Source organism: Patella vulgata, chromosome 7 (genome assembly GCF_932274485.2).
Source record: "Patella vulgata chromosome 7, xgPatVulg1.2, whole genome shotgun sequence".
Taxonomy (NCBI): domain Eukaryota; kingdom Metazoa; phylum Mollusca; class Gastropoda; family Patellidae; genus Patella; species Patella vulgata.
The window spans coordinates 750,226-822,314 of NC_065885.2; the positions used below are offsets into that span (position 1 = coordinate 750,226).

The 72,089-nt window shown below is 37.7% G+C and overlaps 1 protein-coding gene across 1 annotated transcript; it reads right to left on the reverse strand.

The window, feature by feature from the left end:
* Positions 1-6,850: 6,850 nt before the first annotated feature.
* LOC126827157 (feeding circuit activating peptides) lies at positions 6,851-38,530 on the reverse strand. Its single transcript, XM_050556389.1, has 2 exons — positions 38,384-38,530; positions 6,851-8,089 (listed from the first exon to the last, which is right to left on the reverse strand). Exons 1-2 carry the CDS (start codon positions 38,477-38,479, stop codon positions 6,980-6,982), a joined length of 1,206 nt encoding a protein of 401 aa, XP_050412346.1. The 5' UTR covers positions 38,480-38,530; the 3' UTR covers positions 6,851-6,979.
* Between the last annotated feature and the right edge of the window lie 33,559 nt (positions 38,531-72,089).

Below are 72,089 nucleotides of genomic sequence, written 5' to 3' on the forward strand. Positions count from 1 at the left end.
GATAAAAAAAAAATATATATAATTGACACATTAACTTTCAACGAAGGTATTTGTGCACTCTCTTATCTCAAATCAAATTTATATACGCCGTATTTAAACCATATCAGCTATGTGAAGTACCAAATAAGGCGTTGTTTTATAACCCGATCGATACGAGAACGGCCTGTTAATAGAATTAGATTCAACTAATGAATTTAAATAAGTTTTAATCTAGGGAGCTTGTGTGAATTTAAGCAGTCTCTAGACGGCCATATCCGTCAACAAAATGTTTTAATCTAGATATATAATTAACTAATTATCAAAACCTCTCAATTCCCACGTATATAAAACAAAGAGTCGTTGCAAAGATTTGAACTGGAGTGTTTTACTTTATAAGATAAACAACACTGATCTGACGTGGACCTTAAACCGCATTTAATCAAGTCGCACTTTCATTTAAATAAACAAAATGGTATCTTTAAAAGGCATTTAGTGAACGGGATATAATATAATAAACTGACAACTTTATGGATAGCATTCACTAGGTGTAGCTGGATTTTATCGAATCAATGTGAGGCGATAACAAACAGAACACACTAAATAAACATGGCAGTACATTGGTTAGCGTTCATCATAAGCCGGAGAGCCACGGTGACGCAGTGAGTAAGACGCTGGCTCGCTGAATTGACGTCTTAGCACGTCTCAGCACATATTTGACTGTATTCCGTTTACCGTAAGCCGGGGAAACACGGCGACTCAGTGAATTGACGTCTTAGCACATATTCCACTTCATTCGGAACACCGAAAACCTGAACGCGAACAGATGTTCCTGGTATGCGTAGGAAGGACGTCATGTTGATTGTTTTGTTAAACCTACTAAATGGCTATATCACGGTAATGGATATTGTGACAAATAGTTGCATGGTTTACTAAACAATAATAATTTAAACCTGTTAAATTTATTGATAAATTACAAATTATTATGGCGCCATTAGAGAATAGAAAATATTGGCGAACGCAATATCTGGATTACACAGAGATTATCGTAACCCACGCCGAGATTCAAATCTGGACCATTTTCATGATGAGTCCACTCTTGTTTGCGCAGAAATATAATTAATAATTCAACAGCCTTTATCAATTATCTGGATATAGTGATTTAGATTTTAAAGTCCCTGGAAGTCGTTTGAGGGGTTTCGATTCTCCGGTTGTACGTGGCAAGGAGTAGGGTCGCCTGTCCAACCTCGTGGGTTTTCTCCGGGTCACCCTGGTTTCCTCCCACTTCTAAAGACACCTACGCGCAAGCGAATTACTGAAATAAAATTGAACCATATGTTAGTCTCGAAATGACCTAGTTTGTGTCGAGTGGACGTTAAACCCCATTTCTCTCCCCCTTTCTCTCATTTGAGGGGCTAAGTGGGTAGGACGCTGGCTCGCTAGCCTGGAGGTCGGGTGATCGATCCCTGTATGGCGTATGCCCGTCTTCATTAGCCCAGGTTAGGAGCAGAACAGTAGGACGTTAAACCCCATTTCAGTTCATTTCATTTCATTTGAGGGGACGAGGAATCTCGAGCAAATTACAGTCCAAAAATGGTTCAATTCCCTTTCGTATCTACAATGAAGTAACGAGTTGAAAATTTGTTAGCATCCATTGCAGTCGATACCTAAAATCATTGCGCTTAAATATTCTGATTTTTTAATCGAGTGATTTCGAGCCGGAAGATCATCTACCAAGAATTTTTGATTTTGTTTTCTTAATTATGTCTTACATTTTGTAACGTTGGTTTAATGTTTTTCCAAAAGAGGGACATGACGTACAGGAAGTTTAAATTTTAAAAAAATGAATATTGTGTTAAGTAATTATTATTTAAAAAGTGTACCGTTGTTACTAAGACAACAACAATTACACTGATATTGTTAATGCTGTATGGACATTTAAATATTGATGATCACTATTATCAATGAGTGATAAAATTAATTATATTTAATGGACTTTAAATGCACTTTAGGCTCCCGTTTTCTATGTACGAGTTTTCCCCGGCGAAAAAATCGGTCTAATGCAAACATAATGATCGTTTCAACGCGCGCGAAACCGCGCACTTGTAAAAAGAGAGCGGACATGCCGTGCTACGGAGTACATGTAAAAAGGGCGCGGAAACGCCGCGAAATCGCGTACATGTATAATTTGGGCGGACACGCCGCGAAACAGCGTATATATGTCAAACGAGTTTTAGGGTGGATGGCAGTCTATTGTGCCGACCGTCTTTCATCCAATTGAAACTGAACATTTGTAAGACATGGTGACTGAGTGGATATGACGCTAGCTCACTAAACAGGCTGTCCCAGCTTCCATCCCGATGTTGATCTAGAAAGTTCACCAAGTTTCTCCCATGTCAAGACAAGTAGCCGAAAACGCCGCTGTCCGTTCACCATTTTCCTGATTTTACCTATAGCGAGGAGAAGCAAATCGCGCTTCAACCATGTACAAATTGACATGTGCTTCAATGAAGAATTGACAGCTGATATTACTTTAAGAGATAGTGGAAATAACAATGTCCAGGCAGTAACCAGATTAATGAACTAGAACTATTGTTTTGACGAAACGTTAAACGCCATTCCTCGCCAAACTCTGGCCTTTTTCTCTATTATACTACCGGGTGGGAGGCAGGATATAACAGGGTCATTCTATGTCAAGTGGGTCAGGGTGGGAAATCGACCCCCTCGAAAAAATATGTTATTGTACATGTAAAAACTAGAAACTGTGCAAAAGTTGTGCTCTGCAGCTTGAAAATTGACTAAGATACGGGCATTTGAGATTCATGGGTTACCGATAAGTTTTCAAAACAAAATATGTATCATTAATTTACTCGAGTTTCCGATATCTAATTTATCGTTCTAGTGAAACTATACAGCTCAGATTTGGTAGTCTTATAGAACTGCTTTTGTAGATTACGAATCTGAAATTGGATTACAGGGTTCGCATGCTACCTGGCCATAATAACCGAAAAAAGATTTGCTGTAATTGTATATTTTCTGGATTTTGTAGTGCTGCAGGGGCTACAAAGTAATAGACCAAAATCTTAGCCTATCCAGAGATTGCCGGTAGTACTACAAAGAGACATATGAATACACACCAGTCTTCACTAGATTCCCAGAAAATTGGCTTAGAATATGGTTTCAGACACAAATGTTTGGAAATTGCCTCGTATTTTCGAGCCGACAGAACCCGGTAGATGAGCTCCCAAAATTAACCCACTTGACATGGAAATCGACCCACCTACTGTTTTCTTAACGAACAATATTAACCGTTAGTTATTTGGAGCTCTAACACAGCCAACGATATTTGTTGTATTTTAGTCTATCCAGTTTTTAGCTACATTCCGTAGTGTGTCTTTACTAAAGCCACAAACTCGATCATAGGAAGTTGTAAAACGACCAAGTAATAGTCTATTCTTTGAGTTAGATGGTTCGTAAATAAAATCGCATTTAACATGATGAAGTCTCTCTGATGTCGACACCCCGTCTTTGTTTAAAACCCTGTTCGTTAAATAGACGATAACTCAGTCTTTGAAAGGGAACCGGTTGATATACTTTGCACGGCTGTTGTGTCAATGAAGTAATACCTTCTGCCCTAAACTGGTACCATAAAACAATCTGCGACAGCTTTGACTATCATTGGCGAGTCTATCAGTCGATAATCATATCAGCAGCGTGGGCTGAATAAAAATGGCCATAAACCAAAGGTTTTTATGATATAATTGTGGCGGCTATATTCCTTCCATCAAAACTCATATGGCTCAATTAACTTCTACTGTGTTCAGGGACGTCGCTGATAATTTAGAAATTCTTGATGGAACAAAAACCAAGACTGATCACACAAAGGATCCAATATAGTCGCGATTAGTCGGTCATTTACCATTTCCATACCAATAACAAGATGTAATGACTAGGAAACGGTGTCTATTATTGACTTCAACTTGATGTTTACAACAGGCTTGTGGGATTTAATAAAATACCCGACAGCGGACATTGTGGGTGTGTGCATTCACAAGTTTAATTAAATATATTTAATAAATTATATTTCGAACCACAGAGTGGATCTATTAAAGTTTTTTATTTTTTTATTTGTTTTTGGAGGGGGGTGGCACAGTATAATCATTGTGTGGCATTTAGCGATGGAGTTTAACAAGAAAAAACAACACAAGAGAGTGTACATTAGAAATAATATATACTTGTTGAAACGTCGTGTTATATGGTTACAATAACACTTGTCGAAAGGTCGTGTTATATGGGTACAATAACACTTGTCGAAACGTCGTGTTATATGGGTAAAAACCAAAGACTGTTTCCATATAGCATGCATGGTATTTCTTGGATAGGACACAGTGGCGACGATGCGTTCTCCCTAGACCCAAACGATTTACAAGCGACTTAAATCGCTGAGTTTTACATGGTTTAGTAGTATCTCCAGGAACAACATAGCTAATATTTACATGCAGTAGGGTGGTGTGTACAGTGTAGTGTATATATTTAGATGCAGCAGGGTGGTATGTACAGTTGGGTGTATAATCATTTTCCCTGTGTTTCAACGTTTACCCTTAGTGTCGCCCATTTAAAACTCCTAATAAAATGGGTTTTTTCGCTTTACATCAAATTGAACATATTGTTTTAAGTATAGCATTATGTTTACTCTGGTTCAGCTTGTGGGATCGGTTGAACAATCTTCAAATTGTTCTCGTTTTACGTTGTTTTCTCTGGTTCGTGCAGGGCCGTAACAAGCTCAGAGCAACAAGGGGTCGGGAAGTGTTCTCAGGGGGGGCTGTAATATTGACGAACAATGTATATCTATTTTTTTATGGTCGAAATGTTTTTCACAAGGGGGGGGGGGCGAAACTTTTTGCAAGGGGGCGGGGGGGCGAAGCCCTGCGCCCCCCCCCCCCCACCCCACTTACGGGCCTGGGTTCGTGCACGGCCATCGCAGTTTTTCCACCAACCTATGTTATTTTATTGCCTCGGTCGAAATTGATTGTCACACTCGTCACAATTATGTAAAACTTAATGAAGCTTGTGTTGCTGTTTTATATATTGACTAACAATGATCATGAAGGGCCTAGAAAGACAAAAGGAGGTAATCAGACGTTACCTGCGACGGATTCAAATTTTAAATTATGGCCCCAGAACTTTTGAAATAGTCCCACACCTTTTTGAGGTTACTGGCGCATGTAAACTGGAAAGTTCTCTTGATAACAATGCCATTGTAAGAAAACCCAGATGGAATGATTAGATAAATCCAAGGGCAAATAACTCAAACGAATCCTCATGCAATTATTAGGCAGAGAGAGAGAGAGATAGGAAGGGACAGAGAGAGCGTTTAACTCCACTCGACACAAATTATTTCAATAATTCGCTTGCGCGTAGGGAGTCTTCAACAGTGGGCAAAAACCGGAGGACCCGGAGAAAACCCGGGAGGTTGGATAGGCGACCCTACTCCTTGTCACGTACAACCGAGGAATCGAAACCCCGCCAGTTGACATAATGACAGACCTTATGATAGAGCGCGCACGTGCTAACCATTCGGTCATCCAACCCCCCTTAAGCATAAAGAAGGTAAGGACAAAAACAATGAGTTCAATAATATGTCCAGTGAACTGATTAATTACTTGCCTGTGTTCTAGCTAGGGTCATTGGAGTTTCCAACATGGCCGCTTCCACCCACTCAATGCGCTATGGTGATGAACTAATTGGATTATTAGTATTATGATTTGGACAGAAAAAGATAAGGTTAGAGGTCACGATTATGTCCATTTGACAACAAATAGAAAAAAAAATAGAAATGGGGTTTAACGTCCACTCGACACAAACTAGGTCATTTCGGGACTAACATATGGTTTAATTTTATTTCAATAATTCGCTTGCTCATAGGGGTCTTTAGCAGTGTGAGGAAACCGGAGGACCCGGAGAAAACCCACGAGGTTGGACAGGCGACCCTACTCCTTGTCACGTACAACCAGGGAATCGAAACCACGCCAGTCGACTCAATGACAGACTTTATGATACAGCGCGCGCACGCTAACCATTCAGCCACCCCACCCCACCCCACCCCACCCAACCCCACCCCATTTGCCAACAAGCTGTTATGATTGTCTGCTATTCTTAAGACAAAGACACTCGAGTCAATGATCCGTTCAAATCGAGGTCGTTAATCTGGTGTTGTTTGTTCCTTACATTTATGTTTTATCCCGACTGAGAAAAAGTTTGAGATGATCAATTTGACCTTATTACGTGAAGTTATCTCCCTTCTATATTCCAAATATATGTACGTTTCAAACTTGCTACTTCCTGTTCGTAGGGTCATTTCTATAATTGTGTGTTGATACAAATTATGTGAATTGTCGTTTAACGCCCTACTGTTCTGGACCAAGCGGGCTAATGAAGATGGGCATACGCCATGCAGTGTACTATGAGAGAATTTCGCCCGGACAGCGGCGTGGCCGCCTATTCGTCAACGATTTGCAGCTCTCATGGCTAATTTTACGTGGACGACAAACTATTCACGGGACCTCGTGTTTTTTGTATCCCCTGCTTATAAGGGAGAAAGCACCTTGCTCACTGGACCCAGGTGGTTATAGTACTGAAAAGCTATATTTCATGGCATTTCACTTTATACTTCAAGAAGGACGGAATATAACCAACAGAATTTGTTAGCTGTGTACAATTCTAGTATGAGAAGTGGAATCAGGTGTTCGTGAAACTGGATGAATTGTGTACTTTGCCGGGTGCAGATAAATGGCTCTTTTCTTTCAGATACCAATATTATGGACATTCCCCCATCCACTACACATATGATTTAAAAAAAAACGAGCGAGAACACTAGGTTTAAAAACATTTTTATCATCAAGTTAAACGACTTACAAAAATGTACATCTTTATTACAGCAATCATCCTCCGCGACATTTCATTCTCCACCTCTCTCTTATTATATTACCAATCATGTACTCCATTACCGCTCTTCATTATTAGAGTTCGAATCCCTTTTGAAGCTATGAACATTAATACCACCAAGTTCATCTAAGCCCCTCTTAAACCCATGTACATTAGTGTCCCCTAAATTATCTAAGGATCTCTTGAAACCATGGACGTTCATTCCTCCAAGATCATCAAAGCTTCTTTTAAATCCATGGACGTTCATGCCACCGAGGTTGTCGAAAGCTCTCTTAAAACTGTGGACGTTTAATCCTCCCAGTTTATCAAAACCACGCTTAAAGCCATGTACATTCATACCACCTAGGTTGTCGAACCCTCTTTTAAATCCGTGAACGTTTATTCCCCCAAGATCATCGAATCCCCTCTTGAATCCATGCACATTTATGCCACCCAAATCATCAAAACCGCGTTTAAAACCGTGGACGTTCATACCCCCTAGATTGTCAAAAGCTCTTTTAAATCCATGAACATTCACTCCGCCGAGATCATCAAATCCGCGCTTGAACCCATGTACGTTGATTCCACCAAGATCATCAAATCCGCGCTTGAACCCATGTACGTTGATTCCACCAAGATCATCAAATCCGCGTTTGAAGCCGTGCACATTGACTCCACCAAGATCATCGAACCCGCGCTTGAAGCCGTGCACATTAACTCCACCAAGATCATCAAACCCGCGCTTGAAGCCGTGCACATTGACTCCACCAAGATCATCAAACCCGCGCTTGAACCCGTGGACGTTGACACCACCTAGATTATCAAATCCTCGCTTGTATCCATGAACATTAACTCCACCGAGATTATCTAGAGATCTTTTAAAACTGTGAACATTGATTCCTCCAAGATCATCAAAGGATCTTTTCGAATCCCGCTTTTTGAAACTATGAACTCCGATGCCTCCTAATGAATCAAAAGCTCTTTTGATGTTACTTGAATGCTGGTTTTTATTTACACCTTGGGCACTACGTTTAAAACTATGCACAAAAGCGCCACCAAGAGAATCAAAATAACGTTTTTCAGCACTTTCTTCTGAATCATCCAAATCGGCAATGGTGAAAGGTTGAACACTTCTTTTGCTCGGTTGTTGAAAGCCGACCAGGACACCATCTACTTCTTTATCTGTTCCCTGAAAGGAAAAAAACAAAATATAGTATTAGACAATTACAGTAAGATATGAATCTTTATGAGAGTCTTAAAATTTCTATATGATATTATATATTACAACAAGATATAGGAGTCCCTAAAGTTTCCATGATATAATATTAGATAATTACAGTAAGATATGAGTCATTATGAGAGTCTAAGAGTTATCGTGATATAGCAATAGACATTACAGTAAGATAAAGATCTATAAAAGAGTCTTGACGTTCCGTCATATAGATTAGACATGATATAGGGGACCATACGATGTGTTATGCCAAGTAAAGAGGATCTTAAAATTTCCATCATACCGCCTAGACATTTACTGCTAGATATGGGTAGTCCAAAAATGAGTCTTACAATTTCCAGAAGAATTGTTTGCACGGTAGATTCTAATGTGGCGAATATGTCGATAATGTTTGAAAATGTGTCGAAACCGGTTTGTTGGGTTTGTACAATCGGAGTAAACGAATACAGCCAACAACATAACTAGCCTCGCTCTACTGGTGACGTCCGTTATTTTTCATGTTTTATAAAATACACAGAATTCCATCCGTAGATGGGTTGACTGGTATATTTAAACGTCTTTCAAAATATATTCTAAATATGAGGGAAAAAAAATCCAACTGATAAAGGGTTGCCTGTCCAATCTCATGGGTTTTCGCCGGAACTCAAGGTTTCCTCCCACCGCTAAAGACTTCTATGCGCAAGCAAACCATATGTTAGTCCCGAAAACAATTTGTTTACGAAATGTCGTTATTAAATATTAAATAATCATTCGGGAGCATTATCAGCAGCTTTACCAAAGTTGTGTGTTGAAATAAAATATGAAATGAAATGAAATGGGTTTAACGTCCTAATGTCCTACTCCGACTGGGCTAACGAAGCCGGAAAGTAGCGCTACAGCCTACTCTTATATCGAATTGCAACTGCCAATGGATCTATTACGAATTGTTGTTCCATCCGAACGAGTAGACACATGTCTTTGTCAGACTCTTTGTCCTGCACCACTGACAAGGGGAAACCACATTGGAAAGTCTCGATGAACTTTCTCGGCCAACATCGGGAGCGAACCCGCGACATCCATGCTTGCTCCCAAGAAATAAAAATATCCATATGGTTGTATAATAATATAGTACATGTAATTGCTATTGTAGTATTGTAGAATTTAAACAGGCGGGTCTCTGGTGACCAGGTCTTGTAAACCATGTGTCCAGTTTTACCCCATAGTAATGGTGACGAAAACCATCCGTGTTGTTCACTTCAAAAGTAATTGTTGACCTTGAACTAGCCGAATGGTTTTGATTGATTGGTTGATATTTACTATAGATGTTAATAGAAATTGTGATACGTCACTCAGTACCTAATATTTACTAGAATAAAGATTTTAACTATATTTAGTCACTAGGTAAAACCCATTAACCACCTTCAACTGATCACGATGTATTTATAATCACCTACTAAACTGTGGTACTAAATCTAAATAACCTTTTTGTGAAAGTTTACTTAATGGTCATAAATGAAAGTAATGATTGTTTTGGATTCCCTGAAAAACAAACGATTGACAAATAGTACAATTAAAGGCTCACTTCCAATTCCAAATATCCTCACGTGTACTTTTAACAAACAAAATCAGGAATAAAACGTCCATTCATTTTTTTATTCCTAGTGTAGAAGTACGGGGAGGTGTTGGGGTGGGTGGGGATGGGGGTACACGGCTTATAACCCTTGGTGTCTAACTCGACGTTAAGGAATTCCAATAATCTCAATAGAACCTCTACTGAATCAAGATTAAGTAAACCCTCACTTCCAGCAGATGTTATGTTCCTGAAGCAACGACTGCGAGTTTCACAACATCTGGTCGTTGCTCGTTTACTGCACAATTCCCGAACTTATAGCTATGTTATCTACAGACATGTGAGCACTAGCTTCCAATCAGAGGTTGTGACATCGCGACCTCCACGGAAACCTTGACATTAAATGAACCTTGAACTTTGCAACTCGATTAATTATCACAGGTAGACATTTTAGCTTGCAAGCGCGAGACTTGGTATTCGCGACGATCGAGGAATCTGATAGGCTCACAAGTTGGGCTTGTACCCAATCGAAATTAGTGCCGCAACATGGTGGGTATTACGTGAAGGCCTTGATTAGATGTACGTAAATAAAGTAAGATCAAGCCTTCTATTGAAGATGAGCAGATGTATGATTTTGAAAGTTCCAATGTGCACGTTATTAACGACCTATAAATTCCAAATGCATTTAGGAAACGTCGCTGTAATAAAACTAAGTAATTTTTATTCTATATAGTTATTTGTTTATTTATCGTAGAAGAAAGAAAAACTCATTGTTAAAACTGTGTTGTTTTGTTTTCCCCTCCCCCCCCCCCCCCAAATCAGAAATGGTATATGTGGATACCTTGCACTGTGGCCACTATCGTTTGAACAGTTATTAGTCATTACCACCACCAGCCACCATCACTATTATATACTATTATAAATAATCTCATTAACTATAAGTACTAAACTGAATGAAACGTTTTGGAAAGATGTTTTAATAGTAACCGCCATTAGCTACCTATTATACTCCCATCAATCACTCCACTGGAAGATATTACAAACTAATGGCTGGCAGCATATCGTGTTAACCTTGTTTCCTAACAAACCATAAGTCAAGTCCACCAACACTCTACTCTATGTTGGGAACCTGGTGCTATTCAGATGTTGTTCAATGCGTTAGTTCACTTAAAAATACATTATGCAAGGGGTAAATCTGCCTATTGCAGGTCTTTCTTTAGACCTGAAATGTTGTATAAACTATCAATTAGACGTTTTAATTAACTTATCCAGACCATAATCAACTCTCGATGTCATCGCTAGCCTGCCATATTTACTTGATTATAATCCGAGCTGCTTCTCAACGCTCGTTCATGATTAAATCATGAAATGGATAATCGAGACTATGTTTTTTTTTATCGTATACCGACTTTAGTAATGATGATCGAGGTTAGGCCGAAAATGCAATCGCTAAATTCTCGGTTCAGAGTGAGTTAAAAACTAGATAATGTAAAGGGAATTCCCTTTACATTATCTAGTTTTTAACTATTATAGAGAGAACTGCCAACTCGTTATCTAATCTCCCATAATGTATATTACATTGCTCATTACAAAGACAATGACATGGAATGAAACGGGGTTTAAAGTCTGATCAACACAATACTTTTGTTATTTTGAGACTAACATATGGTAATTAACATTTTAATGGTTACATGTACATTGTTAAGGGGGGGGGGGTGCACAGGCAGTGTTTTTTTCACCTACCAATTTACGTACAGGGCAGTGAATACACGTCTGATGAGCCGCCTAGGCATGTCACAACAGATTTCTTTTTGAGTTCATGAACTTCTGCACGAGATGGCTGGGATAAATGAAATAGAACTGGCAGATATGATAGATGATATGAAGAGTCCATGTACCAGACAGTCTGTTCTTGTATGTTGTTCAAATAACGTGTAGTATACATGAATTGTGTGGAATGTCATTGTTCATCCTCTCTACGCGAATCCCGTCGTGGACCATGAATATTCTTTAAGTCTCCAACATTGATAATTGTAATTAAAATACAGATGTTACGTCATCATTTGATGTTTGCGTACCATTTTTTCAAATAATGTACTGGCAACTTGCTAATCGTACAATATTTATACTAGTTGAAATTTTGGAGCGTGACGTATTTCATTGTAAAGCACGTGCGATTGTCTGTTGTTTTAAGTTGTTTAATGGTCTCGAGTTTATGACATTGCGTAATATATTAAAACAATGTCCCGCTCTCGACAATTAAACTACACTTAAAAGACGGTTGGGTGGGGATGCCACTTTTAAGGCCAACGACCAAGCATTAAACTCGACTTGACAGCAAACAATTGCATTTAACGACTGATCAGAATCGTCGAGATTGGGAAGATGGGGTTCCTTACAATTTTAGACTGTGTTAACATGTCGTTAAATTTGGTCCTTTCTATTAGTCAATCAGAGATTACAATCTGGCAATGGATTTTAGTCTACAGAGACAGTACTAATGGAATATCACAACCAGAAGATAAGGTTTTTTTATAGGCTCTTGTTCAATAATATCAAAAACAATGCTTCCCCGATAGTTTACTTATATCAACAGAAAATGAAGGTACAGTCCATCGATCAACTCAGATTTATAAAATAAAAAACAAAATGTTTCCCGACAAAGAATATGAGGTCACTGATCATCATTTGAAAGAGTTGATTTTAAGATGGATGTGTGAGCGTATGCGGGGGGGTGGGGGTGTCAGTAATTACGGATAATATTGAATTTTATTAAGGTGCTTCCGTAGGACTAGCCGAACAATCACATCACGTTTTGAAAATAAAATCTCAAATACTTTGACCGAAACAGCTACAGTATGCCGACCAAACCCCATCTTCAATAGAAGGCTGGATCTCCCTTTAACTCGGCACATCTTATCAAGCCCACCACGTAATGTCCTGCATATTTCCTCATCACTAATTTCGATTGGCTACTGACCCAGCTGGCTGGGTACCTCTCAGGATACTAGATAAAAAATTTTTATCGGAACGAATATCAAGGCTCGCGCGTTCCAGCTAAAATGGTTACCTGTGATAATCGAGTTGTAAAGTTAAAGGTTTGACTTGTTTGATTTGAGTGTGTTTGTGTCACGACCTCTGATTGGACAACGCTATTGTTTAAGTGTCTGTGGTAAAGGGAGATAACGTAGCTATAGGTTGGGGAATTTCTGACTAATCTAGCAACGGCTAGATGTTATAAAACTCGCGGTCGTTGCTTCAGGAACACGAATAAACCCCAGTTGTAGCTGTGAAAGCGTTTACATAAATTGTAAATGGAGGATAGGGAGTGGATATTAAAATTGTATCGAATGGACATTAAATGTATTCGAAGTCGTATATTCGAAATAGGTTTGGTAAATGTTACTTTTGAAAGTCGTGATATTATAAACGTGGCAACGTGCGCGTTTCTAACGCTTGACTGCGAGTATTTTACTGTAAGAATACGATGTTGTAAACTATTTTACGATGTGATAAACTATTGTACCTTAAGAATAAGATGTTGTTAATACCACAGACATTTCAAAAACGACAAATAAATTCACTTCGACGATATGTCTCATTAAAGCAAATTGTTAAAAGAATAGAATCGAGGAATTTGTCTAATGGATAGGATTCTCTATATCTAATGTAGTAAATGATGAGTGATATTTACAAAAACATATCGACTTAACCACAACAACTGAATGTTCCATTGACAAGGTATTGAGATAGATAGTTCACTCAATTAGCGGCCATTATTCACCAATATCTCAATTAATATCGGTATTAATGTCGTGGTAACATTAAGTGAAGTAAATAATAACATTGTTTATAATGTTGATAGCTATTTACTGGTAGTTATAAACACCAAGTTAGATGTTTTATGTAGGTGACTTCTTTCTAAGGTTACCATTCTATTAGACATCCTTTTTATTACCGGCCCCCAGGTAATTAGTGCATCATAGAATATTGTCGATTGTTATCGGTGCTTTGAACGAAACAAACCAGATTGTTTAACAGGAATATAAGTTTTTATACCTCCCAGTGCGTAATAAATGCCCATTGCGACTCCACAAATGAGTAATTTGTCATTTTATTGATGAAAGTTTATTAAAAACTAGTTTTATTATTACAATAACAATTGACAATTTCTACCATTGTATCCTGGAATATTGGAGCCTCTAAATAAAGATATAATTCAAGCAATGGCAAGTATAGCAGTCATAGGAATATAGCTAGATGTAAACATTAGGAAGGAGTAAGTATAGCAGTTATAGGAATGTAGCTAGATGTAAACATTACGTTTTAATAATTATATAACTACTGTCAATACATTTTATCTGGATAATACAGACAGAGAGGGGGGGGAGGCGTAACGTCCACTCGACACAAACTCGGTCATTTCGGGACTAACATATGGTACAATTTTATTTCAATAATTCGCTTGTGCGTAGTAGTCTTTAGCGGTGGGGGGAAACCGGAAGACCCGGAGAAAACCCACGAGATTGGACAGGCGATCCTACTCCTTGTCACGTACAAGCGGGGACTCGAAACCATGACAATTGACCCAATGATAGACCTTATGATGCAGCGCGCACGTGCTTACCGCGTTAGTTACGCAGGTGTGTAATTAAACAGTCAAATAAAATATGATTTCTTGCTGTAATTTAACTTTTGACAGCGATCCGAGGTGTCGCAGTGTCTAATCGTGTAGATGGTATTAAAAACCGAGGTCCCGTGTACACAATGGTGTGCATTAGCCCAGTCGGAACAAAACAGTAGGACGTTAACCCTATTTCACTTCATTATCCCGGTCGGCACAGAAGAGTAGACCATTAACCATGATTTCATATCATTGCCAACTTTGAGAACAACATGTCATTGTCACTGTGAATTTTGTATTACTATAAAACAAGTATATATTTGGAACATTAACCAAAGAGGCAGAATGTGTGGTACTTAATGATATAAATTGAAAGTTTCCACGCAAACTTTACATTATTTTATGTATCAAGCACGCACTAACATGAAACAGAATGAACCGTTTTTTAACACCACGCTCTATCGTATTATCCATCAAGTTATATTTATAGCTGTTTTATCATATTGTTTGGTGTTTTATTCCCTGCACTAAGTCTGTCTTTTATTCCATTTTACATTAGTTGCACATTGTCCGGTTTGTATTCATTACTTTACACAAAGCATGGAATTACCATAAAATGTTGGTAAAAGTTCATGGTTGAGTTATAGAAGATAGGTCAACCACGATACATGAAGGAAGGATACAGTTTTAACATTAAAAGTCAAGCATAATGACTGGAACTAATCTCATATAATGGCTAGTCGAGAAAGCAGACAATAAAACAAAAATTCCACAAAACCATACAATTAAAATCGGAAAAAAATTATTTCTTCTTTGAAGACATTATATTTTGACGAGAGAGAGAGAGAGAGAGAGAGAGGGGGGGAGGGATTAACGCCAACTCGACAAAAACTAGGTCATTTTAGGACTAACATGGTTCAGTTTTATTTGAATAATTGGCTTGCGTACGTAGGGGTCTTTAGCAGTGAGAGGAAGCCATACGGTTACCCACCCACCTCAGTAGGGGTCTTTAGCAGTGAGAGGAAGCCATACGGTTACCCACCCACCTCAGATATAACAACAGTAATCTGGCATTCCGTTATTTCAATATGAATCATAGTGACCCATCTGGAAGAGATAAAGAGAGAGAAATGGGGTTTTACGTCCTCTGGACACAAACTAAGTCATTTCGGGACTAACATATTGTTCAATTTTACCTCAATAATTCGCTTGCGCGTAGGGGTCTTTAGCAGTGGGAGGAAACCGGAGGACGCGGAGAAAACCGACGAGACTGAACAGGCGACACTACTCCTTGTCACGTACAACCGAGGAATCTAAACCACGCCAGTTGACTCAATGACAGACCTCACTATACAGCGCTCGTTAGCCATTAGGCCATCCACCGTCCCCACCCACAGACGATTACAATTCAAACTTATTTTTTTATAAAAAGGTCGTAACGGTTTAAAAAAAAACAGACGATATATCATGTTTAAGGTGAACAATACATAGAACAGGAAATGCTTAAAAAAAACTTTCATTCAACACAAAGTATATACTTTCTTGACAAACATTATTAAGTACAACCTAGTAAGAAAGGACACGGTGATGGTATTCGACAGGAGTGAAATGCAAACGATCCTCCGATTCTAAGAGAATATATTTCATCTAATGAAACTGAAGAGTTCAGGGGAAGAACGATCTAAGTCACATTTTTGTCTTTTCGCAAAACACACTTTTGGCCGAGAATGCTTGACGCGAACAGAACAACGAGTGGGTTTAATAACAACTTCAAAATGATGTTTAAAACGAATCATAATTACCAGTACAACAACTAACTTCCACTTTTCAACCAAATTAAGGTCAAATAAAGGGATTCGATGGACGTATTTGTCCGGGCGGCCATTTCAGAAGGGCCTTGCTTGGATGTGACTCCGATCGTTTTTACCTGAAATTGGTTGTTCCACAGAAAGCTTATACAGTTTGCTACCAGATGGCGCCATTAACTGGGGTTCGTTGAAAAAGTGACTTAGATCCTTCTTCCCCGGGGCTCTTCACCTGTCAAACACAGACATCCTAAACAGAGGATATCGATCACTATACACAGTTTTATTAGCCATGTTGACTCCTTGAATACGAAATGTTATCAGGTGTTCGAGAAGGGAAAAGCACACACTGTCTAGTGTACGACAGTCATCGTTAATGTGAGGGTTATTGAGTATCGATAACCTCAATCCAGTACGTTATATTCCATCAATTAGTATATAATAAAACTAAATTATATTTTTATTAGACGTCTGAGTATGAATTGATCTGTTTGGCGGTATAATCATTTATCAATAATATACTAAAAAGATCAAATTATCAATCAAAGGAAAGCATTGGTGAACGGTTGACAAGGTGTCAATCAATTTTAATCAAGCATCGAGATTTAATTGTTTTCCTTCGTTATTATCAACACTATTCATACACCTGTTGTTGATACTAGCCGCCATATTTAATAGGGCTTTTTCCTAGTTCTAATACTTCATTATCGCCAGGTTATCGGCTTTAATTGACAGCACTGGCTGGATACCTGCCGGAAGAGGAGGTAAAGGCTCTACACATGTACGATGTACCGGAAGGTATATTACTTTAAAAGTTAAGGTTGTAGTTCAGCTGACTTAGTTGTCCGGAAAGCCCGCGTTTGATCCTCGGGATTTTTGCATCGTGCTTTCCCCTTGTCATTAGTGAAAGATGGATGGTCTGGCAAGGAACAGCATCTAGTCGTTCGGATAGAACCACAAACGAGGCACCGTGTACACATTGGTGTGTACGTAAAAGAACCCATGGCAGTTGGTATTTTATGAAGAGTTGTCGGAAACGCAACTGTCCGGGCAAATATTTCCCCCATAGTCAACGGCATGGTGTATGTCCGTCTTCATCAACCCACTTGGTGCAAAAACGCGCGTTTTTCTTTCCTTATGCTAGGTTCTTGCGGTGTGTTACCATAGAATTGTCCCTATTGAGTCCACGATCTGCTACATGCAGATACGTTCGGAAACATTTCGATACGATCAACACGATTGATACGACTGACCTCAATATAAAGATAGGATCACCACGATTACCCTGCTATTAAAACCACGATTTCAATCCCAGCGGGGGGATCACGTGGCTAAGTGGGTAAGACGCTAGCTCGCTTGCCTGGAGGTCGGGTGTTCGATCCCTGCATTGGCCGAGAAAGTTCATCCAGTTTTTCCGGCGTGGTTCTCCCTTGTGAGGGACTGACAAGGAAAGCTGTCTAGTCGTTCGGATGGGACGAAAAACCGAGGTCCCGTGTACACATTGGCGTGCACGTAAAAGATCCCTTGGCAGTTGGAATTCGATATAACAGTAGGTCGTAGTGCCGCTGTCCGGGCAAAATTTCCATCATAGCACACTGTATGGCGTATGCCCGTCTTCATTAGCCCAGGTTAGGAGCAGAACGGTAGGACGTTAAACTCCATTTCATTTCATTTCATTTCATTTCAATCCCAGCGTGAATCATGATAGTGGGAACCTAGCATTAAGAAAGTGGTCTTATCGTGTCTCAAGAATAGGAGAGTGTATTTCGCTAAATGGCAATTCATTTATAAATCTGACTTTTCTGTGCCCAGGTTTTGATAATAGATAAATGGTAATTATTATTTAGGTGTAAATAACAAGGAAATTCTAGACATAAATGATACTCTGATTTGACCGTGAAGGTGTCCGTCCGTTTCTCAGTTTTAGCTCTAATACGAATATGTATTTGTAATTATCTTTTAGGAGACCTGGACAGTAATCTTGTATCTGCTCAATGTTTACGGAAATCTCCTCACCTGACAGACAAACAACATCCTCTTAATGCTTACCCCAATCTCCTCACGTTACAGGTAAACAACAGGTAAACAACGGGTACTTGACTTGTTTTACCTGATTTACCTGTAGTATGATCTGACAATCCATTATCGTTTTTCTACATTAACTCCACTTAAAGATAAATCGACAGCATCAGGTTCTATTGTTTAGTAATACATCACAACATTAGACGTATTTTATTTAGCGACTTATCGCGAGGTTGATGTTATAGAAAACAATAACACTGCACATCGAGATCGAAAGAGGGTGGGGGTAACATCCACTCCACACATATAAGGTCATTTCGGATTGCGCATGGCATATTTCGAATTTAGCAGTGAAAGGAATCGGAGGACCTAAGAGAAAACAATAACACTGCGCATCGAGATCGAAAGAGGGTTAGGGTTGGGGTTTGGGGTGTAACATCCACTCCACACAAACTAGGTCATTTCGGATTGCGTATGGCATATTTCGTATTTAGCGGTGAAAAGAATCCGAATCGGAGGACCCCAGAGAAAACAATAACACTGCGCATCGAGATCGAAAGAGGGTTGGGGTGGGGGTAACATCCACTCCACGCAAATAAGGTCATTTCGGATTGCCCATTGCATATTTCTTTTTTAGCAGTTAAAGGAATCGGGGGACCTCAGAGAAAACAATAACACTGCGCATCGAGATCGAAAGAGGGTTGGGGTTGGGGTTTGGGGTGTAACATCCACTCCACACAAACTAGGTTATTTCGGATTGCGCATGGCATATTTCGTATTTAGCGGTGAAAGGAATCCGAATCGGAGGACCCCAGAGAAAACAATAACACTGCGCATCGAGATCGAAAGAGGGTTGGGGTGGGGGTAACATCCACTCCACACATAAAAGGTCATTTCGGATTGTCCAAGGCATATTTCGTATTTAGCAGTGAAAGGAATCCGAATTGGAGGACCCCAGAGAAAACAATAACACTGCGGATCGAGATCGAAAGAGGGTTGGGGTTGGGGTTTGGGGTGTAACATCCAGTCCACACAAACTAGGTCATTTCGGATTGCATATGGCATATTTCGTATTTAGCAGTGAAAGGAATCCGAATCGGAGGACCCCAGAGAAAACAATAACACTGCGCATCGAGATCGAAAGAGGGTTGGGGTAGGGTGGGGTAACATCCACTCCACACAAACTAGGTCATTTCGGATTACACATAGCCCATTTCGTCTGTAGCAGTGAAAGGAAACAGGATCGGAGGACCAGGCGACAAGGAACGAGGTATAGCACAGACACGTACAAACCAGTCTATTTGACAGACCCTATAGTCCACTCTACAACCCGATCCACACGCATGCCACATATATCTCTCGTAACAACTCTGATAGTGGGTGAACGGGATGGGCTACCTTTTCTTTTTGTTTTCGGATGTAAACAACAATGGTCTGTTAGTTATTTGAACGCCAGTTTGAAGGTGTACCATCAGGTATTCTAGAGGGAGAGTACGAATACCCTGCCTCGTGTATGAAACAAGTTACTACGTAGTGATTGATTAGGACCCGGATGTCGAAAGTAAAAGATAACCTTGGGGCTACTAACAGGTGCAGATGGGACAGACATTTTTTTTTCTGAAAACGACTTTTCCATTTCCTCAATTCGCAACAGTTTTGAGAATTTAACCTTCCAACATGCCACGCTCAAAAGCTGGGCCCTACAGATCTTGAATTGGGTCGACCAGCTAAACTTTCGATTCCCCGGATGTACGGGACAAGGACTAGAGTGGCCTGTCCAACCCCGCGGGTTTTCTCCGGGTCCTCGGGTTTCCTTCCACTGTTAAAGGCCCCTACGCACACGCGAATTATTGAAATAAAATTGAACCATATGTTCGTCTCGAAATGACCTAGTTTGTGTCGAATGGACGTTAAACTTTAGTTCTCTCTCTTTCTCTTGACCACCTAAGTAATACCACTATTTAACCATTTTACGTATTGATATGCGCGAGGCGAAATAAAGAAAATAGTCGGCAAGAAGAGATTGTTTCACGAGCATCTATTGATCGTCAACAGTGGAATAGAGTGAACGTTAACTTATTGATGTAAGGGAGATAACTACAATATATATACGTTACACTAATAAACAGCGAAAATAAAATAAAATTGGGGTTTGAAGTCGTAATGTTCTGCACCAATTGGGAGAGAGACAGAAAGAGAGAGAAATAGGGTTTAACGTTTAACAAGTTCATTACGGGACTAAGACACGTACAACCGGGGAATCGAAACCACCCCAGCTGACTCAATGATAGACATTATGATACAGCACGCACGTGCTAACGATTCGGCCATCCAATCCCCCTGCCCCAATTGGACAAATGAAGACGAACATGTGCTATGAGGGAAATTTGGCCCGAACAGCGGCATTTCCGCATAAGTTTCGTTCAAGTCTTATTTTGGTTCTTTTATGTACACGGGTCCTCAGTTTACGTCCCATCCGAACAACAAGGCACCACTGATACAAGTTATTACCTAACACTGAGGTCGAATCCGGGACCTCCTGGTTACTCCATTGTGCCGCCGTGGACCCAATTCGATAAAGAAGTGTGATGTGTGATTAAAAATCCACACAAAACTCAGTTTTGTAATCCAAAATGTTTTATTTCAATAACTAACGAATTTAGACATGAGGGTTACATACAAGCGGGGACCGACATCGATGACGGTTATTCCCCCAATGAGTGCCCCCATTGGAAAGTTTCAATTTATAAACTTAGTGAATAATATTCATAATTCTGTGTATAATACCATGCTTTCCCTAAATGCCCTTTAAAGGTGGTATTTTTTAACTTGCAATCAGGACTAAAGATTACCTTGATTTGTTTAGGTTAACAATAAATGTTTACCCACAACAGACCCTTAAACCTAACCCTAACCGTTGTATAACCGACTTGAACTCTGAATAGAAGTTAGCCATATTGAGCAGTACTTGCAAAAAGGAGATCATTTCTGTCATTAAGTACATTACTGTCCCACCTCTTTCCGTTATATTATTCATTACAAATATCTAAATGGTTTCCAACCTGATTTTATTAATTACCCTTCCAACACGATAATCAATTAATACCATTATTTATTCACATTAATCTTCACTAGTAAGTGATGTCTTTAATAAAAATAATTAACAAGATTTTCGTCTGAGGAGAAGACTTGTTGTGGTGTATGGAGAATAAAATTGAAATCTGATGTGGCCCCTCTCAATGTTGGGGGGGGGGGGGTCGAATGGTTAGTGTGTGCGCGTTGTATTATAAGGTAAAACTGGCGTGGTTTCGATTCCCCGGTTGTACGTGACAAGGATTATGATCGCATGTCCAACCTCGCGGGTTTTCTTCAGGTTCTCCCACTGCTAAAGACCCCTACGCACAAGCGAATTATTGGAATAAAATTGAACCATGTGTTAGTCCTGAAATGACCTAGTTTGTGTCGAGTGGATGTTAAACCACATTTCCCTCTCTCCTCTCTTAATGTTTACGAAGTTTAAAGATCCCGTGTGTATTTAATAAAATTCAATCACTCAAAGAAATAATTTTAAAAACAGACCCTTTCGTCTGTGATGAGAAGACTTGTTGTAGTCTAACAAATCAAGATGAAATCCACTGTGGTCTTTCTCATCTTTTACAAATGTCTCAAGATGTGTTTAAAATATCAATTATCGACACAGGTATTGATTAAGGACATTGAACTGTGAGAAGAACTGTATATGTTGTTTAAAATGAAATGAAATGGATATTTATGGCATGTTAGCTTCAACCGGGCTAGATGTTGTCAACCATGTAATTAATAATAGAATACAAATAAACACCAGTCCTTTACGTATATACAATTAATATTTATAATAAAAGCTTGTCTCTTTTAAAAAGTTTAACAGTTTTCTACACAGCTCCGGTTGAACAAACAATTGACGTAGTAACTGGCAGCTTACATTCTGGAGATGATTGCACTCCAAATGTGTTAACTGTCAAAGGAACATGGCAGGTAACACATTTTGGTTGAGGCTCTCGCTTCAAGATGAAATGTGAGTTAAAAGGGTATAATGGTGAAGTTTATTTTATGATCCCCGTCGTTTATATAATGCGAAAAACAAGGTTCAGTTTACAAATACATCCACGTTCAGTAGATAAAATATTACTTGGCAGAATAAATTTAAGGGATTTTGGTAGAAACGCGGCTCTCCGTGCAAAATATTACATTAAAGGAGCTAAATCGCTAATATTGAGGACCTAGAAATTGACACACATGGGTCGCAACGCATATAATAATGTAATATGTATGTATATAAACTGATTAACATTCAATCTTTTCCGTTTTTACTCTAAACTCTAATTTCAAATCAGTTACGTACGGCAAAATACATCAGAAGTCTTAATCGAATGTCAATCTCTGGTTATTCCAGTCTATACCGATAGTATTTATTGCGCATGCTCTCCAGATAAGAATATGAAGTTACCGTTTGACATTACTTGTGAATATGTCTAGCCTTAGTCTTCGAGCCCCTTGTTACAAATAGCGCTGAAACGCATTATGTTATGCGATTCGTGTACCAATTGTACAATGTTTATTTTGTCTTAAATATTGGATATCAGAAAACCAATTTCTCACGTTAAGATCATAATATCAATGTTGATTTAAAATGACAAATAATTTGTGTTTTCAATGTCGAAGACTTTGGATGATATTATTGAGTTAGAGACATAGCTACTTAAAGTTCGTCTCAACGTCGGCTACGTAAAATGTGTATGAGGCGTTAAGTTCAGTTCCATTCCATTTTGGAAATAGTAATACTCGTCACGTCCCTTGCATTGGACATTGATCCACGGATTCAGGGGCGGATACAGAGAGGGGGGGGGGGTCGACCCCCCCCCCCCCCCGCGCAGCTACATAAAGAAAATTGTCAATCAACACTATATGTGAAAAAAGTTTCTCGGTCGTGTGCTTTATCCTTTATCGTCAGATGTGGGACAGGATGGGCACTCAAAGCACGAGATAAGGATATAGACATTATGTGATATCACAATTAGGAGATAAACACCGACTGTTTAGAATTTAGAGGACTGTTATTGTCCATTTGATACCGCTTAAATCATTAGAGGCCGAGATCGCGTAGCGATCGAGCGCCTCTAATGAAAAATTTAAGCGGTATCAAATGGACAATAACAGTCCGATAAATTCTAAACAGGAGGTGTTTATCGAAATTGTAGCCCAAAATATTTAACATTTTTCTAGGAATTCTTTCTTTCGCGATAGTTGACGGTCGTTTTTTGGTTTTAATGACGTAAATACCAAGGAAAACAATTTTGACGTAATGAAAATATCCGCGACGTAATAAGATAAACACTCATTTCCATTCTATTTGGTTCACACAGCGACTGGTTAATTGTGTCTATTTGGAAAGGGAGGTCACTCTGCGATAATTTCAAAGAATGAAACAGAAATCGTAAGTGTATTTTATGTACTTTTTAAATGATTTTAAACTCAAGCGGTGACTAGGTTCGAAATAAATTGCATATCATGTTTGATAAATGTCCATATACTCGTGTGACCGTGTAGATATATGCTGTGTACTGTACGCATGTGGTTGCTATGCTTGTTTACGTTGTCATTTCGACGCTGTGAATGAATGTGATGTTTTTTCTTCGCAAAAAACCCTGGCCTGTGCATCTGTATGAAAATTAGTCTCTGTCCTATTCATATCAGTATCAGCCTGACTTGTATATTATCAAAAATATATTACGGTCCATACGGAGTTCAATAAATTGTAGTATTTTTATTCACTTGTTGAAAATCTTCGATTTTGACCAGTCTAATTATGATAGACTGATAGAATGACCATAGCAACCATTATTGTCAGACCAGCCTTGAAATTAAATTTACTTATTAACTTTCAAATACACTCCCTAACTTTGTTTTGTGTGTTTCAGGTGTGTGTTTCAATAAGGCAATGGTTGAATTTCATTGTTGATGATATACAAGAACAAATTCATGAAGATTTCCTAGAATAAAGTTTTGAGGTGTAGAATTTTTGGCCACTGCAAACAGAGTCTAGCACCCAGAAAATATTCATTCGCAGTGAGTCGCCCAGGAAATTTAGAGGACTGTTATACTCATTCGACGCCACTTTTCGACCAATCAGAATCCAAAAAATTTCCATTTTGGGCTACAATTTATAATGCTTTGCATCCATGAAATTGCATCACAATGTCATTGTATTAATTCATAATAAAATGTGTATGTATATACGCCAAAATGATGATCGAGACCACGTGGGAGGGGGGGGGGAGATACATTTCTCAGGAACCTGGCAAACCCCCTCCTGCAAAAATTCCCTGGGATTCCGCTGTGGTACCTATCATATATCAAGACAAATTACTTTATCAGTCTCGAAATGTCAGTAAAATAGCCTATTACCCAAAACTTTGAGATGACACTGAGAACAAATTAAAGACTCGGGCCCTACTGAATTTACAGAATAAATAGATGAAAGATCAACAATTAGTCTAGAAATCATTAGCCGAGAAAGCTTTCCCAGAGTGGTTTCCCTTTGTCGGTACTACAAGACGAAGCATCTAACCGTTTGGATGAGAGAGACAGAGAGAGACAGAGAGAGAGAGAGGGGGGGTTAACGTCCATTTGAAACAAACTAGGTCAGTTCGGGACTAACATATTGTTCAATTTTATTTCAATAATTCCTTTGCGCGTAGGGGTCTTTAGCGGTGGGAAGAAACCTAATCGTTTGGATGAGACAAACACGTTGGTATGCACGTGAAAAAAAAACTATGACAGTTTAAATTCAAAATAACAGTAGATCGTACCGTTTTGCTGTCCGGGCAAAATTTCCCTAATAGCACAATACCTTAGCAGTGACGCAGAAACGTAAGACATTAAATTTCATTTTATTTTTTCAAAAATATCTTTGATAGATCGGTATACGCAGTTCATAAATCATCCAATAAGTGGGTTTAAAATATGAATCTCGGTTTTTTTTAGTTAAATAGTATCATTTATAATCCAGTAAGAAATAAATAATTAATAATAAGTCTAATGGATGGTCGCTTATTAGTTCAATTGGTGATTGTTGAAAATATAAACATTTATATACCTCAACCTTGTGCTAATTCTTTCTGACATGAAACATTTTCTTTAGTCAGCACTGGTTAATAAATAACATATAATGATATCTAAACCAACAGAGCTAATGAAGATGTAAATATGCCATGTATTGTGCTGAGAGAAAATTTTACCAGGAACGCCTACTCCTCTTGAAATTCTCTAAATATGTGCATCCGAACGATTAAACTCTGTTCTTGCTAGTCGGGGGTTGGATGGCCGAATGGTTAGCACGCGCGTGCTGTATCATAAGGTCTGTCATTGAATCAACTGGCGGGGTTTCGATTCCCCGGCTGTACGTGACAAGGAGTAGGGTCGCCTGTCCAACCTCGTGGGTTTTCCCCGGGTTCTCCGGTTTCCTGCCGGAAATATTGAAATAAAATTGAACCATTGTTACATAATAACAGATGTTATAGACGCTTCCTATCATCTTGACACGCGAAAGTGATTTTAAACCTGTCTACTATCGACACCCCTAGAGGTCTTATGTTATTATGTAATCTTAACTTTAACTTGTTGGCGTGTCTTATTTAAACTTTCCTTGATGATAAGCAAACTGTACTAAATGTTAAACCTGATATGATACATTGACCAGATGTCTAATAAGATCCCTTTGTCTGGAAGGGTTTATAAGCCCAGATAAGAATTGAATCGAGAGACAGGTCCGGCCAGGACAGGCCACGCAGGCCACTCGTGCCTAGCCGAGCTAGGACATGACTCTCTCAACACAAGCTAGTTACGGAGTCTTTAAGTTTTGTATATAATATGTTAAAAGAAGCAGAGAATAAAAGATATTATAAGATGTTAAACTAGTCTTGTCATCCGAACCTGATATAAAGACCAATAGTGTCACACCATGTATTAGTCATAAAATGACCTAGTTTGTGTCGAGTATACGTTAAACTATCTCTCTCTCTCGCTCTCTCTCCCGTTTTTGCTAGACCCTACGATCTGCTCCACTAAGAAGGGGAAAGCACTCTGGAAAATCTCAGGGGACTATCATGATCACCACCAGTATCGATCCCGGAATCTTCTGGTTGGTGCGCCATCAGCTTCATCACTGATCCACAGTTATACCCAAAACCAAAGAAGAACAGATTGTAGTTTGTGATGACGTTCTGGTTACCCCAACAAACTATGTCCAACTAAACGTCAAAAACATGTACATGTATGACGTCGGACAAATATTACGAGAGAAAGGTGGATGGTTTCAGATTTTTAAACCGTCATGTTTGTTTTTATACTTTGTTTTGAAATGAAATGAAATGAAATGGGGTTTAACGTCCTACTGTTTTGCTCCGAACTGGGCTAATGAAGACGGACATACGCCATACAGTGTGCTATGAGGGAAATTTTGCCCAGCGGCCTACTCTTATATCGATTTCCATCTGCCAAGGGATCTTTTACGTGAACGTACACAGGACCTCGGTTTTTCGTCCCATCCGAACATGTCTAGACAGCTATCCTTGTCAGGAAATCCGTCCTGCATCACTGACAAGGGGGAACCACGCCGGAAAATCTGGTTGAACTTTCTCGGCCAATGCAGGGATCGAACACCCGACCTCCAGGCTAGCGAGCCAGCGTCTTACCCACTTAGCCACCGTGATCCCCACTTTGTATTGACTATGATTAGACGCGTAAAGTGAAGATGGGGATGAGGGGGATGTGTTGGCTGGACAGCATCGTGTCCACCCATTCCACTTCCATCTGATTAAAACACTTGTCTTTATTACACTAGGATCTGGAAGAGTTGTTATATAACCCGCATTCTGGATAATGTGAGGGATTAGCCAATAAAACGGTCTGTTACGGCGACTTTTTGGCGTGAGGTGCACGGAATAGTGGGTAATCTACTAGAAACATCAAGGCTGATTCTTTAATTAAATGTCTGGCGTCATAGGGTTAAAAGCCCCTCATATGACTCTGACGCGACCTTGCACTACAACTGATTAGGTCGTCGTGTCGTGTAGACCATCGAAAGTATAAAAAAAACGAAAAGAAATATAGATGTGTATTTTAATCATATTGCCTCTTTTGTTAAGTGCTGTGAACACAGATGAACCACTGTTTCTTTGACGAATACACGCTGGGATTTCATCCAGTGAGATTCAGGTCGAGAGGCTAGTGTCCTCTTGCTCAACTACCACATATTCTCATATAAATCTCTGCGCTTCAATCAGAGGATTTATCCAGGACGTCAATCTCTCTGTTGGTCGAGAACGTGTTTCGGGAATTTCCAGTATAGTTACTCCTTGTTAGTGGTGTAGGATCGATGCAGATACGTTGGAGGTTAACCAGACATTAAATGAAATGAAATGGGGTTTAACGTCTTATTCGTCGGCTCCGAATGGGTGAATGAAGATGGGCAAACGCCATATAGTGTGCTATGAGGGCAATTTTGCCCGGACAGCGGCGCTATGGCCTACTCTTATATCGAATTCCACCTGCCAATGGATCACCCGCGTGCACGCCAATGTGTACACGGGATCTCGTTTTTTACGTCCCATCCGAACGACTATACACTGTCCCTTGCCAGGAGGTTAAACACCGTTTCATTTAATCCGACTGAGGTAATAGACAACCCAGTATAATAATTGAAAGAAATATACACAAACTATCACTGAATCATTTGTTCTTCAACCTTTTCAACAAGTCCATCAAGTCCTGTCAAAATCAGATACTCGTCACTTCAATAGAAACAGTCAAGACATTATCTCGGCGACATTATTTCTGTGCAGTATTTCAATAGATCGTTTAGGGACTGGGGATAAACAACCGACTAATATATCAAAATCAAAAGACGTAGGGATAACAATCCACTTTGGCGCACACACGATCTTCTTAATTGTCAATCTGTCATGTTCCGTACAGTGTTTCAGGATAATAGAGGAATTTAATTAGATACCGGTATAACAGAATTCAACGTTATATAGCTAAGATATAGTAATGTAAATGAATTTACATGGTTTACGTATAAATTAAATATAATGGAGTATTATGCACTTCTCTGCACCAATTGTACAAATGATGACGGATATACCCGATGCAGTGTGCTATGGGAGCAATTATTGCCCACATAGTAACGTAACTGTCTCGGGTTATTTTACGTACAGGTCAACGAATATACGAGTGGAACTGGGTGTTCCTGCCAAACTCAATATCTAGATACATTGTCTTTGCCAGACGCTCCATTCTAGACCACGGACATGCGGGTGCCATGTTGGGAATTCTCAAGGAACTTTCCCGTTTCTTCAAGCCTTTGTGACTGATCAACCGTGACAAATAGCTCTATGTAAAAATATATTTTGAATGTGTTTAACCAGTTCGTTCCATTATATACCAGTGTGTTACATTGGTGGACACCAGCATTTGCCCTTTAAATGTCACTCAAGAATTATCGTTTTGTTTGTCTTTTGTTTGAGGGGTTTTTTTAGGTTTATTTTTCCTTTTTATTTTAGAGTGGAGGTGGGCGGATTGTTCTTCCCTTTTTTAAAATATTGCCATGACACAAATTGAATGACCTCAGGAAATAAAAGCAACACTACTCCCTCCCTGGTAACACAGTAATCCATATGCCAAATAACAATACACGTTTCACGCGCGTTCATTTAAACTGCACCGGTGATTGTTCCTGCTCGTCGAATCTGAAATGTTACAACTATTGTATACAACACGACCGCTATCTTTAACAGGATCAGATGAGTCAATCTAGCTTTTGTTAACATCATGACTTGTTAGCAATTATTGGTCATTTGGATCATGGCCTGCAACATTTTTTAAAATGTTTGGTTAAATTCAGAACTACGTCACCTCAATGCTGAATAACCGTAGTTTCCTATCCAAATAAAAAGCAAACGCTTCGACAATAACCAAAGAAGAAAATAAAATGTGAAAAAAAAATCTAATTGACGAATTCCAGAAAACCGTGCAGCGTCCAAAAACTAAATATCAAATTAATGACAAGAAATGAAGTATGCCCGGAGTAACACAAAAAAAAATCAATAGGTGGGCAACTCTATTCTTTACGGATCCGTGGTGACTCAGTGAATACGGAGCTTACTCGGGAGCTGTCGGGTTCAATTGCGGTGTTTAGTCGGTTTAATGGACGAAAGATCGAGGCCCCGCGTACACATCGACGAGCAAGTGTATAGAAAAAAACGTTGACAGTTGGAATTCCATTAAGCAGAAACGCCGTTTTCCGGACCCAGTTTCCTTCAAAGCACATATTACGATGTATGTCAGTCTTGGTTAGCATACTTGATGCATAAAAGTAGGACGCTAAACCCAATTTCATTTCATTTCATTTCATTTCCGCTTTTTTGTCGCATTGGGACAGGGCGAGGAGCGTCAGGCACGAGAGAGAAAGAGAGAGAGGGAGAGAGAGAGATATGAAAGTACCCACGACGTTAGGCAGGCTTCCCTACTCTTTGTCATGTACACGTCGCACCACCCAAATTGACTCAATGGCAGACCTTATAATCTAAAGTGCACTCATTAGGCCCCCGCCCCGCCCACCCCAAACAGTAAAATTCATGTTGACGCGACATTGAATCCCATCCGTTTTGTTTTGTTCAATCTACACATATTAAAGCTACTTGTTTCCATGCTATATACTCATCAGATTTACAAAAAACTTGTTTCTTTTATTCAGCCGTATTAGTGTGGCACTTAAACATGATTCACATAGAGACTAAAAAAAAAACAACTCAGAAAATTGTATCCCACATAAAACATAAAATAAATCACATAGGTTTTTTGTCCCATTTATTGCCAGGTTTATTGTCGATCGGAGAGAATCTACAACTAAGACAGAAATTAGGGTCATAAAGATGGATGAGGAACAATACAGTTGGGAACAAATGCAAGGCGAACAACTAAAAACCAAGATTGACAATTTTCTTTCACCGTTCTATTTATGTAGTTAGTTAGTTTTAAAGGGCTTCCGTGTTTTATTTTCAGTAAATTTGTTTTTCTGTGTGCACCAAAGACGTATTGGGACACCAATTATAATTGTTGATTTGTCGCTCGTGTGGGTTGTTGGGCTAGAAATTTAACAATGTTTGGTTTGCAATTCAGTTAAAATTTCAACTTTAGAGGTTTCAATAGATGCAGTTGAATCAACATTGATTTGAAGTTCAAAGATTTCCTACATCAACAGGTCGTTACATTCATCAATCAGGCGCCCATTAGGCGATCGATTACAACTGACAGCAAATGAATGTGAAATGAAATTGGGTTTAACGTTCGACCCTTCTGCTCCGAACTGGGCTAATGAAGACGGGCATACGCCATACAGTGTGCTATAAGAGAAATTTTGCTCATTCCAACTGTCAAGGAATCTTTTACGTGCACGCCAATGTGTACACGGGACATCGGTTTATCGTCCAATCCGAACGACTAGACAGCTGTCCTTGTCGGGCCCTCCGTCCTGATTAACTGACAAGGGGGAACCAAGCCATAAAATCTGGATGAACTTTCTCGGCGATCTCCAGGCTAGCGAGCCAGCGTCTTACCAACTGATAGCAAATGAATATGAAATGAAATGGGGTTTAACGTTGTGCAGCAACGGCTATACGTCATGGAGTCTACTATGAGGGGGTATTTCGCGCCTACACTTTCCTGGGTTCCAGCTGATGACGTTTTTTTACATGTACGCCAACGGATACATAGGACCTCTTTCGTTTGTCACATCCGAACGACTAGACCCGCCTTCCTGCACCACTGGCATGACGAAACCGCGCCGGCAATTCCCGGGAAACTTTCTGGCTAACACTGAGGTAGCGCACACATTTATCTAGCCCACTGGGCTACCTTGAACTACATGGTTAATAATCTAACACCATACTGAGTTACCTGGGACTATCTGGTTAGTAAACTAACATCGTACTCATTGGGCTACCTGGGGGTTGTATAAAGTCTGTCATTGAGTCAACTGGCGTTGTTTCGATTCCCCGGTTGTACGTGACAAGGAGCAGGGTCGTCTGTCCAACCTCGTGAGATTTCTCTTGGTCCCCTGGTTTCCTCTCACTGCTAAAGACCCACACGAATAAGTACATTGTCTGTAATGCTGAGTTCCCACTGCCCCTATCGAGTCCACGATCTGGTAAGTGCAGATACGTTCGGACCTGACAGGATCACGATTACTCCACGATTAAAACCACGATTTCAATCGCAGCACGGATCCTAATAATGGGAACCTAGCACAAGCGATTCCAAGTGTTGATGATATTTTTTTAGTAATTCATCACATGTATAAAACCACTCACCGAGTCACTGTGGCCCCAGGGTGATAAAGAAGAAGTTCATTAATTTCTACCATCGTCGAGTGAAGTGAATAGTTTGTAACTGGCGATCAAGTAAGATATAGGAGAAGTTAAAGACATACATGATGAAGGATGAGTAATGATTGTATTATTACATTATCTATTACAATGATTATGTTTATTGTGCACGTGCCATATATCACAGTTTATTGACAGATTAATTACTGGCAGATAAAAGTAATTAAATAATCCCCGACCTTTGACCTCCATCACCTATTAATTATCATTAACGTGAAAAGGTTGCCGACGATATTCTTGGAAGAAAACAGTCTGTCAATCCTTTTCTGTAATAATTAAAAATAAAAAAAATAGATCCGCAAAATGTCAAACTTACACCAGACTTTCTGTCAGGGGTGAAGGTTTGCTTCCATCGAAGATGATATGACTGACAAAAGCGTCCTTATAAATTGTCATTCGTGTTAACAGTCTAGTCACGCACAGAGTATGAATGGCCAGAAAAAAAGATATTTGCATCTCCCATCCCCGTGGGCGTGCGAATTTCATTCAAATCTTAAATTGTATTCAAGATATCGAATCTATGTATCCATTATTAAAAATACCTTGGATGGCCTGGATAAGGAAAAGGTTTCTCATTCGACAAGAGATATTTGAAGGAGGACGCGTTTTATTCGATGGTTTAGTTTAGTGTTTATGATGTTCCCTTACAAATCAATCTACCAAAAGAAATACAAATTCTAGACAGGTTAACGTCACACTTTTCTGCTATGTGGGATAGAGAGAGAAAAAAGGGTCATTTCGGGACCAACATATGGTTCAATTTTATTTCAATATTTCGCGTGCGCGTACTGATCTTTAGCAGTTGGAAGGAAACCGGAGTACCCAGAGAAAACCCACGAGGTTGGACAGGCGACCCTACTCCTTACTTCGAATTCCAACTGTCAAGGTTTCTTCTACGCCCCACCCGAACTACTAGACGCGATAATCGTTACTATAGACAAATGGCAACTTCTTGACAATGTGGTTACTTGCCTGCCCCTCGATCCTGCAACATCAGACGCCATAATCACAGGACCATATGTGAAATAGCTTTATTTAACGTCCGCTTCCACCGAAGTGATATAGCAGATATAACTCTCACAGGGCCATCGTGGAGGCTTCTTATAAATTCACGATACCAGTTTCACCGTCTCGAATGACAGCCAGCTAATTGGCTACATATCATAACTAGTATTAACACAGTTGTCTCAATGACATGCCGTGCCAAGGGCGGGAGATTTAATTTCCACAAAACTGAAATCTTACATTACAGAACTGGTTATTACACCACTGATGGCAGACGATAGCGTGTGAACATTAAACATAAATCTAGGGTCAGACAAGGTCGGATTAAGTGTTCAAAGCTCCATAGATTAAAATTTCCGTTCTACGAAGAAATCAGAGATAGAATGTTGGGATTAGTTGACTCAATACCAGTGTTATTTTACAACATTAGAAAGCCTCATGGGCTGTTATTACAACTTAACGTTTTAAAAAATAATTAAATTTTAATTCTAGAACTGTGGCAAATAATGTACGGTTAAGTATACATAAAACAGACTCCATTTGAGGGGAAAAGAGTTGATGTTTTTGCAGTATCTTGGCAACAAGTTGTAAAACTAAGAAAACTGTTAATAATACTTACAATCGCTGCAGAGATTAATTCGATTTTCAATGTTGTTGTGCAATAACTGTACACAAAAGGGTGCTACTCTTTAGATTGAATAACCGACGGAATCTGAACGGATGTGATCTAGAATAGACAGCAATCCTCCCACGATTGTAGTTGACTGCCAATTAAAACAGTTAAAACATTGACCATGATTTATCTTCAATGGGGTTGGGTCGTTTTCTATGAAATAAGAACAAGTTGTTGTTGCCGCTCCTCAACCATTCAAACATCAACAGATTGTCATGCTAGGGACGATAATAGGAGCCATTCAAACATCAACAGATTGCCATGCTAGGGATGATAATAGGAGCCATTCAAACATCAACAGATTGCCATGCTAGGGATGATAATAGGAGCCATTCAAACATCAACAGATTGTCATGCTAGGGATGATAATAGGAGTTGCCACAAGCGGTTCTTGACCAATCTGATTACAATACAGATCTATATTTCGTTTCGTTTTTTTATACTTTCAATGGCATACACTACATGAAGATCTGACCCGTTGTAGCCATAAGTCGGGTCAGAGGTCATACGAGAGGCTTTTGACCGTTTCATTGGCTAATCCCTCACTTCAACCAAAACGCCGGTAATATAACAAATCTTCCAGTTCCTAGTGTAGTAAAGACAAATAAAACGAAATTTTGAACTATAAAAACGAAACGAAATAGGATCTGTGTTGTAATCAGATTGATTCGTGACAAACTAGCCGTTGTCATTTTGTCAGGCAGTTTCGTTTCAATTTTCCCAAACTTCGAACTCAACCTTCATTATGGGGGAACGTTGATATATTTAAACGGTTTTTAAAATCTAATAAAAATTGTGTCCACTGAAGGATCCGCGAGCTAAAAACCGCCATAATTTTAAAACAGAATAGAAAGTAAATACGTCTGGTCACTAACTAATTTATGAATAGGTATCCTTAAAGGACAATATTGGTGTCAGTCATTATTCGACCGTTTTTCTATTATTGCTCGTTACTTCAATTACTTCCGGTTGTTTCAAATGTTCGCTACACATCTACCGTAGCAATGATCTCTGGGTTAAATTCAAATTTAGAACTTGTTTAATAACCAGTTCTATCACATATGTAATAATGACTGACACCAACATTGTCCTTTAATGGCCTTTGTTACGATTTACGGCATATTCTCTCACGATCTAATGATCTGGGTTAGGCCGTGTTTGATAGAAACAATTTTAAATTTATGTATGTTATTTTCTTTCCAGATAAGGGGTTGGGGGTTGAGAGGGGGGGGGGCAAATGGTTAGCACGTGCCCGCTGTATCATAAGGTCTGTCATTGAGTCAACTGGCGTGGTTTCGTTTCGCAGGTTTTACTTGACAAGGTTTCTCCGGTTTTCTCCCACTGCTAAAGACTTCTACGCGCAAGCGGATTATTGAAATAAAATTGAACTATGTGTTAGTCCCGAAATGATCTAGTCTGTGTCGAGTGGACGTTAAACACCATAACTTTCCTCTCTTCTCTCTCTCTCTCTCTCTTCTCTCCCTCGCTCTCGCTCTCTCTCTCCCGATAAGTTCACTGGTTGCCAAACACGCCCTGGAGTTAATATTGCATTGCACGGATGAGAGAAGAAAATAAAAAATTTATAAGAAATTGGTGATTTTTCAACGTAATGCTCTGATTCTAAAGCGAAACTACCAGCTCGTACTTCACGCATTTTTACAAAGCACAAGAAGACAGCTGGTGTTAAAGCATAGACAACGAACTTTCTTGAATCAAAATCATTATTGGTTACAAGCGATTCAGATGATTATTTATTTATTAAGACAGTGGTGAGTGAGATTGCATTTAATCTATAAGAATGCGACTCAGTTGTAGCAGAATAATATATACATTATGTTCTCTTGAAACTTTACATAAAATATCAGCTACCTTGGTTATTATTGTCAATTGGTAGCTGTTGAAGGTTCTCGCACTTAATAAACGGTACAGTTTTCAATCTATGAACCTAACACAAACAATAAAAATCTAAAAGGCCAGCGATTATTGATAGGTAATCATGAATCATTAATTAAACTCTTCCGTAAATAACGATAAAAATGTAGCGATAACAGCCAGCACGATTGGAAGTGTGGTCATACATTTTTTATTTTCGCGTGTTGTGATTTGTCGATTCACACATCATTGAAGTTGTCTCACTATAACTTTTATGATCACTGGCGTACTTCTTATAACTGTTTTAAAGATGTCTAGAGAGGGAGTGGGGAGGGGGTACCGTAGAGAGGGGGTGGGGGTACCGTCCACTCTACAGTAAGCAGATCATTTTGGGCCTAACATATGATACATCTGTATTACAACAATACGCGGGTGCAGTACTAGGAGATATGTATTTTTTTAAATAAAAAAAAAAAGATTTAATAAACTGACATTATTTAGATCAATTTGCTCATATTTATTTTTGTTTTTGTTTTAGTAATGTGATATAGTCGTGATTCTGATGATTGGCGTCGTAAGATTGTCGTGATTGGCCATGTAACGTTGCTGTGGAGGTGATCCGATCCTTTGTCGGGTACAATCATTGGTGTGGCGAAATGACAACCACACTACCTCGAAATTAAGGCAGACAACCAACACCCACTTGCTCCAAAGCTTGTATAGGGGTTGACCATTGACACTTCTGAGCTACACAAATTTAAAGTAGCATACTAAAGGATGGGATAGAGAGAGAGAGAGAGAGAGAGAGAGAGAGAAATGAGGTTTAACGTCCACTCGACACAAATAAGGTCATTTCGGGACTAACACATGGTTTAATCTTATTTCAATGATTCGCTTGCACGTAGGGGTCTTTAGCAGTCGTAGGAAACCGGAGGACCAGGAGAAAACCCACTAGGCTGGACAGGCGACCCTACTCCTTGTCACGTACAACCGGGGATTCGAAACCACGCCAGTTGACTCAATGACAGGCTTTATGATACAGCGCGCACATACTAACCATTCGACCACCCAACCTCCCACATTGAGAAGGGCCACATCAGATTTCAATTTTATTCTCGTTACACCACAACAAGTCTTTTCCTCAGACGAAAATCTTGTTAATTATTTTTATTAAATACATCACTTACTAGTGAAGATTAATGTGAATAAATCATGGTATTAATTGATTATCGTGTTGGAAGGGTAATTAATAAAATCAGGTTGGAAACCATTTAGATATTTGTAATGAATAATATAATGGAAAGAGGTGGGACAATGTACACCCCCCCCCCCTCCCCAAAGCATGTAACTATAACTATCTGCCATACTTGTCACCATAACAACCCTCTTATCTCGGCCATCCATTGGCCTCTTAACCTTCAATATTCGCCAAAACCTTGTCATAAATGTCTATCCAACCCTTCCTTTTCGATTCTGACCAAAACGTTCAACAAGAATAATCCAACATTCCTGGATACAATACTATGGTGGAAATAATTTGTGGCTTCTCTCCACGTAATTTACAAACTTATCGGATCAAAAAGAGTCAGTGATACCTGTCCAACTGTGGTCATTGATTGCCCTGCTAGACATGTATCACACTCATTAAACCACTGAGCCATGTACACAAGATCAAAGTTCTCCAAACTATATAGACCAGATTTCCCATTTAATTAGATATTATTATACTCTTTGTCTTGTATCAAAATCTGTTGATGTCAATTTGTGATCATCAATATGAAACATATCTAGTAATTAATAAGAATGACGCACGATTAACACCATTTTTCTCAAATATAAAGTTGTGGTATCTTCCCCTCTCGGGATCAATCATTTATCAATTTATGTACATTAAAGCGCTTTATGTTATAAAAAACAGATTTTCAACAGAAAACAGATTTTTATGATGTTAAAAATTGACTTAAATAATTTGTCGTGTATTAGTATCAATGTTTGTCATATATCGATAGGAAACCATGTTTGTTTTGACAAAGAAACAAATTATAATCATATCCCAAAATATATTTTTAAAAGAGAAAACGAATATTAACATCGTGCGCCTCTTCACATGCCGCGCATGCGCCATACAATGTGCTATGAGGGAAGTTTTGCCCGCCGCACTGTGGCTTTGCCGTCTTCTCTTCCAACTTCAAGGCGTTCTTTTTTGTTTTTGTGCACGCAAACCTGTACACGGGATCTCGTTTTCCTGTCCCACCCAAACGACATCGGGTTTTTCGTCCAATCCGAACGACTATACTCTGTCGTTTGCAAGAGCATCCGTTCTTCACTAATGACAAGGGGAGGGGGGGGGGGCATGCCGGAAAATTCCGATGAGCTGTCTCGGCCAACACTGGGATCGAACATGGGACCTTTGCAGCTCCCTCTGAAGGACATGGTGGGTTTAATGACGTCTCCGAATTACCTGAGCTATATGGTATAAGACAATTACTTATAGAAGTCTTGTATACGTTTTACATAGACTGGCTTGTCATCCTTCGTTAACTGTTCGATCGGGCCGAAACCCGAGCGCCCGGTATCAAATTGGTATTGGATGTAAGTAAGCGGGGTCGCCGGTGTCCGCGCAATCTTCTCCCTGTAAACGCAACCATAGCAATATAAATTACCGTAGTTTAGTCTCTAAATGAGCGAAGTATAGCGTCGATGAAACGTTAATACGTTATCACATATAAATAAACTTTTTTTTTTATTTATTTATTTTAATATTATTATGTAATTTTCTCGAAATTCCTAAAGTCTTTAAATTCGATTCTAGTCCTTTTCTAAAACAGGAGTAAAGCGCTGGCCAGCTAACCGAGTTCGATCTGTGTGTTGGTGGAGAGCGTAGTGATCCAGGCACAGCGTCCAGTCGTTCGGAAGAGATGAAATACAGCGTTCATTGTACATACTATGGCGTGCACGTAAACGATCTCCTGACAGTTACAATTTGATGAAGGGTAGGGGGAAATGCCGCTGTACGAGCAACATATCGAAGCCAACTGCAAAAAATATTTGACTAATAATTGAAATGAAAATCATATACTCAATTCAAACCCCATTTTCATTCCAATAAAACTATGTTTTAAATATGTTTTATTAAGAAATTGTCCATAAAGACAGACTCTACATTCATTCACTCATGTCTGCAAATTAAAAAGTTTCAAAAATTAAATTTAAATTACCTTTGGGTCCAGGTTTAAGGTGTTTCCACATTTGAAGAGACAATTACACGCTATGAAAATCTGTAACCAGAGTGGAAGTTGCTGTTGTGGAAACATTTTTTAAATCTTAAAATCTTTCTCCAGACGACTAACGAATCTTTATAACAATCGTTGGTTCCCTGTTTCAATATGTCACGCCAGTTATCTCTTTATATAGTCGCCATCTGTGAATTACACGCGCATTCAGAAACATTATAGTGGGCGGAGTTACCGTTATGTTCGTCGTTCAGTGGGAGTCGCTCTCCATATTTCCCACAAACTTTAAAGTGAATAATCTCCAAATAATTTATTGACTTAATCAAGGGCCGTTGACCACTTCAAAGAGTAATTCTGTCGAATAAATTATTAAATATTATTTATGATACATGTCCGGACGTCCGGATGAGATAATTGTCAATCAAATTATCTATATGTTGCTCAGCATAGAGTGCACTGAACATCGTCCCTCGATCAGACCAGGAATCGTCACCCTCCCTGTATAACTCAGACCAGGCATTACAAATAACAGACATGGAATGTAAATTGTTGTTACTGATTGTAATTAAATGTTACTGATAGTAAATGTATGTTACTTATTACTTTTCTTGTTGTAAATGTATTTTACTTAATATTATACTGATTATAAATGTATTTTATTTATTGTAAATGTATTTTACGTATTGTAAATGTATTTTACGTATTGTGAATGTATTATACTGATTGTAAATGTATTTTACTGATGGTAAATGTTTTTTATGTATTGTAAATGTATTGTGCGTATTGTGAATGTATTTACGGAGTGTGAATCTATTTTACTAATTGTAAATGTATTTTACTAATTGTAAATGTATTTTACTAATTGTAAATGTATTTTACTAATTGTAAATGTATTTTACTAATTGTAAATGTATTTTACTTTGCTGTGAATGTTTTTAACTGTACTGTGAATGTATTGTTGCAGATGCATGTTATTTTTTACAAATGAATGTTTTATTTATTGTAAATGAATGTTGCACACTGTAAATGTAATTTACTTATTGTGAACGTATTTTAATTGTTGTAAATGTATTCAATTTTTGCTAATGTATTTTACTTTTTGCGAAAATATTTAAATGTATGTTATATATGTTGACAAGAGGAGAGAGAGGAGATAACGTAAGTTTTATCGCCCACTGAGAACCAACGTTTTTTTTTTCAGGAATAATATAAGATGTTTGTATACAGACGTGTTTAGAAATAAGGCGAAAACTGGGGTATTCGAGCAGGCAAACTACCATACTCATTGTCACAAACAAGACTGGAATCGAACCAAGATAAGCGTATATTGCAGCCATGGCGAGCCTGTTAGACCATGCAAACTCACAATTAAAGCTCTGCCTAGTGGTCCACATGGCGCTGAAAAGAACCTTGTCTGGGCCTAATTTGTTCACGTTAGAATTGTACACTTGACCGTGAAAACAAATAAATCGCAATTTAGTCTTAGGAATTCTTTTATATGAAGACAGGCCCACTTCTTGCCACGATCTCCTTATTCTGAATAGTTTTTCGATGTTATGTCTATTTGATTAATGGGCAAAAAATCACGGAAACAAAAAGCTGATTACAAGTTTAATAAAAACTGTAAAGTGCCGCGCTACATGATTAACTCCGTGTCTTTAAGTATTTGATTGTGGGAAATACCACCTGATGCAGTGGACTTCTTTTTTTTTCTTTAGTCATCAATTGTTTTAGATCAGAATTTATTTTATAGCATTAAAGAACTCTACAACAATACATACCATGGTTCCATTGTTTCCAACACATCCCGGATACGAAAATCAACTATTTATGGTTTCTGGATGTCTCCACAACAAAGGACGATAATAACACAAATCAATTCCCTCAGGTAAATAAGGTATAGCATGACGTGTCGACCATGATATGTAACACGGCCTAGAGTACAAAGTACAATTCTGGTTGTATTTTGGAAGTTTTCGTGGCATTCCAAACTAAAACTGAGTTATTCACACGACCATTAAAGACATATTATTTATGGCGGATTATTATGGTTGCGTGCGGGTGGGGTGAGATTACTGAAAATGATATGAAAATGATATGAACATGTTTACCAAATGTAGAAACATTCTTATATTCCCCATGAAATAAAAATACCAATATTACAACAGAAAAATCATGAACTGTTATGGATTATTCACAAGGTCGTGATTTGGACACATAACTAAAATGTAGCTAATACTGGATGGTGTCAACGTCCCGTATGCCTTGACTTGGACGGGATATACCCGATGTACTTATCATATAATATAATGTTTTGTACTTACATGTAGTTTATTTAAATTAAATTGTAAAGGCGCATGACCCTTAATTTTCAATTCAATTCTTTATTTCTCTAAGTCTGAAATGAAATCAAATGGGGTTTAACGTTCTACCGTTCTGCTTCTCTTCTTTAAGTCTACTGACTCATGTGGGGGTGTGGGGTGTGGGGGAGGGGGGCGAATGATTAGCGTGTTCGCGTTGTTTCATAAGGTCTGTCACTGAGTCAACTGGCGTGGTTTCGATTCCCCGGTTATACGTGACAAGGAGTAGGGTCGCCTGTCCAAACTCGTGGGTTTTCTCCGGGGTCCTCTGGTTTCCTCCCTACGCGCAAGCGAATTATTGAAATAAAATTGAACCATATGTTAGTCCCGAAATGACCTAGTTTGTGTAGAGTGGACGAGTCTTCAGATAACATATATACACAAACATTATAATTACATACATACAAAAACAGTATATACATGGCCAGTAAATACAAACATTACAATTATACACACAAACACAATATTATTGTATACATGGCCAGTAAATAGAAACATAAAACAAACAGACAACAGATGTATGGAAAGTAAATAAATTGTGTTAAATTAATATCCTAAATACGATACAAAGATATAAACACGATAGAAAGAATCAGTAAATATATTTACTTCATAAAATCTTCCATAGTCTGATTTTCTTTCTGATTATCTAACATACCCTTAAAATGGGGGAAATAAGCTAGATTATTACCATAGTAATGACCATGAAACAGTCCAATCAAAGAGGGGTTACATTCTAGTTAGATCAGGTGTTGTATTAAATTTATTTATTATTTCATACAGTGGATCTTTTCTTATCCACAGAACTGAGAAATTTGGATATGTTCCGTACACTGTAAAAAAAATATCCATTTTTTATGTGGTCGAATTCCGTAGTTTAACAATTTTTTCCTGTTAATCGGTGGCTTTTTTTTCGGGGGGGGGGGGAATTATGTTAAAAGTGTGAATTTAGGGATAAAATATTTCATTCTATTCTATAATGGACTTAATTCTGTTATTTTACGGAATAGACGGTAGAATGAGCAGGAATTTACGGATTATTTCTGTTTGCAAATGCAACGATAAGTAATCGTATACATATATAATCATTCCTAATGATTAACATGTTAAAGTATTCATTTCAATTTATTAACCATAATATGAAGAATCATAGTTTGTAAATTTTGATATATTACATGTCATGTATATCTAATTTCCATTATTAATAAGATCTATAAAGTGTATTGTTATTCATCATACTTTAGGGGGGTTGCGATGCCCTAGTGGTCAAGAGTGTCACGCTTTGACCTCTAGCTGGCCGGTCACCTCTGACTTGCGGTTGTGGTTTCGATCCGGGTACTCAGGTTCCTCCCACAGGAAAGACCCCTGCTCGTGCGCTAAGATAATGAAAATGAAGAAAGACAACTTGTCTGCGATATCACCTTTGGTGGAAGCGGACGTTAAACACTAAGAACAACAACATCATACGTTAATCAGATAATAAGTATTTTCATAAATGTATAAAAATATGTATCATATGTATAGGTTGTATTTATTATCTGGTAATCAAGCACGCTTAAATCCGGATAGTATAACCCATTGGACAATGTAAGCCGGTATGTCTTTAAAGCAGCGTTTATATACATGTACCTGCAGAATGATAGTACCGCAAACTTACATCTGAAAGACTCTAACTGGTCCAATCACTGCCGGGTAGCGGTTTGTTACACCTTGCGCTCGTCTCTCGGATAAGATATTCAATATTCTTTTATTAGCGGAAAAAGGTTGCGGATAACACCTCAGTGGAAGCGGACGTTAAATACACGCTATTTCACACACGCTCAGGAAACAAAAGTTACCAGTATTTTTTTTTCTGTATTTGAAAATAGAATTTATGTTAATTGAAGGAATTTCTGTAAATTACAGCAAAAAAAAAAAAATACGGATGGTAATTTTTGTTTCCGGAATTTTTTTACGTTTTTTCACAGATTTAATTGTTACAATGTAGTTTTCATTTTGTAGTCGTACTTAATTAAATTAATTTGAATATATTCCGTTTTCGTAACAAGTAGGGTTTGATGAATTGATGTCGCAATTCATTGTAACAAGGACACAATGTGTTCCACAGAGGATTACAAAATTCTTCTAATATCTCTGTCAAAGATGACTACCTTCAACACGTGACGTCTCATCACGCGGTGTCAATCATTGGCCCAATGGCGCGTGCATTGTTTACATAAGACCTTACTGGTTCGGGCAGAATGGATTATTTTACTCATTTTAATACCCATTTGCACTAAATAGGGAATAATTTTTACCTACAAATACGTCAAACTTCATTATTTATTTTTCTAATACATAAAAAAATGTTTTAGAATTTAATTTGTCGGAGGAAAAAAGTTAATATCTGTGGCTCAATAAGTCGCATTGATGTCATCCTTATCAGTGATTGTAGCGGCCTAACGAATATTCACTGCTGATCAGTGTAACAAGGACTGATTAAAATAAAATAAAATTCGTGTTCTATATCGTTCAGGTTATATAGTGAACATTTTCTTTCATAACGTTCTATTTTATATCTAAATTATGCGCGGATAATTAGAATTTGCTAATAGTTTTAAGGAAAATAGATTTAACTAGCTCTGTAGCGTAAAGTTGTCCTTTAAATGTTGATAAATTAACCTTTGGCAGACGATTTTATTTTTCCATATTTTCTTGAGCGAAGATGTCGTATAATCTATTTTTTTATTATTTGAGACGTGCTATTATTAACTTTATTTAAAAAGAAATATATATCCAAGACCTATTCTGTCTAATTCTGTTTTAATATATCTAATCTAGCTGTCATTATTTAAAACCATATCTTCGTAACAAGAGTTAAGAATAACATTATCTGTATTACGTAAACGTATCCAATATTTTAAAATCCAACATTTTCTATCTATAATAAAAGTGTATCTGCCGAGTTCATTCTACTACAAGTTGTTTTTAGACACTGCAGCACCAACTGTTAATGGGAACACAGTGGCACTGGTTCACTGGCCAGGCTGTCAAATGTGTCTAATAGTTCAGATCATAGGAAAAATACCCATGTTCCTGAAACAACGACCACAAGTTTTACAACATCTAGCCGTTGCTTCAATACTCAACAATTCCCGAATTTCTGCGCTCGTTGTGTTTACACGTAACTAATTAGCATTGTCCAATCAGAGGTCGTGGCACATAACACACTGTAAACAAATATGGCGGCCTCCATAGAAAAAGAAATAGACAAGTTGACAGCCTTTGTTGATCAACCATGATTTCCAGCAACCTTGACATTGGTCGAACCTTGAACTTTGCAACTCGATTGTCACATGTAGACATTTTAGCTAGAAGCGCGAGACTTGATAATCGTAACCATATTTTTATACCCAATCGAAATTAGTGCTAAAATATGCGGGGTATTACCTGAAGGGCTCGATAAGATGTATGTAGTTAAGGCGAGATCAAGCCTTCTATTGAAGATGGAAAAACCCAGGCCCGTATATTCGTTGGGTGCACGTAAAAGAACCCTTGACAGTTGTAATTTTATGAAGAGTATGCCCGTCTTCATTCATTATCCCGGTTGAGACAGAAATGAAATGAGGTTTAACGTCCTATTTTTTATGAACGAACCAGGATGATAAAGACAGGCATCATACTCCAGTGTCCAGTGTGCTATGGGTGTGCAGTGTGCAGTGTGCTATGGGTGTTCATGCGCTTCCTTTACGCACAGTCGACCGTGTGTTGGGCAACACTGTTATTCAGACATTTATTTACATGACAAACCGATAATTAGCTCTCTAGAACATCGGATGGTTACGAATTGTAATGGATTGAAAACCCCGACGACATTTAAACATACATTATGCAAGAGCTAAATCTGTCTATTGCAGGTCTTTCTTTAGGCCTGAAATGTTATCTAAATTATTAATTAGACATTAATTAACTTATCCAGACCATAATCAACTCTAGATGACATCGCTAGCCTGCGATCTTAAGTGGATTGTGAGCCGATTTACTGCCTAAATTTTCTTCTCGATTATAAACGATTAATTGGATAATCGAGACTATGCTGTTTATCGTACTGACTTTAGTAATGATGACCGAGGCTAGGCAGAAATTTCATTCGCTTCGTTCTCGTTCATAGTGGATCAATTTGAATGAAATTTTCAGCAAATTGCCTTTACGTTATCTAGTTTTTAATTATTATAGTGTATCTTTATTAATTTATTTAAAAAATGATAACCCGAACTTTATTATCGTGGCAATAACAATCGAGACTACCTTAGTCTTCAAAAACTGATAATTTCACTCAGAATAAAGAAATTTAAACATATTTTCATTTTCATTTTCCATTTCTTACATTATGCATCTCTACCGGACAGAGAGAGAGGAAGAAATGAGGTTTAACGTCCACTCGACACAAACTAGGCCATTTCGGGACTAACATGGTTTAATTTTTTTATTTCAACAATTCGCTTGCGCGTAGGGGTCTTTAGCAGTGGGAGGAAACCGGAGGACCCGGAGAAAACCCACGAGGTTGGACAGGCGACCCTACTCCTTGTCACGTACAAGCGGTGACTCGAAACCATGCCAATTGACTCAATAATAGACCTTATGATACAGCGCGCGCGTGCTAACCATTCGGCCACCCCCCCCCCCCCACCGGATAGAGAATGGGTCTAAGACGAGTTATTTGCCTGTGGGTTGTAGCCTCATCTGGTGTTCTTGAATAGACAAATCACATTCGATTAATCTGTAGACTGTGGACCAAATCCTAGACAATTACATTTTTATATTTGTATTTATCAATGAAAACTGGATCTTATCATCTCAACTATTGTGATAAACAACGACTGCCGGAGGTTAGACTTAAAATAGAAATTCACATCACTAAAATAAGACAAAATAATATTTTTTTTAAAAAGAAATATTCATTCAAACATTTCATTGATAACCTTTTCATTATTAGTCATAAAATGTCATTCATTCAAAACAAGCTTCAGATGAACATGTGATAGGGGCGGGGTTGGGTGGCCGAATGGTTAACGCGTGTGGTTGTGTGGTTACGTAATTTATACGTATACGTGTATGATGACGTAACGGACTCCGGGAAGATCTCGCCTCCATGACAGAACCACTCTAAGCAAACTATCCCAATTGTTAAACCAATTGTTAAAGCTAAATCCAAGTTCGGGTTGTCATGAATGAATGATTTTAATTCAAATTAACTTTAGTCGTAAGTAAAGGTGTTATAGTTATTGTCCTGATAATAAACAAATATTGGATCAAAACAATTCGAGCTATATCCGTGATGACTATATATAAGGTCTCTAAGAGTAATATTAAACAACTTTTCGAACACTACCAAAAAAACTGCCGGTGTATGTAGTAGTTATTAGCACACTTTCCGAGGTGTGTTTATGTTCGAACATTCGCCCGCCCCTCCCCCTCGAAAAAGAAATGAAATGAAATGGGGTTTAACGTCCTACTGGTCTGCTCCTATACTCGGCTAATGAAGACGGGCATACGCCATACAGTGTGCTATGAGGGAAATTTTGCCCGGGCAGCGGCACTATCGCCTACTCTTATATCGAATTCCAACTGCCAAGGGATCTTTTACGTGCATTCCAATGTATACACGGGGCCTCGGTTTTTCGTCTCATCCGAAGGACTAGACAGCTGTCCTTGTCAGGTCCGCCGTCCTGCATCATTGACAAGGGGGAACCACGCCGGAAAATCTGGATGAACTTTCTCGGCCAATGCAGGGATCGAACACCCGACCTCCAGGCTACCGAGCCAGCGTCTTACCCACTTAGCAACGTGATACCCTCCTCCAAAAAGACATATATTCAAAGAATCAAACAGAATGAGAAGAGGATTTTACAATCCCTAGTGACAAAGTTATTTCTTCCAATTTCCTTAATGACGTGTTAACGTTTGTATTCTATTTGACTATGTTTTATTACACCACTTGGTTACGATGACATTCAATTGCTGCTTCTTTTATTATAGAATCAATTTCGACCGAAAAAAAACACTTTTTACCAACGCAGCCTTAAAACGCACGTTTTATTTATTTTATTTTTTTTTTTGGGGGGGGGGGGAATTCTCACAAAGCACTGGTTAGAGTGTGCGTTATTAATTACATAAGCTATAACGTTGGTTAAACGATGAATGATTCATGTACAGTTGGTACACGTTTGCTGGGATTGGTTAAATAAGCTATATCGCTAATATTTGGGATGTGGGTTGGTTCTCCATGAAATCTACACACACGTAAAGGTGTACATTTGTTACCTGTAGGAATAACAGTTACATGTTGTAAAACTCCTCCTCCACACCTATCATAAATTACTGTCGGGAAATTTTAAATTGTAATATTCTTATAGTAAACACTGTGCATATAAATACTTCAAGGGATTATCTCTGATTTCACATGACATAATAAATACAAAGAGTAAATAAGAATGGAAATTAAGTGTAATTGTAATGCTCTACGCTGAACCTGTCTGGAAATTTCAAATTAATATATTATGCCTTTCATAATATTTGCTTATTAAGTAAAAGGGGGTTGGATGGTCGAAGGGTTAGCACGTGCGCTCTGTATCATAAGGCCTGTCATTGAGTCAACTGGCGTGGTTTCGAATCCCCGGTGGTACGTGACAAGGATTAGGGTCGCCTGTCCATCCTCGTAGGTTTTCTCCGGGTCCTCCGGTTTCCTCCCACTGCTAAAGACCCCTACGCGCAAGCGAATTATTGAAATAAAACTAAACCATATGTTAGTCCCGAAATGATCTAGTTTGTGAACGAGTGACTTGATAATCACGACTATCCACCATAATTAAGGAAAGTACTTAGACATGGTTATCTAGACATTAAATCATTAGTATATAGGCGAGGAACATTATGACTCGTGGCCAAGGAAAGTGAAAGTTTACATTTCCTTGAAAATGTTGCTCAATACTAGGATGAAGGTTCACAAGAATGCTTCATCACGAATTAACCACTTTATTTCGCTAAACCATATCTAAAGTGGCTTCTTTAACATCATGTAAAAGCCAGCTACATTTTTAATTTTATTTGTTGTATAACCAAAAAAAAAACCGCGACGTACAAAATCTTTCAATGTGGATTTCAATTTATCTCGAGGATTAATGGTGTAAAATATAAAACATACCCAACAATGGTACGACAAAAGTGGGGCGGGTAGACTAAAGGTTTTCTAGTTGTTTGTTAGAATGTTTTAATTAAGAGCCGCTTGATAAATTGATTTAAAGTTTTTAATGCGGGTAAATTTTGTGTTTTTGTTCTCGTTTAGCTGTCATAAAATTAGTTTCTTTATGTCAGTGTGTAAACGTACGCGACTTAGGTAAGAAAAAGACGAAATTTAATTCGATGTGTGGAATTATTTTCCGAAGCGTATATCCGTCTACATTTAACATTTTAGATTCCCGGACAGAGCTAGTGTTGACATATTAGTGACTTTATCTTCAAAAGTTGACAGTTTTAAATAAAAAATGAAACTAAAATTAGTAAACTAACGAGGTATAGCAGAGAGAAAGAGAGAGAGATGGGTTTAACGTCCACTCGACACAAATTAGGTCATTTCGGGACTAACATATGGTTTAATTTCATTTCAATAATTCGCTTGCGCGTAGGGGTCTTTAGCAGTGGGAGGAAACCGGAGGACCTGGAGAAAACCCACGAGGTTGGACAGGCGACCCTAATCCTTGTCACGTACAACCGGGGATTCGAAACCACGCCAGTTGACTCAATGACAGGCCGTATGATACAGCAAGCTATAGCAGAATTGTCCCAAACAGGAACTATTTCTAAAATCGAATACAGATTATGCAATCGGCAATAGAAATAATCCAATTCAATACTTTAGCATTACAAAACAAAAACAAAACAAATAAAAACTTCGGATCCACGAACTTTCATACTTTATTTGTTACTAGTGATACCTAACGGTGGTTTCTTTCTGGTGTTAAATGAGGCTCATCTAAAAAGGCTCTGGCTCAAAAAACAGAAGATCCCGGTTTCGATCGCGGTAATGACCGAGAAAGTTCGGGATTTTCGGCGTGGTATCCCTTTGTCGGTGACGTATAACCGATGGTCTGTCTAGTCGAAAGGCAACAACTAGTAACTCATGTTTTTCTTATTTTGAGAAAACAAAGGAAAACGTAATGAATGAATATTAAACCCCAGCTTGATTTAACTACTGAGTTACTGGGTTTTTCTGTGGCATACTAGGCAAATGAAGGAAATTGCTAGGTTGTGTCATGGGTGTAACTGTTTACAAAATCAAAAGATTTGAATATCTAGTACAACAACAGGAAGCACATACCCTAGTAACTACACATTTGTTCCTAACTCAATTTTAATTAAAAAAAAGTGAGTTACTAGGTTTTGACTTTTGACGGGAGAGCTTCTAGCCGTGTGCGTAAAGGGACCTTTGGCAGATGACATTTGGTGAAGTGTAGACTGAAAAGTCGCTGCCCAGGCAAAATGTCCCCCCATCGCACACTACATGGTGTATGCCTGTTTTCAATAGAACTTAAATTGATTAATTAACATTTGATTAAGCAAAAAAAAAAACAATTAATAAACAGTTGCTAATCTCTTGACTAGTGTCTAGTCGTTCGGATGGGACATATTGACGTGCCAGTAAAAAGAACTTGACAATTGAAAATTGAAATAAGAGTAGGGTCGCTTTCCGGTCAAAGTTCCGCCCATAGCACAAGGTATGACGTAATGTTGGACGAGGTTATTATTATTTACACTGTGGAGCAGAACAGTAGGACGTTAAACCTGCATTTCATTTCACTTCAGTTAGATCTTTCGCAGTCAGTGCTCCGAAGTTATGAAATTCAATATCAAACGAAACCAAAACCGCAAATTATATTAAAGGTTTTAAAAAGTATCTCAAAACCGAACTTTTTAATCAAATATACAACTGATTGAATATGGTTCTAGCTGTGTTTGTGTCAGACTTTACCATGTGTACTAAAAAAATGTTCGCTGTTTTTTATTTATGTCTTTTTTGTATGGATTAATGTTTTGTGATTGTTGTAATTTTATGTTAGTTGTACTTATGTTTAGCGCCCGTGAGCAGCTCGCTGAGTTGAATTGTTGGCGCTATATAAATCAATTATTATTATTTACACCGAATGTCTGACCACAGTATATATATTGTTTGGATGGACGTAAACTACTTCACCTGAAAGGATCGGTCTATAATCATGAAATGTTGGCCACCACAGACATATTTTCTTTTATGATTGATTTTATCAACCCACGCCTAACGGACATATTAACTAGAATACATGTCATAATGCCAACAAAAACGTTTTATTATTTAAAGGAATGGTTCAAGTTTTGATTAGGTCTCCGAAAAAACAACAACACAAGTTCGTTTAAGTACGCGGTTAGGGTTGCTTTAGGACTTGGTTGGGTTAGGGTTATTAAAAGGCAAGATGGAAAGAAACAGTCTATTTTACTTGTCTTGAAGTTCCAGTTAAAACTATTGGACCTTTTTAAATTGATCACCAAACCAATGTTACGTAAATTTTTGAGAGCGCGACTGCCCTGCAAATTATATCACTTGTTGATAAGAAAGAAAAAAATGGGAACGTCGCGGGTTATACAGCCATATAACAATTGCTAGTTAAGAGCTCGTCTTCACCCAAAGAGAAAACGGACGCTGATGTGTTTAAATGTGTACCACAGAGATTTAAACAGTTGTTTGGAAAAAGAATAAAAGGTTCTAAAATGTTGATAATTGGTAAATTATTGCTAAACAATTTCTAGAAGTTACGTCATTAAAATGCAATATTAACCTGAAAAATTATATTGCTTAATGAAAATATAGAAGCATATAGCTGGGTTCAAAAAAGATTATCAAGGCACAACGTGATTGCTAGAGGTTTCTATAATGCCATCTGACCACAGGATGTTGGTATTTGAGTAAGATGGAACTAGAAGAGAGACTACACTAACGAGTTTTATTATTCACTGTGATAGATCTATTGAATATTGGAACTTGTAACATGGACGGGAAATCTCCCTTTGTTCTTTTCGTTGAATAAGCAGATTGTTTTCCCTGTAGTAGATTGGATGGAACTTAACCGTGCAATAACTAGACATGTTCAATGTTATTGCACTCCTTTGCTGGTTTACACGGCCTCGATGTTTAAACCTGTTAACTCATTAAAGCCGTGCTATAAATATAACATGTTGGATGTTTTCTGCAGTTATGGTCTGTAATGCCAGGGAGGAGAAGTTTTCCGCCAACGATTTATCGAAATCCAACTGTTGTGCGTTCTTTTATGTGCGCCCCATTGTGTATACTAGACGGGTTGAACTCGGTTTGTCGTGCCACCTGAATGGGCTATCCCAGACTAGTGAGAATTCAGCTTAAAAAAATACTAAATGCCTCCCGGTCCTCCTTGAGCTTCGATTCCCGGACGGGGCGAGCGTTCATCGTGATTTTCCGGTGTGATAACCCGTTGTCAGTGGTGTAGGACGAAGAGTCTGTCAAGGAACAATGTATAGTCGTTCGGATGAGACAAAAAAACGAGGTTCCGTGTACACATTGCCGTGTACATAAAAGAGCCCTTGGCATTTGGAATTTGAAATAACAGTAGGCCGTAGCGCCGCTGTTCGGTCAAAATTCCCCCCATTGAACACTGCATGGTATGTACCCGTCTTCAATAGTCCAGTAGGAGAACAGTAGGGCGTTAAACCCCATTTCATTTCGAACCCGAGACATCCTACTCGCGCGCCTAGTGACCTTTCTGACAAAGAACAAACCGTAGACAGTCTCAACATCCAAAAACAAATATGCTAGCGTCATTAATATAAATATTAACCCTGCGACACTACAGAGGTCCCTAAAATATGTAAAAGTATTACCATAGATGACGTCCCAGAATATCAATAACGATTTCATGTTGCCCAGGAATTTGTATTATTATAAAAACTGTCATTATGTGAAGAATGTATTATTTTAAGGTATAATTAATTTCATCATCCCACACTAATTGCTATTTAATCAACCTCTGTTAATATGTATATATATTTGTTGTTAATTATTAAAGACTATACTTTTGTTTTCGATCGTTTATTGATAACTATAACTGACGAAACAATCTAGAAACAATCAAACTATATACAATTAATTAATAATTTGAAATTAATGATAAGATTCGAGTGTATGTGTGTCTATATATAACAGGCTAAGAATGACGAGATGTTTAGTATACTGATAAGGAGAAATTATTATACTCGCACATATAAACGACATGTAGTCACGCTTGTACAGTTAAACATATTCATAGGTTAAAGAGGCAGGGTACCAGAAATACCATCTCCGGAATGGGGCAGGGGCTGACAGGCCTCCAGAGATAAAGTGAATAAAAGTTCTTAGGCCGGCCGGCTCGGATAATTTCTAATTCAAAATAAACTTAGACCCGTACAAATATCGATACTTCATTTAATGGCTTAAGTGTTCGTGCTTAGCTTTGTGTTTGTGGATTTTCTACCTTGCTGCGGATTTGTTTTCATTTTGAGTTAGGCCTGTATTATTGTTCCACCAAATTACTCTATTGCGAGCGAAGATATTAGCCTTTGAAGGTCTGACAAGACATGTGCAATAATTTCAACCACCGTACTGGTTGTTCGAAGCCAAATCTCGCTCCTCCATTTTTTAGCTTAAATCAAAATATGGCTGAACTGTTCTAATCTATTTAATATCGGAGAAATCCGTTGCCATCGAGAGTTGATTATGGCCATGATAAGTTGATTAATGCCTAATTAATAATTTAGATAACATTTCAGGCCTAAAGAAATGCCTGCAATAGGCAGATTTAGCTCTTGCATAATGTATTTTAACATTTGTTAAACAAATACATGCATACTAAATGAAACGTTTTCTGAAGCGTACTACTATATAAACCAGGAACGGAGCATGATGTTACGGTATCCATCTTGGAATTGTGACGACACATTAAAAAACCGAAACAACAAGCATTCCAAATTCCATGTCAAGCGTACTAAAAAAAAATTCTTCTTTGATTGGCATTTAGTAATTGTTCATATTACCACAGGGTACAATTATTGAGTTGAATACTAAGCGATGTTTCGACGAGAATACCTAATTAAAGATTGTCATTCTATACTTCAGGTTATCTATCTAAATCACATACAAGTGTACATGAAACTGTATGAAGAGTCCAGGGGAAGAACGATCTAAGTCACATTTTTTTGTCTTTTCGCAAAACAGACTTTTGGACGAGAATGTTTGACGCGAACAGAACAACGAGTGGGTTTAATTACAACTTCAAAATGATGTTTAATACGATTCATAATTACCAGTGCAACTGACTTCAACTTTTCAGACAAATTAAGGTTAAATAACGGTTACGATGGACTTGTATTGGTCCGGGAGGCCATTTCAGAAGGGTCTTAATGGTTCGAAATGACTCCGATCGTTTTTACCTGAAATAGATTGTTCCACAGAAAGCTTATACAATTTGCTACCAGATGGCGCCATTAACTGGGGTTCATTAAAAAAGTGACTTAGATCGTTCTTCCCCGGGGCTCTTCTTATATCATTTTACGTACTACTTTTTTGGCGAATAATCTGATACCAGTCAGTATTTAGTAACATTTTTATGGCCTATTATCGATTTATTTTCCGAGCCATGTATTCTCACTTTAAGCTAACTCGGGTCGATTAGTAAAGAATAGTATACACGTAGATATAAATATATATAATGAAGTTTACTGGACACCTGCTCACTAACACATTAATCAAAAACACATCAAAATTTAACGACTGTCTTCTCAGATGAAATTAAAACATCTAGAATTTTATTCACATCTCAATGATACTTATCTTATCAAAATTTAAACGAAAGAAAAAACCACAAAGAACTTTATAGTAATTCAATTATCTTTTAAATAGAAAAGACAGCTACACAAATTAGCCTATTATATTTTTTTTCTCTATTTTTGTAACCTTTCTTTTTTAACTAAACAGTTGGGGATTTTTTGTATACGTTAGCGTTTCTTATTTCTACTTCTTTGTTTTCACTTCTCAGTAATAAAATGCTGTGGTCAGTGCTTGACTAGGGTATACGTATATATTATCACTGGATTTGTGAAAAGTGTTTTCAAACAAGTCCATTTTCTGACTTATTTCAGATTCTTTATTTTATTATTATTTTTATGTTTAGGAAGCCACGGTGGCTAAGTGAGTAAGACGCTGGCTCACTTGTCTGGAAGTCGCGGGTTCGATCCCGGTGTTGGCCGAGAAAGTTCATCGGGATATACCGGCGTGGTTTCCTCTTGTCAATGGTGCAAGACGGAGGTCCTGACAAGGAAAGCTGTCTAGCCATTCGGATGGGACGAAACGCCGAGGTCCCGTGTACACATTGGCAAGCACGTAAAAGATCCCTTGGTAGTTGGAATTCGATATAAGAGTAGGTCTCAAGGCACACTGTATGGTGTGTGTGCCCGTCTTCATTACCCCAGTCGGAGCGCCTTACTCACTTAGCCACCATGGCTCCCGTGGTATAATGATCCCTACTCGTGGACAGGGCCCTGTTTCACAAAAACTTAAACTAAAATCACTAAAATAGATTTTAACTAAAATCAAAATGAAATTTTAAATTTTAGGCGTTTCACGAAGATCGATTGTAATTTTAATAGATTTTAGTTAAAATTGCTTGCGCTCGCGCAGTGCACAATTCCGGCGAGGGCACTTAGGGTGTAAGCATAAACGCTTCGGAACTGAAAACTGTTGCCAGGTTGAACTAACCGTTACAATACCGATGAGGAGAGTTTCATACGTTGTAACAATGTCTGCACATGGTCAGACAGTCGTAGAGAAATGAAATAAATAAGTTTATTGCGTATTATTCGTTTTGAAATTTATCAGTTGGTTGGCCTTGAACTTGCATGTCGCTTTCGTGACCTTGACATTTGATTTACTCGCATGTTTCGATAAACTAAATCGCTTGAATTTCGTAGTTTTACGGTATTTTGGATAACATAAACTATTGACAAATTGTCACAAACATGTGATATTTCTGACTCAAAGGGTTAATCTAGACTAAAGTATTGTCGAATTTTAAAAGTATTTAACAACTTTTAAACTAATGCACGAAATAACCAATGTTCCGATGCCTAGATTTGAAATGTCAGTCCTATGGACCCTTTCAATAATACTTTGAAAGTGACAAAGTGCCACACTCCTTATTGGGTAATGCTTATCTATCTTACTAAATTAAAATGATTTTTTTCCCAATATAAAATACCCTTGGCTCATATATAAATCATCATAACCCCAAAACCATAAATACTTTGCATATGGCGTATCTAGTATTATAGGACTGACGGGGTTTGGATTCCCCGGTTGTACGTGACAGGGAGTAGGGTCGCCCGACCAACCTCGTGGGTTCTCTCTGGGTCCTCCAGTTTCCTCCCACTATTATAAACAATTGTAGCCCGACAAAGATATTTCTTATAGACATTAGATATAAGTGAGTTTAGATTTTTTTTTTTTTTTTTTGATTTTTTTTTTTTTTTTTTGGGGGGGGGGGGTCTATTAATTATTTGAAAATAGTATAATTTATACTTGAATCATATGGTAATATATAAAATAGTAACAAAGAATTTTGTTTACTGGGGTTTTGAGGGGTTTTTTTGTTCTTGGGGTTTTAATTTGGGGCGTCATCTAATTGCTTATATTGCCTTACAATAAAATAAACGAGTGGGCCGCAGCTATATTTCCCATGCAATGAAAAGAAATTGAATGAAAATTATTTTTGTGAATGATAGTATGTTTAAATTATATAACCCGGGCCATTGGCAATATTATCATTATTCCAAATATATCTATATGTCACAATAGATCTCACAAAGTAGCTCTAATCAATGTTTGTTAATGTCGTGATTTTAAGTTAGGAGAGGGTGACGGCTGTCCTAAGTTAAAATTGATTTTAGTTAAAATTGTCCCTAAAATAGTTTTGTGAAGCGCCACTATTTTAAGTTAAGATACAATTTTAACTTACAATATTATTTTAGTGGATTTTATCTAAAATGCTTAAAATCGTTTTGTGAAAAGCATCTATCTTAAGTTAGGATGGAATTTTAGTTTAAGACGATTTTAAGGAGATAATTTAAGTTTTTGTAAAACAGGGCCCAGTTCGTTTGCGACACAAATCAGCTGTTGATGAAGCTTGAAGCTCAATGGAAACTGCGGGATTGTTCTAGACAGGGTCGAACCCGTTGTTTTACCTCCTGATTGGTTAGCGAGCAAACGCACTAGGCAATAAACGTCTACAATACAATAACCACAGTTACACATTAAAATAGAATTAAAACCCCGCGAATTAAAACCCAAGAACTGTGTAGAAGTGATGGCAAGGGTCGGCGTGGAGATTTTAACCTTCATCTCGAGAATATAGTCTGCATTAAACGCTACATCAATAAGGAGGTTGGGTGGTCGAATGGTTAGCGCGTGCGCGCTGTATCATAAGGTCTGTCATTGAGTCAGCTGGCGTGGTTTCGATTCCCCAGTTGTACGTGACAAGGAGTAGGGTCACCTGTCCAACCTCGTGGGTTTTTGTCCGAGTCCCCAGTTTTCCTCCCACTGCTAGAGACCCCTACGCGCAAGCAAATCATTGAAAAAAAAATGAACCGTGTATTAGTCCCGAAATGGCCTAGTTTGTGTTGAGTGGACATTAAACCCCATTATCTCTCCCTCTCTCTCTCTCTCTCTCTCTCTCTCTCTCTCTCTCTCTGTGACTTATTTCCGGTTGTATTCTATTTTTATATTTAGGGAGTCTCGGTGGCTAAGTGGGTAAGACGCTGGCTTGCTAGGCTGGTGGTCGCGTGTTCGATCCCTACCTTGGCCGGGAAAGTTCATCGGGATTTTCCGACGTGGTTTCCTCTTGTCAGTGGTGCAGGACGGAGGGCCTGGCAAGGACAGCTGTCTAGTCGCTCGGATGGGATAAAAAAAAACGAGGTCCCGAATATACATTGGCGTACACGTAAAAGATCCATTGGCATTTGGAATTCCAAAGAAGAATAGTCCATAGTGCCGCTGTCCGGGCAAAATTGCCTTCATAGCACACTCTATGGCGTATGCCCGTCTTCATTAACCCAGTTGGAGCAGAACAGTAGGATGTTAAACACCATTTCATTTCATTTACATAAATGATATGATGTGCCTTTAATGGATTCATAAAGCCAAAGAGCAGACAAAAGACATGATATCAAACAGAAAACGATATTTTAAAACATAATGTTTTCAAACATCAGCATTCAAACGAGACCTACAATGATCTGAAATAGTCTGAAGACCAAGCACACGAGTGACACTATTGATTGAAAAATAGAAGTAGAAAGCATACAAGAAACCTGACACAATTTTCCCCACTTCGGAGAGGGGCGAGAGAGAGAGAGAGAGGCTTTACGTCCACTCTACAAAAACTAAGTCATTTCGGGACTAACTTGGGTCTACTTTTATTACAATAATTCGCTTGCGCGTAGGGGTGGGTGGAAACCGGAGGACCCGGAGAAAACCCACGAGGTTGGACAGGCGACCCTACTCCTTGTCATGTACAACCGGGGAATCGAAACCACGCCACTTGACTCAATGTCAGATCTTATGATGCAACGCGCATGCGCTAACCATTCGGAGAGGAGTTAGTTGCCGAATCTGCATTAGTAAGACGACTTTATTTAAAATGTCGGTAATCAAAGTCTGGTTGATTGAGACACATGTCTAACGATTACAGTATGTGAACAAGTAATTTAAACCCCCGGCGACCATAGGCGTACTGGCTCCATGAGGTAGAAAAAAGAAAATTTGGAAAATTGACGGGCGCGAACCCGTTGTCCTGCTATTCCAGCCCGTGAATACAGCAAGTGGTCTAGCCTAACTTAGGTGGCTGACTGTATTCCAGCCCGTGAATACAGCAACTTCAATGCGGTCTAATATAGCCTATCTTAGGTGACTGACCTGAATCCCAAACAATCAATCAATCGTCGCACGAGAAAAATGTGAAAATTTAAGCGCCGCAAATGCGTTTTTCTGCTATTTTGCAACCGAAATCCCACTCTGTGCCGACTTGAATGCCAACCATCTAATCGGACTATTGCAACTGTATTCAAAAATAATAATCGATGCCCGAAAAATGTCGAACAAAGTAGAGTGGCTCCAGACAAAATGCTTTGATCCATAGTCAATGCAGTATACGAATTCGTGGTATTAAAAGAAAAGTAAAATTCGTGTTTTATTAGATTTCGGGCCTTCTATTTTGCCATCTACATGAAATAACAATTTTTGTTTTCACTTTATCCGTCTGCCCGAAAAGTCAGATTACCTGAAAGTTACGGCATCAGTCAACTCTCCCTCCCTCCCTGGCTAGTACGCCTATGGGGTTTAACGTCCACTCGACACAAACTAGGTCATTTCGGGACTAACATATGGTTTAATTTAATTTTATTTCAATAATTCGCTTGCGCGAGGGGTCTTTAGCAGTGGGAGAAACCATTCGGCCATCCAACCCCCTAACGTCAACGGAAACTGTATTTACATTATTAGGTTACATAATTACAATTGACCGCGTCTATATTTTACCATATTACGATGCAAGAGTTTTTGTTGGTATTATTGATTTCAATCTGCACTTGAAGTGCCAATCTGATGATGTTAAATATTATAACTAGGAGCCGATTTTACACATGAAAAGTTTTGCCCATTACTGAATGTAATGTCAATAGGCCATTGTTTCAGTTTCACTGGTTTTATGTAAATTAAATCCAGTAAAGAGCGTGTTGATCATTAATAGAGTTCTATACATCATCGTAGCCTTTCTGTTGGTTGATAAACAAAAAACACCTCAGGGAGATACATGCCTATACATAACCGTTGTATAATTTGATGCAATATATGCTCGTGGTCGTCATATGGCAACTGACGTTTTTTTTATTTGCCTTGACATTCAGATTAAATTTGGTCAGTTGTATTTAGTATTATACTTGCTCGTTTTTATCGACTTATTTATTAGTTTATGTTACTCTCCAAGGACATTCTTGTACTTTCCGTCATGCATGAGCATTTATTACTTTATATTCATCTTCGTCAATGTCAGTTTGTTGGTCGCCATCTTACGGCTATCCCCTGGATCCATTCTGATCTGATATGAGCGTTTTGTTGTTTGTGATTTATGTATATTGTGCCTTGTCCGTAGATGTGTCTTGTGTAATTGTTTATGTGTGATGCAGTCACGCAAGAGATAGACAGAGAACAGGCTATAAATAGTGATTGTTTTGTACAATCAGGGGCCATAATCCAGGATGTTACGGTTCAACAGGAACCGATATCTTTGGGATATAAACATATGTTTTAAGATTCATCAAAATCGGTTAAACATTGCGACCTCTAGAGACTCCACAACCTTTGTATTACATACTTTTATACTATTTGCATACAGGAAGCGGCCATATGGTCGGGCAGTTTCGGTCTGATTGTCACGAAAATCGAACTCAACCATCGTTGCGGAGTAACTGTGGTAGGCGACGTGAAGTTAGCTTGTTGTTCGTTGTTCGTTATTCGCGAATAACGAACAACGAGCTGGTTTGTTATTCGTTATTCACCAGATATGGAATTAGTAATATAATAAAGGCACTTTTAGAGAGAATACGCCGGGAGTGGGTTTTTATTAGCCTAATTGGTTCATAAATCTTCAAAGTCTTGGGAAAAAGATTCTAACAACCTCTCTTTATACCCGAACAACGAACTGTTTCATATTGGCTGTTTCATGTCTGTTTGACCAGATATGGAATTACTAATATAATACCGAATAATATAATACAAACTAGCTCGTTGTTCGTTATTTATGAACCAATTAGGCTAATAAAAACCCACTCCCGGCGTATTCTCTATAAAAGTCCCTCTATTATATTACTAATTCCATATCTGGTGAATACCGAACAACAAACCAGCTCGTTGTTCGTTATTCTCGAATACCGAACAACAAACTAGCTCGTTGTTCGTTATTCACCAATATGAAACTGCTCGTTGTTCGTTATTCACCAATATGAAACTGCTCGTTATTATTCGCGAATACCGAACAACAAACTAGCTCGTTGTTCGTTATTCTCCAATATGAAACTGCTCGTTGTTCGAGTAGAAAGACAGGTTGTTAGAATCTTTTCCCAAGATTTGAAAAATTATGAACCAATTAGGCTAATAAAAACCCACTCTCGGCATAATCTCTCTAAAAGTGCCTTTATTATATTACTAATTCCATATCTGGTGAATACCGAACAACAAACCAGTTCGCTGTTCGTTATTCGCGAATACCGAACAACCGAATACCGAACAACGAACAACACGCTAACTTCACGTCGCCACTGTGGTATGTGTGAACGGTTTATAAAGTCAAATAAAAACGCTGATTCTAGATGGTCCACAAGATAAAACGTGATTGTTCGTAAAATTAGGAGCCAAAATCAAGGGGAGAGAGAGAGTGAAATGGGGTTTAACGTCCACTTGACACAAACTAGGTCATTTCGGGACTAACATATGGTTTAATTTTATTTCAATAATTCGCTTGCGCGTAGGGGTCTTTAGCAGTGGGGGGGGGGGACCGGAGGACCCGGAGAAAACCCACGAGGTTGGACAGGCGACCCTACTCCTTGTCACGTACATCCGGGGATTTGAAACCACGCCAGTTGACTCAATGACAGGCCTTATGATACAGCGCGCATGTGCTAACCATTCGGCCATCCAACCCCCCTAAATCAAGGGACAAAGAGAGGTGGGGTTTAACGTCCACTCTACACAAACTAGGTCATTTCGGGATTAACATATGGTTTTTAATTTGATTTCAATAATTCACTTGAGCGCAGGGGTCTTTAGCAGTGGGAGGACCCGGAGAAAACCCACGAGATTTGACAGGTGACCTACTCCTTGTCACGTACAACCGGAAAATCGAAACCAGGCCAGTTGACCTAATGACAGGCCGTATGAAACAGCGCGCACGTGCTAACCATTCGGCCTTCCAACCCCCATAAAAAATAAATGTTTGCGCTAATATCGAAAGGGACAAAGATCTAGCTGTGGGTTATAAACATAAAATTTAAATTTCATCAAAATTGGATTGTGACTTCTAGATTTCCTACAATCTCTGGCTATAATCCTTGAAGTTATAAACCGATACATGCCAATATCGAAAGGTATAATACATGTATAAACCTATATTTCAAATTTCGTCAAAATCGGATAATAATTGTGACCTTTAATAATAATAAAAACAATGTGAACGGACGGACATACCAGACGGACAGGGACGACGACAATATACGCTCACATGAAACTGCGGTTGTATAAAAATGCACCATATTATGTTACTTTCTAATTGACCTGGGTAGCGTCGAAGGGGGAAACTCGATTGAACGTTTGGGAATTAAATTCCCCCAAAAAGTGACAATGGAGTGAAAAGAGTTAATTCGGGCTACAACGCATGACAGCTGAAACATTTCGTTGTGTTTAATTATGTCACGATTCTACTCACACCACCTCCGTTGTCGGGATAAACAGAATTGTGACAGGACTGACTTCCGCACGTTCCAGACTGACCATCGAGCACACCCGAACAGCATGAGAAGGGAGATAACTCCCGGAAATTAATTTTTTCTGGTCTCACTCAGATACATTAATCAGAGAAAGTGTAAGATACAGAATAAACTGGACTGATTTCGGAGTAGCCTATAATTACACCTATATAATTAATCAGTAATTTATTTTAAGAAAGTTCCTCGGGATTTTCCGGACGGGTTCCCTCTTGTCAGTGGGGTAGGGCGAAGGGTCTGGCGACAGACAACTGTAGTGGTTCTGATGGGATGAAACACCAAGGTCCCGTGCATGTAAAATAACCATTGATAGTTGGAATTTTAAATAAGAGTAGACCGTAACGCCACCGTCCGTCACAATTTCCCCCATATAGTACTCTGCAGACCGAATGCCGTTAAACAGATTTCAACATGAGTATGGCAAACATGTTATAAAATCTACGCCAAGTGACTGTGGATATTAGTTGAATGATATGAAATGAAAAAAAAAATTAAAAACGTTTAATATATTTATTTTTGGATAGAAATCATTTCTAACAAGATACGAATATATCATTGACCATTATGAAGCACTAACATTAAATATCGACAACACTTTAAAATAGATATTGTAGCTTAATTGTGCTTGATGACGATAAGAGGATACTTGTCGAAACGTCGTGCTTTTAGAATAAAACTAGTGATTATATCCCATAAAAAAACTGTGTGTTAAAGCTTAAAAGGACTTTCATAAATACACTTTAATATCGTCAATGCAGTAAATACCAAAAGCACATTTTTAAATTGAAAAAAAAAACTCAAAAGTTTTTTAAATTTGGGATAGAAATTATAACAATTATGTAACACTAACATAACGTGTCGACAGCATTTTAAAAGAAAATGGATATCTTACATAAAATCTTACATCAATAGGCTTTAAAAGTGCCAATGCAGTTAAATACCAAAAAACATTAAATATTAACAACATTTAAAAACTAATGTAAATTTTAGTTAAAAAAAACTTGCACAAATACACCTTTAAAATACCAATGTAGTAAATACAAGAACACATTTTTAAATAAAAACAAACACAACAGACCAAATACAGAATAAATAGTTTTAGTTAACATGAATGAAATCTAAATCACACAATGTTTTAAAATTATTCATTTATTTTTTTTTTTTGCAATTTAGGGCGCATATGGTATAAAAGTAGGGAATAACTAAAATATGTTCTCAGTGAATGGGGTTTAACGTCCTACTGTTCTGCACCGACTGTGAGATATGTGGGGTTCAATGAAATGATGTTTACAATAATAATGAGTTATATATTTATTAAAGATATCCTACAATGATGTTTACACTAATAACAGAGTTAAATAATTATTAAAGATATCCTACAATGAAGTGTACAGGTGTTAATACATGAAAGAACACAGTCAAATGTAGCATGATCATATTTTAACATAGTATCTTACTAATATTGGACTGTGGTCGTCCATAAATCTGACGGCTAATTAAAGATACATTATGTAAGGTTTAGATAAAGAGCTAGCCATTCTTGCTATAATAGTCCGAAAATACATAATGTAAAATGAATAATTTGAAAATTTCATTAAAATTAATCTATTGCGAGCGAAGATATTAGCAGGGCTGTCGGTAATTTTTCACAGTTGATTAGCAGCACTGCTAATCAAAAAGTCCAATTTTGCCAAATTTGATTAGCAAATTTAAAAATTGATTAGCAGTTTTTCAGTTTCAATGTAAATAATTAGATATTACTTTAATTCATAACAAATATGATTAGATTCCATTCTGACTATTCTTAGATTTTTTTAGCACTGCCACAAGTACTTGTGACAGTTTGTAAATGTGATGTAGACATTTAGTTAGGTCTTATGTCTGAAGCCAATTCTTGACAGTGACTTCCGAAGACCCACTCATTTTAATTGTTATTTTTTTGTTACGTTAGAAATCTTCGTTAGAAAACGATCTCGTCTGCTTTTTATTGTGTATTACTATTTTTGTTCAATCGGGCGCACCTCGATTAACTAGACACACGCGATATAAACAATAATATTTTACGGGAATTTTTACTTTGATTTATCATTTTACAATACGTTAACATGTATTTATTTTTTTATATTTTATTTACAATACGTGCGATACACTGGAGTTATTTATTTCAAAATGAATATGATATAATTACTTGATGTCTCGCAACGTGAGTGCGACTACTTGATTCCCTATTTCCGGTTTAATAGTCCCTATTCATAGAGTTATGTCCCTGTGTTATATAGTATTGTGTCTGGGTAGTTCGAGAAGAAAATGTCACACGGAGAATTCAGTTTTGTTTATAAAATTTTATTCAACATTTTATACACGTTGAAAGTGTTGAGTATGTCTTCTAGTCTTCAAAATGTGGATTATTCTTGTGACAATATCCAAAATGACAGGCACATTAATGATTCGCAGTAACTGCGAATCAAAAACGTCAGATTTTAATTTTTGGTTAGCAACGGACGAAATATGTATCGCAAATTGCGCTGCGATACTGGTTGTCGGCAGCCCTGATTGCGAGCGAAGATATTAGCCTTTGAAGGTTTGACAAGACGTGTGTAATAATTGCACCCCCCGTACTGGTTGTTCGAAGCTAAGTCTCGCTCCTCCATTTTTAAATTAAATCCAAATATGGCTGAACCGTTCTAATCTGTTTAATATCGGAGAAATCCGATGCCATTGAGAGTTGATTATAGCCTGGATACCTGCAAAAAGCAGATTTAGCTCTTGCATAATGTACGTTTAAACATTGAGTCATCCATTATTTTTCTAATTATTTGTTTTTGAAAACGAATTTTTTTATACCTAAAATTTGTTTCGGACCGACTGATGACTCAATGTTTAAGCATTACGAAAATATTCATCGTCTAAATCATAAGTGTCTTTAAACATGTACACTTTCTTTTGTCCGGTAGTTTATTTATTTTGTTCTGGTCATTCTATATGCTCTGTAAAAAACTAACAATTCAGGAATAAAAATAATAACGTTAAAATAAAAAAAAATAAATTTATGTTGATAACCCAAGATCTTATATATTGCCCCTGATCATCCGAAAATCACCTACATAGCTTGTTCCGGGGTCACAATATTTTTTTGATTATGAATCTACGACAATCGTCAATAGTTTCGATATTGGTGGATATATATGATCAATTCTGGCATGACTTTAAATTTAAAAAAATTGTTATTATATTGTTATTTTTGTTTTGATATATGTACTGTAATAATTTCTTTCACCGAGATCAGCTGAAAACAATTAATATGTAAACATGAACGGATATTCACACATAAACCGATTAATATGCATACACCATTGATCGACCAGCTCAAACGACCGTAAGATAATATAAACACATTGTGAACCTAGTGGTTTACCGGACGCCCAGATTTTGATATCTAGATCGGTACCATCCACCCAAACCATCTTACCCTCGGTATTTTTGCTATTGAGTCCAATCCAGTAAACACGGTCTGAAAACAAGAGAAGATAATCTGACGGACATGTATTCAAAGTTTATTCTCATTGATTCAAATTAACAGATTCAGCCCGCCCGTGTTAGGTAAATATTGGTTATTTTGTCAAACATCACAGCCTATTGATCTGGCGTAGAAATAAATAGTGAAATGAAATGGGGTATAATGTCCTACTGTTCTGCTCCTATACTGGGCTAATGAAGACGGATATACGCCATACAGTGTGCTATGAGGGAAATTTTGCCCGGACAGCGGCACTACGGCCTACTCTTATATCGAATTCCAACTGTCAAGGGATCTTTTACGTGCACGTCAATGTGTACACGGGACCTCGGTTTTTCGTGCCATCCGAACGACTAGACAGCTGTCCTTGTCAGGCCGTCCGTTCTGCATCACTGACAAGGGGAACCCCGCCGGAAAATCTGGATGAACTTTCTTGGAAAATGCATGGATTAACACGGGACGTCCAGGCTAGCGAGCCAGCGTCTTACCATCTAGCCACCGTGACTCCCAGAAATAGAGATACTCATCCCCGTTATCTGACAGCAGTACCAGATGGGACGTGGTGTGTTTATACAGATTAAAGTTATCAGAATTAATAACCATAAATTGATAGGGTTTGAAATACATGTAAACAAAGTCTATTCTTCGCTTAAGGATTTCTATCGAAAGGAAATTACACAAACAAAAAAAGACTACGTGTAGATACCAGATACATAGTGTCTTTCTAAACCTGCAGATCATTAATTAATCGTAAAGGTCGTTCCTGTTCAGCGGACTTTACTAATAGATATTGTAGCTTAATTGTGCTTTATAACGATAAGAGGATACTTGTCGAATCGTCGTGCTTTTAGAATAAAACTAGTGATTGTATCCCATAAAAAAAACTGCGTGTTAAAGCTTAAAAGGACTTTCATAAATACACTTTAATATCGTCAATGCAGTAAATACCGAAAGCACATTTTTAAATTGAAAAAAAAACCTCAAAAGTTTTTTAAATTTGGGATAGAAATTATAACAATTATGTAGCACTAACATTACGTGTCGACAGCATTTTAAAAGAAAATGGATATCTTACATAAAATCTTACATCAATAGGCTTTAAAAGTGCCAATGCAGTAAATACCAAAAAACATTAAATATTAACAACATTTAAAAACTAATGTAAATTTTAGTTAAAAAGAACTTGCACAAATACACCTTTAAAATACCAATGTAGTAAATACAAGAACACATTTTTAAATAAAAACAAACACAACAGACCAAATACAGAATAAATAGTTTTAGTTAACATGAATGAAATCTAAATCACACAATGTTTTAAAATTATTCATTTATTTATTTTTTTTTTTTTTTTTGCAATTTAGGGCGCATATGGTATAAAAGTAGGGAATAACTAAAATATGTTCTCAGTGAATGGGGTTTAACGTCCTACTGTTCTGCACCGACTGTGATATAAGTGGGGTTCAATGAAATGATGTTTACAATAATAATGAGTTATATATTTATTAAAGATATCCTACAATGATGTTTACAATAATAACAGAGTTAAATAATGATTAAAGATATCCTACAATGAAGTGTACAGGTGATATTACATGAAAGAACACAGTCAAATGTAGCATGATCATATTAACATTGTATCTTACTAATATTGGACTGTGGTCGTCCATAAATCTGACGGCTAATTAAAGATACATTATGTAAGATTTAGATAAAGAGCTAGCCATTCTTGCAATAATAGTCCGAAAATACATAATGTAAAATGAATAATTTGAAAATTTCATTAAAATTAATCTATTGCGAGCGAAGATATTAGCCTTTGAAGGTTTGACAAGACGTGTGTAATAATTGCACCCCCCGTACTGGTTGTTCGAAGCTAAGTCTCGCTCCTCCATTTTTAAATTAAATCCAAATATGGCTCAACCGTTCTAATCTGTTTAATATCGGAGAAATCCGATGCCATCGAAAGTTGATTATGGCCTGGATACCTGCAAAAAGCAGATTTAGCTCTTGCATAATGTACGTTTAAACATTGAGTCATCCATTATTTTTTCTAATTATTTGTTTTTGAAAACGAATTTTTTTATACCTAAAAGTTGTTTCGGACCGACTGATGACTCAATGTTTAAGCATTACGAAAATATTCATCGTCTAAATCATAAGTGTCTTTAAACATGTACACTTTCTTTTGTCCGGTAGTTTATTTATTTTTTTCTGGTCATTCTATATGCTCTTTAAAAAACTAACAATACAGGAATAAAAATAATAACGTTAAAATAAAAAAAAGTAAATTTATGTTAATAACCCAAGATCTTGTATATTGCCCCTGATCATCCGAAAATCACCTACATAGCTTGTTCCGGGGTCACCATATTTTTTTGATTATGAATCTACGACAATCGTCAATAGTTTCGATATTGGTGGATATATATGATCAATTCTGGCATGACTTTAAAGTCTCAATACCACTCTTGTTGTAACTGAATAATATGTCCCAATCTTTATTCTGGTCAACAAATTGTACTATTTTAGAATATTCCAATTAATTGATGACACAAATTTCATCTTAACACACCTTATTTAAAAATTTTGAAAAATTCAACATAATGGTTTGAAACGTCTAACGTAAACCTTTTCAAATGAAACTTCGATTTAAAAATATTTTCGAACCCTCTGGACAAGTAAAATAGGATGTAATGGATAATTTACACAACGTGTAGGACACTTAAACATCTAGTACTCAGATAGAGATATTATTTATTTTCTGGAGCTTTCAAGCCAGCAAGAGTGTTATTGTCCCTTTAAATTTAAAAAAATTGTTATTATATTGTTATTTTTGTTTTGATATATGTACTGTAATAATTTCTTTCACCGAGATCAGCTGAAAACAATTAATATGTAAACATGAACGGATATTCACACATAAACCGATTAATATGCATACACCATTGATCGACCAGCTCAAACGACCGTAAGATAATATAAACACATTGTGAACCTAGTGGTTTACCGGACGCCCAGATTTTGATATCTAGATCGGTACCATCCACCCAAACCATCTTACCCTCGGTATTTATGCTATTGAGTCCAATCCAGTAAACACGGTCTGAAAACAAGAGAAGATAATCTGACGGACATGTATTCAAAGTTTATTCTCATTGATTCAAATTAACAGATTCAGCCCGCCCGTGTTAGGTAAATATTGGTTATTTTATTAACATCACAGCCTATTGATCTGGCGTAGAAATAAATAGTGAAATGAAATGGGGTATAATGTCCTACTGTTCTGCTCCTATACTGGGCTAATGAAGACGGGTATACGCCATACAGTGTGCTATGAGGGAAATTTTGCCCGGACAGCGGCACTACGGCCTACTCTTATATCGAATTCCAACTGTCAAGGGATCTTTTACGTGCACGTCAATGTGTACACGGGACCTCGGTTTTTCGTGCCATCCGAACGACTAGACAGCTGTCCTTGTCAGGCCGTCCGTCCTGCATCACTGACAAGGGGAACCCCGCCGGAAAATCTTGATGAACTTTCTTGGAAAATGCATGGATTAACACGGGACGTCCAGGCTAGCGAGCCAGCGTCTTACCATCTAGCCACCGTGACTCCCAGAAATAGAGATACTCATCCCCGTTATCTGACAGCAGTACCAGATGGGACGTGGTGTGTTTATACAGATTAAAGTTATCAGAATTAATAACCATAAATTGATAGGGTTTGAAATACATGTAAACAAAGTCTATTCTTCGCTTAAGGATTTCTATCGAAAGGAAATTACACAAACAAAAAAAGACTACGTGTAGATACCAGATACATAGTGTCTTTCTAAACCTGCAGATCATTAATTAATCGTAAAGGTCGTTCCTGTTCAGCGGACTTTACTAATAGATATTGTAGCTTAATTGTGCTTTATAACGATAAGAGGATACTTGTCGAATCGTCGTGCTTTTAGAATAAAACTAGTGATTGTATCCCATAAAAAAAACTGCGTGTTAAAGCTTAAAAGGACTTTCATAAATACACTTTAATATCGTCAATGCAGTAAATACCGAAAGCACATTTTTAAATTGAAAAAAAAACCTCAAAAGTTTTTTAAATTTGGGATAGAAATTATAACAATCATGTAGCACTAACATTACGTGTCGACAGCATTTTAAAAGAAAATGGATATCTTACATAAAATCTTACATCAATAGGCTTTAAAAGTGCCAATGCAGTAAATACCAAAAAACATTAAATATTAACAACATTTAAAAACTAATGTAAATTTTAGTTAAAAAGAACTTGCACAAATACACCTTTAAAATACCAATGTAGTAAATACAAGAACACATTTTTAAATAAACACAAACACAACAGACCAAATACAGAATAAATAGTTTTAGTTAACATGAATGAAATCTAAATCACACAATGTTTTAAAATTATTCATTTATTTATTTTTTTTTTTTTTTTTTGCAATTTAGGGCGCATATGGTATAAAAGTAGGGAATAACTAAAATATGTTCTCAGTGAATGGGGTTTAACGTCCTACTGTTCTGCACCGACAGTGATATAAGTGGGGTTCAATGAAATGATGTTTACAATAATAATGAGTTATATATTTATTAAAGATATCCTACAATGATGTTTACAATAATAACAGAGTTAAATAATTATTAAAGATATCCTACAATGAAGTGTACAGGTGATATTACATGAAAGAACACAGTCAAATGTAGCATGATCATATTAACATTGTATCTTACTAATATTGGACTGTGGTCGTCCATAAATCTGACGGCTAATTAAAGATACATTATGTAAGATTTAGATAAAGAGCTAGCCATTCTTGCAATAATAGTCCGAAAATACATAATGTAAAATGAATAATTTGAAAATTTCATTAAAATTAATCTATTGCGAGCGAAGATATTTGCCTTTGAAGGTTTGACAAGACGTGTGTAATAATTGCACCCCCCGTACTGGTTGTTCGAAGCTAAGTCTCGCTCCTCCATTTTTAAATTAAATCCAAATATGGCTGAACCGTTCTAATCTGTTTAATATCGGAGAAATCCGATGCCATCGAAAGTTGATTATGGCCTGGATACCTGCAAAAAGCAGATTTAGCTCTTGCATAATGTACGTTTAAACATTGAGTCATCCATTATTTTTTCTAATTATTTGTTTTTGAAAACGAATTTTTTTATACCTAAAAGTTGTTTCGGACCGACTGATGACTCAATGTTTAAGCATTACGAAAATATTCATCGTCTAAATCATAAGTGTCTTTAAACATGTACACTTTCTTTTGTCCGGTAGTTTATTTATTTTTTTCTGGTCATTCTATATGCTCTTTAAAAAACTAACAATACAGGAATAAAAATAATAACGTTAAAATAAAAAAAAGTAAATTTATGTTAATAACCCAAGATCTTGTATATTGCCCCTGATCATCCGAAAATCACCTACATAGCTTGTTCCGGGGTCACCATATTTTTTTGATTATGAATCTACGACAATCGTCAATAGTTTCGATATTGGTGGATATATATGATCAATTCTGGCATGACTTTAAAGTCTCAATACCACTCTTGTTGTAACTAAATAATATGTCCCAATCTTTATTCTGGTCAACAAATTGTACTATTTTAGAATATTCCAATTATTTGATGACACAAATTTCATCTTAACACACCTTATTTAAAAATTTTGAAAAATTCAACATAATGGTTTGAAACGTCTAACGTAAACCTTTTCAAATGAAACTTCGATTTAAAAATATTTTCGAACCCTCTGGACAAGTAAAATAGGATGTAATGGATAATTTACACAACGTGTAGGACACTTAAACATCTAGTACTCAGATAGAGATATTATTTATTTTCTGGAGCTTTCAAGCCAGCAAGAGTGTTATTGTCCCTTTAAATTTAAAAAAATTGTTATTATATTGTTATTTTTGTTTTGATATATGTACTGTAATAATTTCTTTCACCGAGATCAGCTGAAAACAATTAATATGTAAACATGAACGGATATTCACACATAAACCGATTAATATGCATACACCATTGATCGACCAGCTCAAACGACCGTAAGATAATATAAACACATTGTGAACCTAGTGGTTTACCGGACGCCCAGATTTTGATATCTAGATCGGTACCATCCACCCAAACCATCTTACCCTCGGTATTTATGCTATTGAGTCCAATCCAGTAAACACGGTCTGAAAACAAGAGAAGATAATCTGACGGACATGTATTCAAAGTTTATTCTCATTGATTCAAATTAACAGATTCAGCCAGCCTATTGATCTGGCGTAGAAATAAATAGTGAAATGAAATGGGGTTTTATGTCTACTGTTCTGCTCCGAACTGGGCTAATGAAGACGGGCATACGCCCTACAGTGTACTATGAGGGGAATTTTGCCCGGACAGCGGCACTACGGCCTACTCTTATATCGAATTCCAACTGTCAAGGGATCTTTTACGTGCACGTCAATGTGTACACGGGACCTCGGTTTTTCGTGCCATCCGAACGACTAGACAGCTGTCCTTGTCAGGCCGTCCGTCCTGCATCACTGACAAGGGGAACCCCGCCGGAAAATCTGGATGAACTTTCTTGGAAAATGCATGGATTAACACGGGACGTCCAGGCTAGCGAGCCAGCGTCTTACCACCTAGCCACCGTGACTCCCAGAAATAGAGATACTCATCCCCGTTATCTGACAGCAGTACCAGATGGGACTTGGTGTGTTTATACAGATTAAAGTTATCAGAATTAATAACCATAAATTGATAGGGTTTGAAATACATGTAAACAAAGTCTATTCTTCGCTTAAGGATTTCTATCGAAAGGAAATTACACAAACAAAAAAAGACTACGTGTAGATACCAGATACGTAGTGTCTTTCTAAACCTGCAGATCATTAATTAATCGTAAAGGTCGTCCCTGTTCATCGGACTTTTACTAAAACGGTTTCCGTCCGTAGGCTCAGTTTTCACAAACGTTACAATTTTGTGAAAACCTTCAACACCATTTACCACCATAGATATTCGTGGTATTGGACCACCATAAAAATTTCCTGTACAACCCTTCACTATGTAAGATTATTACAATAATAGTTCCCTCAAATCTGTTATAAATATCGTGGGTATTGGG

Coding starts and splice junctions, on each gene's coding strand:
- LOC126827157 (XM_050556389.1), bottom strand. CDS start 38,479: ATGTTTCCACAACAGCAACTTCCACTCTGGTTACAGATTTTCATAGCG. Junction 8,090..38,383: donor CCTTAAACCTGGACCCAAAG/GTAATTTAAATT, acceptor TTTTCCTTTCAG/GGAACAGATAAAGAAGTAGA.